This window comes from Silurus meridionalis, chromosome 29, assembly GCF_014805685.1.
Source record: "Silurus meridionalis isolate SWU-2019-XX chromosome 29, ASM1480568v1, whole genome shotgun sequence".
In the NCBI taxonomy this organism is placed as follows: Eukaryota; Metazoa; Chordata; class Actinopteri; order Siluriformes; family Siluridae; genus Silurus; species Silurus meridionalis.
In genome coordinates this window covers 11,338,915-11,410,528 of record NC_060912.1, presented here as the reverse complement: position 1 = coordinate 11,410,528, position 71,614 = coordinate 11,338,915, and the positions used below count along the sequence as shown (strand labels likewise).

Sequence of the window (71,614 nt, the reverse complement as noted above, 5' to 3'; positions counted from 1 at the left end):
TGTCGAGGCAGTAATTAAAGAGCTGTCTCGGTATGGGTGACCCATCTCCCCCGTAAAGAAACTTCCCCTCAGCTGTAAGTCCCCACTGATCAAGCACTTAGTGTCTTTCAGGAGAATGGTTTTTATGGTCCTGAATGAAGGTCTTGATGAGCTGAACATGGTCCGTGGTCGGCCCATCTGCTAAAAGCCCTGCAACTGCTGCTGCAGGGCACCAAGGCCTAGTGAGGGTGAGCCCCAAGCTCAGACTGCAGCCCAGAGCTCCACTAGTTACGTACCCACCCCAGAGAAACCCCTGCTTGTCTAAACCGGACTGGGAGAAGCCCTGCCCTGCCGAACCGGTTCAGGAGAAATCCTGCTCGGCTAAACACAACTAAGGGTAGGGGGAGACGTGGAGATGGAATCAAAGAAATCTCTCAACAGTACACTCTCAATGTCAAAAGAGATATTGCCAGATCTCTAAGTGGATCTCCATGTTTGGAGGCCACAGGAAATTGAAGGCATATTTAAACTCTCAAAAATAAAAAAAAATAAAAATAAAACACTGCACTGGCTGCTGGAGGAGCCCGAAGTCTACGGGACTAGTCTGGAAATCTTCAATGCGAGCACCCCCACACTGTCCAGAGCTTTGTTCTCCTCAAAGATTGTCACACTCGGGGAGCTATTGACACCTGTCACAAGGGGAGGACCTGGTCCCTGCGCATAGCTAACCAGCTCCTACATCGCTGCATGTCTACACTAACAGCAGAGGAGCGTGTTCAGCTGAAGGAATACAAAATCAGTGAGATCAGTATTACAGAAGAGGCTGTTCCCCAGCTGGACATCGCTCACGACCTTGACGGGTGTGGAGGTTCCCCTCCTGGAGTGCAGGGGTGAAGGGGAGATGAACTTTGGGACAGTAACGGGGAAGCTGCTCTACACGGCCTGTGTTAAGGTTTTAAATAAGAAGAAACTGAGTGGGAGGGTGGACCCCCAGTGGAGGAATGTTCTGGGTATTAATGAAGACATTAAACCAGAATGGAGGCACTGTACAAACGACCATTACCCAAAAAAGCTGCCGACCTCCAGTGGAGGATTTTACACTGCATCATCTCTGTGAACTCTTTTATTTGTATTTTAAACCCTGATGTTTTACAGGACTGTTTGTTCTGTTCACAGAGAGAAACTATTTTTTATGCTTTTACACACTGCTCCAGGTTACAGTCTCTGTTTGAGCTTTTAAAAAGTATTTTAAGTTTTTTTAATGTGACTTTTACTCTTCAGTCTTTTATTCTTGGCTTTAAGTGTGTCAGCAGAAACAGGTGCCAGCTAATTTAATTTATTTTTGGTCAAGCGAAAATGGCCATATACCTGAGCAGGAAAAACAAATTGGCTCAAAATGCTGACTGTCATGCAAACGGAATCTTCTCCAGGCTTACGAAATACAGGATAGTTTTTTATTTTTACTTTTTAAGAGTGTGGGGATCTGAAGATGTTTGAGTTTGTGTGGTGTTGTGGAGAAGCTCTGTGTTCAGTAAAAGAGAAAGAATTGTACTTTGCATTGTCTTGTTTTATTAATGTCTATTTAATGTTATTTATTTATTTATTTATTTATTTATTTATTTATTTATTTATTTATTTTACTTTTATTACCTGATGCCATCCAGAACATAACGTGACTTATGCTGAGTCTTATATTAAATAAAGGAGTGTAAAAGTCAAAAAGTCTCTCTCTTTAGTGGAAAGAACACACAGGATGTGTAATGTAGAAACTGAGAGAGTGAAGTGTGTGTCATTGTGTATCTGCAGGTTGGAGCGTTGTGGAGTATCAGATGAAGGCTGTGCTGCTCTCGCTTCAGCTCTGAGATCAAACCCCTCACACCTGAGAGAACTGCATCTGACTAGGAATAATGTAGGAGACTCAGGAGTGAAGATTCTCTCTGATCGATGATGAACATTACAAACTACAGACACTGAAGTGAGTAAAAATCTGTTTTATATAAACACTGAAACTGATGTAATGATTAGTGTTATTTACTACATCATTGTTATTTAGAAGTTTAGTGTTATTCTGTACATTAGCATTGTTTAATAATTTAGCATTATTTAGCACACTATTATTCAGTATATTAACATTATTTGGCACATTAGCATCATTTAGCATGTTAGCATTACTAAGCACATAACATTATTTAGTACATAGCATTGTTTAGTAGATTAACATTATTTAGCACATTAGTATTTTTTTTGGTTTGTTTTCCGTTTCAGTAAATATCACATCAGTGTTAAAATGTCACTTTAGATTTTGATAAATTATGAGCTTTAATGCTGTTGTTTAATATTCATATGAAAGCAGACAGGCAGTGATGTGATGCAAATATCTGCTCATGTTCCTCTTCCATCTTCTGCACCTTCTTATTTGTTCTCACTAAATGTTCTACCAAAGATATTTTATAAGCATGAAGAAATGTTGAAGGACAAATGATACACTGGAATCAAATCCTGGTTTCCTTGAAGCAGAGATAATTACCTGCTGCTGATCATCAAACACCTCCTTCTAGTTTTCTGTTACTGATTCACTTCTTTCTCTTCTAGATTTTACTGGTGATGAACAATTGTGTGTGAAGACTCCAGTGTTCCTGCATTTCCATGTCTGCAAACCGAGAACACGTTTATCTACAGGATCTGAGGAGTTGATGTGAAAAAGCCCAGAGCAGAAGGAGTCCAAATCACATGTATTACTTTGTGCTTTAGTTACTATTTAATAGAGTTTCTCTCTTTATGCTACAGGATCAGACCCAATCCAATCTTTATTTTCTCTCTGATCTCCATTTATTACTAGTATCAGCTGATCAACCCAGTATGGGACACACACACACTTTTACTCTCTCTCACACACACACACCTGGATGTATATAATATGTATATGATGTATTATTTAATATTTCCTACAAAAACACCCATAAAACTGTAATGTTTTATATAAAGTACAAAAGAAAAATAAATGGAAATCTATTTAATCTTATTTCTTTCTTTTTTTCTTTATACCCCACTTATTGAAAATTTCGTCCCAGATTTCTGTCTTCTGTTTTTTTGTGGGGACGGGACTGTGTGATGAATAAAGGTTAAATTTAAAGAACAAACTAGAAAATAAGAAACCTTTAATTTTTTATTCTGTTTGGTCCATTCTTCCTCCTCACATGTTCTCTCTCTTTATCCTTGTTGTTACTAAAATTGTACACTGGTGTGGGATCCTGAAATTCACTTTTCCCAGGTTCATCCACCATCACATCCCAGCACTCGACCATGACGGCAATGAAACATTTCACAGAGTAAATCATAGAAAGCAGAGTTTCAGAGTGACCCTCATAACCAAGACCACTGTAGACCACTGTTTATTTACTTCCTGTTAGATATGAAGTGTTTTACATCTTTGTTAAAATAAAAGTGCACTATATACAGGAAGTCCAGGATCCAGTTACAGATGGAGGTGTTCAGGCCCAGTACGCTCAGCTTCTCAATCAGGTGCTGAGGATGATTGTGTTTAAAGCTGAACTTTTCTGGAAAATTGATTTGTAAGTATGTCTGAGACCAAATCAATTTCTGTTCCTCCATAGGTATAAAAAAGTCTAATTCAGATGTATTAATGTGCAGAGCTACACACGTGTTTTACCAGTCGAGCTCGGCTGTAACAGTTTCACTCTGACAACCAATCAGAGGAGAGAAAAATGCTGACGCTATTCTGTGCCAGCTGCCCTGTGAGGAGAATCTGAAATCTGATTGGTTAAAGAAACAGAGCCGTCACCAATTACCATGGTTTAAAAAAAGAGAAAAAAAAAAAAGAGTCAGCAGTACTGATGCTGAAGGCTCTGGGTAGATTAGAGTCACATGGCAGCACATAGAGGCTAAAATTTGATTGGACAAAAATCTAATATCCACATACAGGTACTGGAAACAGTGCAGCCGAGAGAAACACTACAACATGAAGAGAATAAACTGATGGGAATAAATTATTATATAAGAAAAAAAACACACACACACAGAGTGTATATATATATATATATATATATATATATATATATATATATATATATATATATATATATATATATATATATATATATGTAGCCCGGGAGATGAATTAGTAATGACACCTGACAGAAAATATAATGGGGATCTTTGATTTCAGACTGCACGTTAAGCAGTAATTATGTGAACTTTGGGGAAGATGGAGTTGAAGTGGTAGGACTAGTGTATAAAATTTACTCAAACAGTAAGAGACAAAATCCTTGTTCACCAACTAATATAGACATAACAGACAACCCACTAACCTGATGTTAGAAAACAGACAGACACATGAAGATAACACACCTGACTGCACAGAAGACTGAATAAAGCTGCTTAAGTATCATGAAGAGTTCATGAAAATATAGTCCTTTATAACATGTTACATTGTTGTGTGATTTAATGCAGAATACAACTAAAACAGTGCAAATATCATCACACAACACAACACTTACACTTCAACCTGGATATTACATCACAGTAAATAACTTTAACATGAGTTTAGAGACAGAATGGAATTAATTACAATGTCCAGAAATTACTGTTTACCACACACACACACACATTACAGACTCGTTCTTTCTCTGCACATCTCAATATCACTGGTCCACATACAATTATACACAGAACTGTCTCAATAGTCGTCTTATACTGATTATATTTAATCACTTAGGCTTCTTTGAGAAACAATTTCGTGCTTTTCCACACCACACGAGATATATCCTAACAGAAATCCCTTATTCCTTGTGCTATATGACTAAATCACCCACTACACGTGCACCAACTAGATCACGCTGCGCTCTGTTCACCGGAGGGAAACAACCCTTTAGCATTATAGTTCCGCTTCTTAAAGGACCAGGGGAACCTTTTAGCAGTGCATGAAAAAGTGCATTAGTACACACTGTGTGTCACACACTTAACACAAAGCTTAAATAACATCAATGACACCTTGTCTTTTTAACCTGGTTACATACATATATATACACAACAACCCTAACAGTTACTGTTCTTTCCTTCATTTTTTCCTCAGAGAAAACAGCAATGTTTTAAGTTAAACGTTTGGTCTTTCCTTCACTCTCTAACTCAGATATCTCCTGAATAACAGCACATTTTTGAGGAAATAAATACTGTATGTTGTAATAATCCGTCTTTCTGACTGCCAACACTCCGGTGTCGACCCTCAGTGTAAACACCAGACTCAGAGTAACAATCACAGCTCACACTGACCATCTCATATCTACAATATTTCTGTAGTAATTCTGTGTATTGAGAAGTCTACAGTCTCCTCTACAGGAAAACAGTGGACCCTCAAGACCAACGCAAAGAACCCCTCAACAGTTAAGATGCAGAACTGAACCTCCTACACACACTTACACACAATATCACACAATAACACACACGTTTTCTTTTTTTATTTACTCTTCAGTCTCATTAACTCTCAGTTTCTGAGGTAATAAAACCAAAGTAATGATTTCTGAGGTAACACAACCTGTACAATTCTTTGTATTTATTTTCTGTTCCCTCAGAAATCAGTCTGCTGCTGATTATAATAATTTCTGAGGTAAAAAATGACACTGCAGTTCACACAGTACCTCAGAAGTTTACTTCTTCTGTTACCTCAGAAATCATTACTTTTTATTTGTTACTGCAGAAATAATATTGAGCAGCACCAAACTGTGTACTTGTACATTTGTAATGATTTTTATTGATGTTATGAAATGTTATGTAAATGAGCCCCCACTCGTTAAACACATAATAATATAGAAATGATTATTAGCCTGCTGGCTAACAGCAATACTTTATTTTAAAATGATCCACAAATCCCTTTAGCTTTAAGATTGAGTTCTTTTCCAGAGCTTTGAGTCTCTGCTAAAACATCAACAAATGTGAGTTAATGTCAGTTAAAAGCTTTAATTTTCATTCTATGTGCAAGTTACATACATAAAAACAGTAATTAATAAATACAAACAAACAAGTAAAACTAAAATCCTAAAAATCCTCTAATAGTGAAACCCAAAAGAAACTCAGTTCCTGCTGCAGAGAGATTCATCAATAAGAGAAAGAATTTTACTCTGTAAATCTGAACGATTGTTTAGAGAAACTTATGCAGATCTTTTCTTTGGAGGCTGATGAAGTGGAAATAAAAATTATAACAGCATATTAAATCACTTTTTTAATAAATAAAACCCACTTTATAAGAAAATCAGTACTGATGAAACCAATCAAAAAGGGGGGACTGGATTTTTAGATTTTACTTCCTTAAACAACACTTTAATATTAATTAGTTTAAGAATTTTAATAACTTTTTCTCAAAAGAAAAGGTTTTTTATTATTGTTGGTGTTTGTTTTGTTCTCAGTTGTTTTGTGAATTTTGTGTGTATTTTTGGGTTATTGTGTAGTAACTGTTCTTATGTATACTATTGTGAATTTCTGACTCTGGAGTAGAATCAACTCTGTTTTCTTACAGGAGCTGAATATAAAACAGGCTGGAGTTTTGGGTGGTGGTTTTCCCTTCACAGTGCTGTGTGTGTGTGCGTGTATAAAATTCTTGTCAAATATTTTTATCTTTAATAATATTTATATTTGTATATAAATGTCTCCTGCCAGTTCACTGTGAGAGAATCTGTGTTTCCTTAAAACTAAATGTATTTAGTATCGTCCCTGGTGAGATTCCAGCTTGTGTAATGTTTTATATTCAATCTCCACACTCTCCAACACTCAAACACCCAAACACAGTGTCCTGCTACACTAACACCATCATAAAACACTCACTGTTTTTTTTTTTATTGAATACAAAAGTATATAAACAACAAAGGCAAATACACATTTACAGTGTAGATAAATATTACAGGCTCAACACAGTATACACAGTATACCTAATAAATTGTTTAGAAAAAAATAAAGAAAATAAATAGATAGAAATCTGAAATGATAATTTACATGAACTTAAATAGTGAGTAAAAGAAAAAAATGAGTAATAAAATTAAATAAAGATAATATTAGGTGCAGTATTACAATAAATTAAATGATGTCAATAAATAAAGCAGCTTCATGTAAAGACGCTTGAGAAAGGCGTTTCCGTTATAAAAAAGACTCAGTGCATTTTTATCATGTTTCATATTCAAACACTCATAAAACATTTTATTTATAGGTTTGTTCAATCTTTCAAATACTTCTTATTCTTATTTCAACTCATTTTACTGTGGAGTTTTAGATAAAGGTAAAGGCAAAATCACTCCAAGCATCAGTGCATTTTCAACAATGTTTCATATTCAAACACTCATAACACATTTTTGCTTTATAGGTTTGCTCAATCCTTTAAATTATTCTTATTTATAGTGTCTCTGTCTATTAATCTATTAAATTTCAAATCATTTTACTGTGGAATTTTTGAGAAAAGTGAAGGCAAAATCACTCAAAACATCACTGCATTTTTAATCATCACATATTCAAACACTCATAAAACATTTTTCTTTATAGGTTTGCTCAATTCGTCACATTTTTCTTATTTATAGTGTCTAATTATATTACTCTATTAAATTTCAAGTCATTTTACTGTAGAGATGAAAAAAAGTAAAGGCAAAATCACTCCAAGCATCACTGCATTTTTAATCACGTTCCATATTCAAACACTCATTAAACATTTTTCTTTAGAGGTTTGCTCAATCTTTCAAATAATTCTTATTTAGGTTATCGCTCTCTATTATAGTCTTAAACGTCAAGTCATTTTACTCTAGAGATTTTGAGAAAAGTGAAGGCAAAATCAGTCCAAACCTCAGTGCATTTTCAATCTTGTTCCACATCCAAACACTCATAAAATATTTTCCTTTAAAAGTCTCTTTATAGGTTGTCTCAATCTTTCACATAATTTTTATTTAGATTGTCTCTGTCTCAGTCTGTTTCTGTCTTTAGTGTGAATGTGGAACATGATTGAAAATGCACTGAGGTTTGGAGTGAATTTGCCTTCACTTTTCTCAAAAACTCTACAGTAAAATCACTTGAAATTTAAGACTATAATAGACAGGGAGACTCTAAATATGAATAATTAAAAAAATTGATAAAGACAATTTTTTTTTGAGTGTTTGATAATGGAAGATGATTGAAAATGCAGTGATGCTTGAAGTGATTTTCCTTTACTTTTTCTCAAAAACTGTACAGTAAAATTACTTGACATTTTGCAGAATAATAGACAGGGACACCATAAATAGCAATTATTTGAATCATTGAGCAAACCTATAAAGAAAAATGTTTTATGAGTGTTTGAATATGGAACATGATAAAAATGCACTGATGTTAAGTGTGAATTTGCCTTCACTTTTCTTAAAAACTGTCCAGTAAAATTAGTCGAAATTTAAAGGAATAATAGTCAGGGAGAGTCTAAATAAGAAGTATTTAAAAGATTGAACAAACCTATAAAGAAAAATGTTTTATGAGTGTTTGAATATGAAACATGGTTGAAAATGCAGTGATGCTTGGAGTTAATTTGCCTTCAGTTTTCTCCAAAACTCCACATTAAAATGAATCGAAATGTAAATGAATAATAGTCAGGGAGAGTCTAAATGAGAAGTATTTGAAAGATTGAACAAACCTATAAAGAAAAATGTTTAATGAGTGTTTGAATATGAAACGATAAAAAAAAATGCACTGAGTCTTTTTTATAACGGAAACGCCTTTCTGAAGCGTCTTTACATGTATTTTGTCCGCGCCCACCACCCGTACCGTAAGTGCACGAGTAGACGCGCAACACTAAACAAAGTGCGGCTGCTAAACCTCAGTGCGGTCCAACATTCGGTTCCGAAGAGCTCAAAGCGGCAAAAAACCGTTTTTACAAAAAAAGTCCTGCAGTGTAAGTTGCATGTGGATCTGAATTGTGTTGCACAATGTTTAGTAGCTCTGTCTGTTCCTCTTGTTGAATAATTTGCACGTTTTAGAGGATTATAAGGAAAAATAGCTGCTTGGACAAACGTTCACTTTTTTCTGTGTATTTTCCTTAAACTCTTTTATAATGTCTTTTGTTTTAATAAGTGTTTCATCAAAACCCTTCTAATAAGAATAAAGATAATGTTGAAGTGAGATTGTACAGCAGGTGTAACTCTGTGTGTCACGGTGAGGACACTGAGACACGAGGACACGAATAGTAACATTAAAGATGTGATTTTAATAATAAGGAGCAGGTAAATCACACACATGTACAACGTAGTAAAGACAATAACCGACACTGAGAGAAGAAAGTGGTGATGAGTATAAATAGAGTCCGGGTGAACAGACAGGTGAAGACGGGAAACAAACATGGTGGATAACGGGGGGTGCAAAGGATGCTGGGTAATGTAGTCCAGTGAATGAGGGTAGATGACAGGGGAGACGTTACAGTATGCTGATAGGAACTGATCTTTATTTTATGGGGTTTATTTTTTCTGGGCATTTCTCTTCTATTTATTGCTCATTCAAGTGAACTGGACTTGGAGTGCGATCAACTAGTCAAAGAGTCGACTCAGTTTCCGAAAGTGAAAGTGTTTCTCAGTCTCGACTCCATTATTAAGGAGCGGTTAGAAAAACACAAAGATCTTCACCAGCAGCCAGAAGCGGTGAGATTCATGTCCAACAACAAGCAGTGCTGAAGAAAAGTGGGTGAGTTTTTCCTAGAAACGACTTTCTATCGGAATAATGCGTTTGTGTTTTCTCTGTAATGGAGTTTGTGGAAAGACCGCAGGGAAACTGCGCCACAGCAGCCGAAATGGAGGCCAACAGTTTCTGCCCAAATTCCTCAGTTGGATTTGATGATGTTCTGAGTTTATTGAGGAGGATCTGACATGAGAACACCGGGATTGTTTGGTTGTTCCAAGCTGATCCTGGAGTTGTTGTCATGTCTCAGGATGATTTCCCGTAAACAGGAGCAGATCATGAGCTTTCTAAGCGGAGGAGATACAGGAAGTGTGGAGCAGATACATGTTCATGAAGACATGAGCTTTCCGAATTCAGTGCGGAATGCGGGATCCACTGGATCCTTTATCACAGCACGATAGATTCCTTCAGGACAGATGTTTTTTTCTCCTGAGGAATCTTTCACCTTCTTCATTGTTGAGTCTCATATTAATATTTCCACTCGTCATGGACAGAAGAAGAAATAAAAAGGAGCATTTTGTAGAATCATTTCTTTCTGTAAAGCTGCTTTGGGAAAAAGTCCATTATTAAAGCGCTACACAAATACAATTACACAGTGTTTATTAGTTTCTCACAGCAGAAATAACATCAGGAAATGAACCCCGTGTTTCTGCATCACGTGACCTGATTTCCCCTCTAAACTTTTTTTCGGCTTCTCCCGTTAGGGGTCGCCACAGCGGATCCTCCGCACGTTTTTACGCTGGATGCCCTTTCTAACGCAACCTTCCCCAATATATCCAGGCTTGGGACTGGCACTGAGAGTGGCTGGGGATGGTTGAGTGAAAATACGGTATGTGTGGTTAATTAAATCCCCTGACCCCGGGGATTGAACCCTGGTCGCAGCGGTGAGAGCGCTGCGTCTTAACCACTAGACCACCAGGGGACCCTTGGTGATTTCCCCTCTAATGCACTTTAATGGACTGTGTGAAGAAAATATAGAAATACAGAAGACTTAATCTGACCTGGTCTATTTTTATTTCTATGTATAAAAAGTGATTAGTGTTTATTTGTGTTGTGTTTATTGCACATCTCCTGTCAGTCTGTGTTCAGATGAGGAATGAAGATGTTAGAAATATGTGTGAGACTCAGTAAGACATCATGAGGATCAGCTGGTTCTAGAAAAATTTTCCCCCCAGTTTTAACTGCATTTGTGTTTGTGTGTTTATAGGAATGTGATTAATTCCAGCAGAAGAGATCTGCGTCTTCAGGACTCCATTGAAAAATGGAGATTCCTGATCATGTGACCTCACCCTCAAAAGACGGGTAACCTGCCATGTTCTAGTATTTTACTAATGAACTGTTCATATCTGTAATATGGAGTTATTATTTCAATAGAAACTTCATATTACAGATATGAACAGTTCATTTGTAAAATACTAATGTTTAAAATACCTGTTTATAGTTTGGTCTTTGATTAGTTGTGAATTTATATTCCCATGTTTGATTTGACTCTTTGTGAAGTATACGGTCTGTTTGCTCCGCCTCTTATTCTGTACCAAGCCGTGTTTTTCCAGAAATGAGAGCATGTATATAATTATAATATTATATATAATATGTGTATATTATGGGAACTATCTTCAGATGGCTGCACTGGAGATCTGCTGTGAATTCTGCACAGGTTGAAGTTGTTGAGCAGTGATGAACTACATGCATTTCATTGTGTTGCAGGATAAATGAAAAGGTTGTGTTGTATTAAGTCAGCATGAGTCAATGGAGTTAAACTGTTTAAAATCTTGGTGCTTCATATGCTACTATTCCGTGTTCATGAGAAGCAGTGGAGGTTATAATGAATTTAAACTAAAATATTGTAAAATACGATATAACACACCTTTGTCTTTACAGTATTTAATATCCTGATTTTTTTTAACAATAAAATTCTGTCTTATGCCCATTTCTATAATTTTCTACAGTAAACTACAGAGAAAGCGATCACACTCACCAGACCCCAGCTGTGTCTCCATGAAGAGTGATGATTCTATGGCGCTTCCTCAGAACTTTAGAAATGGAATCTCCTCACCTGCACCCAGGTAACATCCCATAATTCTCTTAGTTAAAGTCACTGCAGAGAGAAATGCAGAACTACACAGTGCTTTATCCAAATATTTATCTGTTTATACTTTACTTTAGTGAGGCTCCAATGCTGCTGTAATACTTTCACTAACGCTTTTATAGTAAACATTATCAAAAATGTACAGTTCAGTGAATCACTGTGTTTATGTACATAATATGGAAGTTACCACAGCTTAATGAGACATTAAAAGTAATAGTAATTATAAGAAAATTTTAATAATCATTAAAGACTGTACATTCCACTGTTAAATTTTCAAGCAAATGAAGTCACATGAACAGAAGGATGTGTATAAAAAAATTTCTGTAATTTTCTACAGTAAACTACAGAGAGAGAAATCACACTCTCCAGAACCCAGCTGTGTTTCCATGAAGAGTGATGGGTCTATGGAGCCTCCTTTGAACTTCACAAATAAAATCTCCTCACACAGGTAACATCCCATAATTCTCCTAGTTAAAGTCACAGTTAATGGCTGCACTGCACCGTCATCAGCAGCTGTTTATATTTATATTATAGTTACTTGGTCTTTAGTGATTCTACAATACTTTCAGTAAATATTTAAATGAAATAAAAGTGTAAATATTTACTAAAGTCACAATGAATTAAATGCTAATGTTAAATGATAATATGAACAACACAAACCCCTATAGGAATCAATATCTAATAACACTAATGATAATTAAAGATAAAGACCACCAGCAAGAAGCTTGGTGAGAAAGAGACCACTGTTGGTGCGATAATTAGAAAATTATACAAGAGATACAAGAAATAAAAGAGAAGTCAATCTCCCTCGATCTCCATGCAAAATCTCACCTCATGGGGTGAGGATGATTCTGAGAAAGCTGAGGGATCAGACCAGAATTACACAGGAGGCACTTGTTAATGATCTCGAAGGGAGCTGGACCACAGTCACCAAAAAAAAAAACATTGGTAGCCACAGAAGTCCTTCTGCTTAAGAATGCACATGAACAGACCCGTCTGAAGTTTGCCAGTGAGCACCTGAATTAATCAGAGGAGGCTTGGGGAATGTGATGTGGCATCAGCTGGACTCACCATGTTTGGAGGCAGAGAAATGCTGAATATGACCCTGAGAACACCATCTCCACTGTTAAACATGGAGGAGTAAACCTTCTGCTTCGGAGCTGTTTCTTTTCTCAGGGTACAGGAAGACTTTGCCACATGAACGAGGCCATGCACTGTAGAATCTTGGATGAGAACCTCCTGGCCTCAGCCAGAACACTGAAGATGAGTGATGGACGGGTCTTTCAGCATGACAATGTCCAAAAACATACATCCGGGGCAACAATCTCTTCTCTGTTCTGGCACTGAGGTGGTGGAATGAACTTCCCCTAGATGTCCTTACAGCGCAGTCCCTGACTATCTTCAAGCGACAATTGAAGACCTACCTCTTCCTGAAACATTTAAATTAGCACTTTTCAAGTTTGCTTTGTAGAATTCAAAGGTTATATTTTATTAAGTGTGTAATCTGGTGTACCAGTGTAGATTTATTCATTACTACAGACTCAAAGCACTTTTGTACGTCGCTCTGTATAAGGGTGTCTGCTAAATGTAAATGTAAATCTGGTGGTCTTGTAGCCCATTCCAGTCTTGTGCAGGTCTCTTATCTTGTCCCTGACGTCCTTCTACAGCTCTTTGGTCTTTCCCATGGTGGTGGAAAGGTTTGAATGGAAGAGGTTGATTCTGTGACTAGTGTCTTTTATACACATAATAAATTGATTTTATGAGAACTTTCTTATAGGTACAGGACTCATTTGGGTGTGTGGGAGTCAGAATTCTTGCTGGTTGGTAGGAGCTCAAATACAAATTAATTTATACCCTTCCTTTTAATGTTTTTCTTTTTTGTTGCTTTTTATTCTGTCTCTCTGTTAAAATAAACCTCCACTGTACACATGAGAGAGTTCTAGGGTTATATATGAAATAAAAATAATTAAAATATATGTTAAAATATTAGAAAATAAAATGCATAAATGAATAAGTGTAAAGGAAGATGATTGTTTATTGGTAAAATCCAGGCAGTATTGAGGTCACTGTTACTCGGCGTGTGAATGAAAAGTGATGAGTATTTCTGTAAAATAGAATAGAAAATAAACACAGGTGACTATTTACCATAAATCACATCACTCACATTACAGAATTAATTCAGAATAAAAATCAGCATTTTCCTCAACCTAAACTCACACTTCCCAAAACCATGTGAGTAGGTGGAAATCTTCATCAGAAGATGATGTGAGACGAGAGGTCAGAATTTCATCTTTTATTTCCTGAAAGGTTCGGTGCAGTGTTCTAAGTGATGGAACACATCTAGATGTAAAGATCAGGAACTGAAAGCTGGAATTCTGATCTTCTGTTTCAGTTTCATCTTTTACTCTCAAATCCAAATGTCTTCAGTGTCGAGCAAAAACCCAAAGAACTGGACTTCCTGTTCCAATACTTTTGGAGGTTTGTGTAGGAAGAATAGAAAAGTAGGAAAAAGTGTGAAATGAAAACAGGAGCACATTTAATTCTCCAGGTGCACAATGTTGGAGTTGTATTGAGCTCTGTGTTCTCCAAGTGTTCCTGCTCTCACTACAATTATTGTAGTACAATTTGTGTTCAGGTTTAGACTCCAGTATAAAAGTGAGGAACGTTGAGATCTTTAACACTTGTTGTTTTTGTTCCCAGTGTTCTACAGAAGGCAGGAGACAGAAGAGAGAAGAACATCATCACAGCTACAGGGTACGATCAAAACCAACACCATGACTGTGACACTGACACACTGCTATTCTAAAGCTCTCTGCTGTTAGTAACTACAGAGTGATTAGATGATAGAAAACCTCCAGTAGAATAAAGTAAATCCACAGTAAGAACATCATAAAGATCTATCTAGCAGTAAAATGTGAACTTCTACTCTAATCATTGGAGCCCATGTCTCACCATGTCTTCCTTCTTCACCCTGTCACAGACACGACCCAGAATCCACTGCTGCAGATGAATTCCAGAAGAAGTTCAAGTTCAATCTGATGAAGAAGTTTCAGTGTTTGAATGGATTGATGCTAAAGCAGGAAAACCGAACACTCCTGAATGAGATCTACACAGAGCTCTACATCACAGAGGGAGACAGTGGAGACGTCAATAAAGAACATGAGGTGAAACAGATCGAGGCAGCATCCAGGAGGAACCCAACTGAGGACACACCAATTAAATGCAGTGACATCTTTAAACCCCTACCTGAACAAGACAAAGAACCCATCAGGAGAGTTCTGACAAAACCCTTATCTGAACAAGATGAAGAACCCATCAGGAACGTTCTGACAAAGGGAGTAGCTGGAATTGGAAAAACAGTCTCTGTGCAGAAGTTTGTTCTGGACTGGGCTGAAGGGAAAACAAATCAGGACGTCCACCTCATATTCCCACTTCCTTTCAGAGAGCTGAATTTGATGAAGGAGCAGAAACTGAGTCTGGTGGAGCTCCTTCATGTGTTTTTTAAGGAGATGAAAGAAATGGACATTTCCAGGTTGGAGAAGGTTTTGTTCATTTTTGATGGTTTGGATGAGTGTCGTTTTCCTCTGGATTTCCAGAAGACAGTGAGAGTGTGTGATGTAACTGAATCAGCACCAGTGCATGTGCTGCTGATAAACCTGATCAAAGGAACCTGCTTCCTCTGCTCTCATCTGGATCACCTCCAGACCAGCAGCAGCTGATCAAATCCCTCTGAGTGTGTCCATCGAGTCACAGAGTGCGAGGGTTCAATGACCCTCAGAAGGAGGAGTACTTCAGGAAGAGGATCAGTGATCAGAACCTGGCCAATAAGATCATCACACACCTGAAGTCATTAAGAAGCCTCTACATCATGTGCCACATCCCAGTGTTCTGCTGGATTTCAGCTGCTGTTCTAGAGAGAATGTTGGGTGAAGCAGAGAGTGGAGAGATCCCCAAGACTCTGACTCAAATGTACACACACTTCCTCATCATTCAGACCAACATCATAAGAGAGAAGTACCTACAGAAGCAGGAGAGCGATGAAGAAATGCTTCTCAAACTGGGGAAACTGGCTTTCCAGCAGCTGGAGAAACAAAACCTGATCTTCTATGAGGAAGACCTGAGAGAGTGTGACATTGATGTGACAGAAGCAGCAGTGTATTCAGGTGTGTGTACGCAGATCTTCAGAGAGGAGTTTGGGCTTCACCAGAGTAAAGTGTACTGCTTTGTTCATCTGAGCATTCAGGAACATCTTGCAGCTCTGTATGTGCACCTGACCTTCATGAAGGAACAGAGAAATGTTCTTAAACAGAATCAGGTCTGTAGGACACTTTCAGATGTTCACAGGAGTGCTGTAGATCAGGCTTTAAAAGTCAGACTGGACATCTGGATCTTTTCCTCCGCTTTCTTCTGGGTTTCTCACTCGAGTCCAATCAGAAACTTCTACATTCCTTAGTAACACAGACAGGAAGTAGCTCCCAGAACAAAGAGGAAACAGTTCAGTACATCAAGAAGAAGATCAGTGAAGATCTTAATACAGAGAAATGCATCAATCTGTTCCACTGTCTGAATGAACTGGGTGATGATTCTCTAGTGGAGGAAATCCAGCAGTATCTGAAATCTGGAGCACAAAGTAAACTTTCTCCTTCACAGTGGTCTGCTCTGGCATTTGTGTTACTGACATCAGCACAGGATCTGGAGGAATTTGACCTGAATAAATACATCACTCCAGATAAGATCAGAGATAAGATTCTTGTGAGATTGATGCCTGTGATTGCAGCGTCCAGAAAAGCAATGTAAGTGAAGCTGAATGAAATTGTTCTACTGTTCCAGTGTTGAGAACAAATCAAAGGTCTAAGATGTTCAGATGAATCGAACTCTGCAGGACTCTTTAGACTTTTTACTTTCTCCTCTTAGAAACCTCTCTTACTTTCCCATTTGGATTCCTGGATCTCATCCTCCATGTTTATACAACCTGTGTGTGATGATGTTCCTCAGCTAAAACTCTCGCCAAGCCAAATCTGAACATCTCCTGTCAATTCTTATTATTATTCCACCATTTAATCATTGTGTTCAACTGATGTGTGATGCTGAAAGTGAGACGCTGCAGTGAGGCTTTGAGAACTTGTTTGATCTTCTGCATTTCTGTTCATTATCTTTTATTTCCTTCAGTATCAGATGCAGTGAAATTACAGAGAGAAGTGGAGAAGCTCTGACCTCAGTGCTCAACTCAGAAACCTCCAGTCTGAGAGAACTGCATCTGACTGTCAATACACTGGATCTGTCTGGGAATAAACTGCGAGACTCAGGAGTGAAGCGTCTCTCTGCTCTACTGGAGAATCCTGAGTGTAAAGTGAAAGATCTGAGGTAAGATCATCTCTCTGAGAGACACAAGAACTCACTAAAAGCTGCAGTGAATTGTTGTATACAGTGTTGTTTTTCAGGTGAAATTTGCTGTAGCAGTACAACATCCAGAACAAATCTATCAGTAATGAAACTTCTCACTTCCACTAATCATTAATGCACTGAGAATTAGATCCATGTGTGAATAAAACTCCAGTTCAACAGAGAGAAAGAACCTGATTCATGACTTTGAACAGAAAGCAGCAAAACCTTTACACCTCTTGTACACATAATGACAGGAATCTCAATCACAGCAATAATCATTGGTCAGGTTTAATATGATCTTGTGATTGGACAAGAGAAAGGAGACGGTCCACCATAACACACACATGCGATGTGTGTTTGTGCTGCTGCTCTCCTTCATCTCATCTTTTACAACTTCTGTGTTGAACTGCAAATGTTGAAGATCTTCTAAGAGTAAAAAATCCCACATTTAGTTCTGTTTTTTCCTCCACATTCATGTGGTCATTAGTGCTGCTCTACTTCTAATCCCCTGCTGTGAAAATGAGCTGAAATTCACCTTACACTGCCACCTACTGGTCATTTACTGCAGTTTTCTTGTGTCATGGAAGCAGTCTGAGATTAGTTAAAGTGCAGTAAAATATTTATCAGCATTAAATCATCTTTAACCTGTTAGCCTTCACCACAGCTTTTGGGACTCAGAGCTGAAAATGTCCTACCAACACTTTAAAAGTTAACAGTTCCTGATAAAGGTGGGCTACATACACAATTTATATATCTTTAAAAAGAAAACACTTCTGTCCATTATTCAAAGTTGATATTGCTCAGAAAGATGTCATAATGAAGTACCCAGATTATAAATTTCCTGCATTTGAAAAAAATATTTCTTCATATATAAATACATGAAATCAGTTCTGGAGCAATCCAGAAAAGTCCTGGGTTAAAAGCAACATGTCTCATGAGTTTATATTTTAAATTGAATGAAGATTTTCATGATAAATGAGATTCGTACAAACATTTATCTGAGACTGTGTCTGATCCTTTTCTCCTCCCCCTGTTTGAGAGACACCTGCTAAACTCAGGTGATCATTTATACTCTATTCATACAGTCTGCATAGAAAAACCTGCTGATCATTAAAGACTTTTGTTCTACATGTTTGGATTTTGATATTGAGTTGGGATTCATATTGATGACCAGGTAGCAGACAAGCTCTTGTTTTACAGTCATGACCATTCATATTGATGTGCAGCCATTCCAATCTCAACAATACACACACACACACACACACACTTTTAATAAAATAATACAAAAACAGGCAGTAAAACCTATAACATGGTATAAAACTATAAAGGGAGATTAAATGTAACTTTCAGATGTAAAACAGCATCATGCAGATCTCCAAGTCTCTGTTGTTGCTCCGCCCCCAAGAATATTTTCCACATCGCTGCTTTGTGCAAATCTCCGATAAAACAACTTTTTTGACTGTCCATCTTTTTTTCTTTTCCTTTTTTTTTGTAAACAAAGTCCAGTGAGCACGAGCTATAAACAGCAGTTTGTGCAGAACTGAGAACTGCATCACATCCTGGTTCCTCACACCACATGCTGCTTCAACCAGGAAGAGTTTATAAACAGTAATAAAACTAAAACTCACATGTGGGGAATAAAATCCTCCCATATATCGTTAGAATCCTGCACTTATTGCCTTCATTTTCCATCAGTCATTCAGTTTCCATATTGTTACTGACTGGAAATAAAAGGTTTAAAGTGAAAGGTGGTGCAGAATAAAAACGTCGAGTGGAGACTCAACCCAAGATTCCACCTGTTTATTTATTTATTTATTTATTATTTTTTATTTTGTTGTCTCAAACATTTTGTAACATTTATATTCTACCAGCAAGATGTAGTTTTTTATGTGAAAGTTATTCAGAAGCATTTACACACAAACACCAGCCGAAGTTCTGTGACGTAAACATCAGAATAAACATCTAAATGACACCACTACTGTTTGTTTGGAGTAAAACTTCTTTACAGCATGTTGTTCAGTGGAGCCTCATCTTTCCTAATAAACGGGGATCAGCAGCAGTGGATGTGTTTGTGACTCGTTATTACAATAATAATGTGAGTAGTGTAGTTTTTATGCATGTTGTTGTGTACTGCTCACACACATTCAGCAAATACATTCATTATACGTTTTCCATTAAAAACAGAGATCTGAAATCACTGCTTGAGGCTGAGAGCTTTAGAATGATGTAGAGTGAGTCATGGTTTCTCTTCTCCATTTTTATTTCATCTATTAATAAACATTAACACCTGAGAACACTGGGATATCAGTCACAGCGCTGAAGACTAAGGGGTTAATTTCATTTCTTTTTATTAAAAATTATATATTTCTGAAATATTTCAACTTATTTTACACAAATGAAATCTGCTCATTTTGTAGTCGGGGAACTCGCACCACATGACTGTCTAGACGAGGACTTCCATCAGTGTCTGTGACTGGTTCCTCACATCAACACTGCAGGAACGAGGGAGAACACAAAGGATGTGTAGAAACTGAGAGAGTGAAGTGTGTGTCATTGTGTATCTGCAGGTTGTGGTATTGTGGAGTATCAGATGAAGGCTGTGCTGCTCTCGCTTCAGCTCTGAGATCAAACCCCTCACACCTGAGAGAACTGGATCTGACTAGGAATAAAGTAGGAGACTCAGGAGTGAAGTGTCTCTCTGCTGTACTGGAGAATCCTCACTGTAAACTGGAGAAACTGGGGTAAGATCATCTCTCTGAGAGTCACATGACCTGCTCCTCAGTAACACACATTCTCTAATAGTGACACTGAAGCAGAGCTTTTAGGTTCAGCATCAATGTTCTGAGGAGGAAGTATGTTTCTTTCACACACACACACACACACACACACACTATCTCTCACACTCTCGCACACACTTGCACACACACACACATACACACTCACTATCTCTCTCTCTCTCTCTCTCACACACACACACACACACTATATCTCCTCCCTCACACAGACACACTCTCTCTCTCTCACACACAATCTCTCTCTCTCTCTCTCTCTCTCTCTCACTCACACACACACACTCTTCCTCTCTCTCTCACAAACACACTCTCTCTCTCGCTCTCTCTCTCTCTCTCTCTCTCTCACACACACACACACACACACACACACACTGCATGAATTAAACAGACTTGTTCTTGTCAGTAAATAAACTGTTTCAACATTCAGTCTGTTTATTATCTGAATTCTCTCATTTACACAATCTATTGTTTATCTTTCTGCATCCATCCATCCATCCATCCATCCATCCATCCATCCATCACTCCATCCATCACACTCATTTCAAAACACACACAGGATGTGTAATGTGTAGAAACTGAGAGAGTGAAGTGTGTGTCATTGTGTATCTGCAGGTTGGAGCATTGTGGAGTATCAGATGCAGGCTGTGCTGCTCTCGCTTCAGCTCTGAGATCAAACCCCTCACACCTGAGAGAACTGCATCTGTATGGGAATAAAGTAGGAGACTCAGGAGTGAAGTGTCTCTCTGCTGTACTGGAGAATCCTCACTGTAAACTGGAGAAACTGGGGTAAGATCATCTCTCTGAGAGTCACATGACCTGCTCCTCAGTAACACACATTCTCTAATAGTGACACTGAAGCAGAGCTTTTAGGTTCAGCATCAATGTTCTGAGGAGAAAGTTTATTTCACCCAACCCCCCACACACACACACACACACACACACACACACACACACACTATCTCTCTCTCTCACACACAAAAGCACACACTTTTTCTCTCTCACTCACACACACACACACACACACACACACACACACACACACACACACACACACTGCATGAATAAAACAGACTTGTTCTTGTCAGTAAATAAACAGTTTCAACATTCAGTCTGTTTATTATCTGAATACTCTCATTTACACAATCTATTGTTTATCTTTCTGCATCCATCCATCCATCCATCCATCCATCCATCCATCCATCCATCCATCCATCCATCCATCCATCCATCCATCCATCTACACCACTCATTTCAAAACACACACAGGATGTGTAATGTGTAGAAACTGAGAGAGTGAAGTGTGTGTCATTGTGTATCTGCAGGTTGTGGGATTGTGGAGTATCAGATGAAGGCTGTGCTGCTCTCGCTTCAGCTCTGAGATCAAACCCCTCACACCTGAGAGAACTGTATCTGAGTATGAATAAAATAGGAGACTCAGGAGTGAAGTGTCTCTCTGATCTGAAGGATGATAAACGTTACAAACTACAGATACTGGAGTGAGTAAAAATCAGTTTTATATAAACACTGAAACTGATGTCATGATTAGTGTTATTTACTACATCAGCGTTATTTAGCAGACTTGTTTTATTTTAGCACATTTGCCTTATTTAGCATATTGGCGTTATTTGACACGTGTTATTTTACCACATTAGCATTACTTGGCACGTTAGCATTATTTAGCACACTAGCATTTTTGTACATTTAGTACATTAGCGTTTATTAGATATTTAACATACTGGTACTGTTTAGCATATTAGAATTATTAATTAATTTAGCATTATTTAGCACATTAGCGATATTTAGAGAGTTTGTAAAGAGTAATAAAACTAAAACTCACACGTGGAGAATAAAATCCTCCCATATATCGTTAGAATCCTGCACTTATTGGCTTCATTTTCCATCAGTCATTTAGTTTCCATATTGTTACTGACTGGAAATAAAAGGTTTAAAATGAAAGGTGGTGCAGAATAAAAACGTCGACACCTGCAGAGAGACTCAACCCAAGATTCCACCTGTTTATTTATTTATTTATTGTAGTTTTTAGCCTGGGGTCTCATCTGTTTTGTAACATTTATATTCTAGCAGCAAGATGTAGTTTTTATGTGAAAGTTATTCAGAAAACATATACAAACAAACATCAGAATAAACATCTAAATGACAACATTATTGTTTGTTTGGAGTAAAACTGCTTTACAGCATGTTGTTGATCAGCAGCAGTGGATGTGTTTACAGACGGACTCTATAAAATCCTTCTTCTCAACTCTCATCAAAGTCCATTCTAATGATCATCTTTTATTCCACACGGCCACAAATATTGTTTTTTCTGTAAGCAGTTGGTTTCCACTCGGACAGTGCTTTTATCTCTCCACCTCCACACCGTGTCTTCTATCAGTCCTGTAAAATTCCCCTCAGCTTGTTCTTAAAGTCTGCACTTTAATATCCATGTAGAAGAAGAGAGAAGCTCTACAGCAGTGATCTTTATTAAAAGCAGCAAAAACTCTCCAGCCTGGGATTGGAGAAGTGCAGTGATGTGATGCAAATATCTGCTCATGTTCCTCTTCCATCTTCTGCACCTTCTCATTTCTTCTCACTAAATGTTCTACCAAAGATATTATATAAGCATGATGAAATGTTGAAGGAGAAATGATCCACTGGAATCAAATCCTGGTTTCCTTGAAGCAGAGATAATTACCTGCTGCTGATCATCAAACACCTCCTTCTAGTTTTCTGTTACTGATTCACTTCTTTCTCTTCTAGATTTTACATCTGATGAACAATTGTGTGTGAAGACTCCAGTGTTCCTGCATTTCCGTGTCTGCAAACCGAGAACACGTTTATCTACAGGATCTGAGGAGTTGATGTGAAAAAGCCCAGAGCAGAAGGAGTCCAAATCACATGTATTACTTTGTGCTTTAGTTAGTATTTAATAGAGTTTCTCTCTTTATGCTACAGGATCAGACCCAATCCAATCTTTATTTTCTCTCTGATCTGATCTCCATTTCTTACTAGTATCAGGTGATTAACCCAGTATGGGATCAGTGCTGTCTTTAGTTCCTACACACACACACACACACACACACACACACACACACACACACACACTCACTCTCTCTCTCTCTCTCTCTCTCTCTCTCTCTCTCTCTCTCTCTCTGTGTGTGTGTGTGTGAGAGAGAGAGAGAGAGTGTGTGTTGTGTGTGTGTGTGTTTGTGTGAGAGAAACACACACACACAAACACACACACCTGGATGTATATAATATGTATATGATGTATAATTTAATATTTCCCACAAAAACACCCATAAAACTATAATGTTTTATATAAAGTACAAAAAAACAATAAATGTAATTCTATTTACTCTTCTTTCTTTCTTTCTTTCTTTCTTTCTTTCTTTCTTTCTTTCTTTCTTTCTTTCTTTCTTTCTTTACACCCAACTTATTGAAAACTTCATCCCAGAGTTCCGTCTTTTTTTTTGGGGGGGGGGGGGACTGTGATATGAATAAAGGTTAATTTTAAAGAACAATCTAGCAAATAACAAATAAATAGAACAAACAAATTTGTCACAATACTGATTATCTACCAAGTCAGATTCCCAGAATTCCAAATGTGAAACTGGAGACTCCTTCCTGACAAAACTAAACAATAAAAGTTCTGTGTCATGTGACATCACAGAAAACGAAATGACCAAACAGAGAAGTCAAGTTTGTCAAGTAAAGTTAAATTCTATTGTGCTTTTCACAACACACATTGTCTCAAAGCAGCTTAAGTTAAGGTGAGTGGTGTGTATTTATCTCTGATGAGCACCATGGAGATTGTGACCAGGAAAAACTACTATAGATGTTATGATGAAGAAACCTTGAGAGGAACCAGACTCAGAAGCAGAACCTCATCCTCATTTGGTGACATCAAGAGTGTGATTATAGTCTTTAAACACTACAGAACACTGGAGAGTGAGAACTAACATGAGCACTGGAGTGTGTGATTATGAGTGATGATCTTTCTACAGTCTTTTACAGTCAGCTGACGTTGTGGAACCAGGAGCTACTGAGCAACTCATAAAATACAGTTGAAACCAGATATTTACATTCACTTCATAAAAGAACACAACATCTTTTATTTCTTTACTGTCATACATTAAATCAGAGTAAAATTTTCTGTTTTAAATCAATAAATATTAACATATTTGTTGCATTTGTTAAATGTCAGAATCGAGCGAGGGAGAATTTTTATATATTTTTATTATCACTTTCATCAAAGTCAGAAATATACATACACTAAGTTTATCGTGCCTTTAAACAAAAATAAAACATCCAGATGATTCCATTCTGAGCTTAAGAAGCCTCTGATAGGTTCATTGATTCCATTTGAGTTCATTGGTGGCACACCTCAAACACAGAGCCTCTTTCTTTGACATCATGGAAAAATCAAGAGAAATCCACCAAGACATCAGAAAAAGATTTGTTGACCTCCACAAGTATGGCTCATCCTTAGGTGCAATTTCCAGATGCCTGAAGGTCCCATGTTCATCCGTTCAGACAATAATACACAAGTATAAAAAACATGGGAATGTACAACCATCATACCGCTCAGGAAGGAGACGCATTCCGAGTCCCAGAGAGGAACGTTTTTTTTGTTGCAAAATGTGCGAATCAACCCCAGGACAACAGCAAAAGATCTTGTGAAGATGCTGGCTGAAACTGGTAAGACAGTGTCATTATCCACAGTAAAACGAATACTGTACCACCATGAGCTGAAAGCTTACTCTGGGAGGAGAACGCCATTACTTCAAAACCACCATAAAAAAGCCAGACTACAGTTTGCAACTGCACATGAGGGAAAAAATCTTAATTTCTGGAGACATGTCCTGTGGTCTGACGAAACAAAAATTAAACTGTTCAGCCATAATGATAAACGGTTTATTTGGAGGAAAAAGGGAGAAGCTTGGGGTGGTAGTATAATGTTGTGTGGCTGCTTTGCTGCAGAAGGGACTGGTGCACTTTACAAAATAGATGGCATCATGAGAAAAGAAAATTATGTGGATATATTAAAGCAACATCTGAAGACATCAGCCAGGGAGTTAAAGCTTGTGCGCAAATGGGTCTTCCAAATGGACAATAAACCCAAGCATACCTCTAAATTAGTTACAAAGTGGCTTAAGGACAACAAAGTCAAGGTATTGGAGTGGCCATCACAAAGCCCTGATCTCAGTCCCATAGAAAATTTGTGGGCGGCACTGAAAAGGCGAGTGTGAGCAAGAAGGCCTACAAACCTGACCCAGTTACACCAGTTCTGTCAAGAGGAGTGGGACAACATTCCAGCAAACTATTGTAAAAAGCTTGTGGAAGGAAACCCAAAACGTTTGGCCCAAGTGAAACAGTTTCGGGGCAATTTCACCAAATACTAAGGAAGTGTATGTATACTTCTAACTTTGATGAAAGTGTCAAGTCAAGTCAAGTCAAGTTTATTTCTATTGCGCTTTTCACAACAGATATTGTATCAAAGCAGCTTTACAGAAATCAACAGTGATGGTGAATAGTGTGTATTTATCGCTGATGAGCAGCCGTGGCAACTGTGGCAAGGAAAAACTCCCTTAGATGTTATGAGAAAGAAACCTTGAGAGGAACCAGACTCAAAAGGGGAACCTCATTTGGGTGACATCAAGAGTTTGATCATAAATCTTTCAACAATACGGAACACTGGAGAGTGAGAACTAACATGAGCACTGGAGTATAAGATTATAAGTGATGTTCTTTCTACAGTCTTATACAGTCTATATGGTTAGTAGCTCCTAGTTTTATGAGCTCAGCATTTGTGATCATCACAGATCCAGCATCAGCTTCTCCATGCCAGAGCCTTTAAACAGTCCTGGAGGTCCAATATCAAACTCCACACATGTAGCGGGATCCAATTGGCACTGGTACGTCTCTAGACCTCAGGAAGCCTCGGGATGGGGAGAGAAAGAGAAGCAGTGGAGAGGAATTAGCGTAGCTGCTGTTCATGACATTAACAGCGCAAGTTAAAAATCAGATGTTCTGGAGCACAAGGTTATGATGTGATGTGTGTTATGTGTAGGCTTTGCTAAAAAGATATGTTTTTAATCTGCACTTAAACTGGGAGAGTGTGTCTGATCCCCGAACACCGTCAGGAAGACTATTCCAGAGTTTAGGAGCTAAATGTGAAAATGCTCTACCACCTTTAGTGGACTTTGCTATTCTAGGAACTACTAGAAGCCCAGAGTTTTGAGATCTCAGGGAGCGTGACAGATTGTAGCGTGTTAAAAGACTGGATAGATACATGGAGATAAACCATTTAGTGCTTTATAAGTGAGAAGTAATAGTTTGTAGTCTATTCGAAACTTAACAGGAAGCCAGTGTAGGGACGATAAGATTGGGGTTATATGATCATATTTTCTCGACCTTGTAAGAACTCTGGCTGCTGCATTCTGCACTAACTGGAGCTTGTTTATTAATGACGCAGGACATCCACCTAGTAACGCATTACAGTAGTCTATTCTGGAGGTCATTAACGCATGGACGAGCTTCTCTGCATCAGATATAAACATGTTTCTTAGCTTAGAAATATTTCTGTTTTTGTAACTTGGTTGATATGATATTTGAAAGACAAGTCGCTCTAAAATAACTCCCAGGTCTTTTACAGTTGAACTAGTGGTTACAGAACATCTGTCTAAATGCAGGTTGAGATGCTGGAGCGTCTGTATACTAGTTTTTGGGCCGATGAGCAAAATCTCAGTCTTATCAGAAGTGATAAAAATATATAAAAATTCTCCCTCGCTCGATTCTGACATTTAACAAATGCAAAAAAAAATATGTTAATATTTATTGATTTAAAACAGAAAGATTTACTCTGATTTAATGTATGACAGTAAAGAAATAAAAGTTTTGTGTTCTTTTATGAAGTGTTTGTAAATATCTGGTTTCAACTGTAGCTCAACATTTGAGATCATCACAGATCCAACACCAGCTTCTCCATGCCAGAGCCTTTAAACACTCAAAGAGGTCCAGTGTCCAAACTCCACATGAATTCAAATAGTGCTATGTAGGTACTGATGTAGGTAGTGAGAAGGTAAGAAGGTCTCACTGAAGATCTGGGTTACTGATCAGAAGGTCAGGACCCCACTACTGTCAAGCTTTCACTCTTGGGACCCTTAAATATTTATACTGTTATTTGTGGTTATAAAACCAGGAGCTACTGAGCAACTCATAAAATAACTCAACAGAAAAGGTGATTTTATTGGTGGTATTTTTTATTAGATGCATGTTTATGACATTTAGCTGTTTAAATCGTCACGTATATCTTTTTTTTCAGCAAACAGACATGTGACATTCAAAAACTCATCTCACTGAAGGAAGGTTTCCTCCAGGTTTCTCCAGTCAGGACTCATTACATGAGTCAGTGATAATGTTTTTCTCTCTGTGTCGTTTCTAGTCCACTTTATAATTCATTCAGACAAATATAAAGCAAATCAAATAAATGAAAGTAAAACAGGAAGGTAATAAATGTCAGTTAAAAAAATTAATGGAGCAGCAAAGTTTATGTGTAGATAAACACTGACACCTACAGGCTGGAGAAGGTACAGCATCTTCTGAGGTCAGCTGGAGTTGGTCATGGTAGATAAAGTGTTAGTCAGTGTGCTAATGTCTATTATCTGTCTAGTAGTAAAACTCAGGTTTTACTGATGTGAGGTGTTTGTGCAGTAGAACTCAGGACTGAGATGATGTGAGGTATTTGTGCAGTAGATCTAAGGACTGAGGTGATGTGAGATGATGTGAGGTGTTTGTGCAGTAGAACTTATGGCTGAGGTGATGTGAGTTGATGTGAGGTGTTTGTGCAGTAGATCTAAGGACTGAGGTGATGTGAGATGATGTGAGGTGTTTGTGCAGTAGAACTTATGGCTGAGGTGATGTGAGATGATGTGAGGTATTTGTGCAACAGGGGGGATTCTAGGATTTTTGAATGGGGTGGCACAGGGGGGACCATGCCCCAGTCAGGGGGGCCATGGGACAAATCATGTGCATCAACACAAGTGGGACGACATAAAAATGGCAGTGCTCAAGTGCCTGTAAAACACATCTCTCTTTTTATAAACACAAACCAGTGAAAAGACAATAAATGTTCTCAACTGCACTGTACTGCATCCACACGTCTCTGACATCTTCTTCTTAAATGTATTGCTCTCCTTTCCTTTTTACCACAAAATTTTGTCTAAAAATAAACAAACATCTAACTTATCATCAATATTACACAAAAAGTATATTTAATAGCCGTATTTTAATCTGATTAAAGACCAAAATTTAGCGTTTACTATTTGGGAAAGTGATCGTGCCTTTAATCTGGTCTGCAGCCTGTGAAATCACGAGTCTCCTGTCTGAGCTGTGAAATTAACAGCATTTAAATCCAGTGGCTTCGTAAAAATACAGGAAATAATTGGCAGTGAGACAATGAGTAGGTGTGTGTTGTTCTTCAAGATACGCTGCCAATTAGCACATGACATCAGTGTGAGATTTTAAATGCACCTGAATTGCTCCTGCACCGCAGATGTTATTCTATGACCAGTCTGCGCTGTTGGGGAGCACAAAGGGGGGCACAGCATATTTTGGGGGGTTGGGGGGACACGCCCCAGTTACACGCCCCAGTTACACGCCCCAGTTGTGCAGTAGATCTCGGGACTGAGGTGATGTGAGATGATGTGAGGTGTTTGTGCAGTAGATCTCAGGACTGAGGTGATGCTCTGTGCTCTCACTGGAGATAAAAGAAGTCCAGACTGTGAGGGTGGTTGCAGAGCTGCAGCTGGTTGTGTGTAACGTGGGAGAAAGACATGAGCCGTCACTTTCACCACAAGTTTCAACAAGCTGCAGAACTGACAGGGAAAGAAATATGGATGGGAAAAACAAACACACACCTTGATGAGCTGTTCAGTATTAAAGCTGTAACTCGTGGTGTTCAGGAGGGAAGAATGGTGCAGAGCTGCTGAGGTGACAGGGGGTGGGGACGTTTCCTCATTGAACTCATCAGTCTCATGAGATGTGAGTTTCTGGAGATCTGCTTTGTGATCACACAGAACTCAACTCAAGGTGTTATTTATTAGTGTTGTGGTGAGGATATGAGATCATCAGGACACTTTAGCTTAAGCAAATAAGACACAGGAGATCGGTGTGGCTGGTATCTGAACTCATGTATTAAGCAGGAAGCTTCCACCTCCCCTGAGTAATGATTTCACCCCTGAACCAGGAATACAAAATACAAGAATCCTCAAAACCTTCATAAATCAACATCACATTTTACATTGAACAATTATGAGCTTCTTTGCCATGTTTACCTGTCATTTTAAGCCCCACCTTTTATGTAAATTAGCTTTTAATTAACCTCTTAACCAAATGGCCCCGGCGTTGTCAGCTCTGTGTCGCCTTCTTGTGGAGAAAGAAAGAAAGAAAGAAAGAAAGAAAGAAAGAAAGAAAGAAAGAAAGAAGGAGGAACTGCACTAAAATTGTCAGTTATGTTTTCATTCCCTGTGTGCTCATTCACTAAGCTGAATAGCCAATCAGAGTTCTCGTCTCACCGACAAGCTCCGCCTCTGATTCAACATGCAGAAAAAACTAATGATGTCCGAGGCCCGGTTCAAATTTTGCACTTTTCCTTTTTGAAATATTTCTCCATTGCTGTCGATGCTTCCTGTCGCTCACATCACTAACTCTATTGTCACGAATGAACAAAGTCATGCGTGCACTACCTACTGCCACCTACTGACATGGAGGGGTATTTCCATTACTTTGCCAGTCACGACATTGCAGGCTCAGGCCATGTCCAGACTGATATTATTTTAGTTGAAAATGCATATTTTTCTCCACGTTTTGGTCTCCTGTCCACACTGAGGCAGCGATTTTAGTTGACAAAAACAGAGCTTTTTAAAAACGCTCTGATCTTTTCTGTACTGAACTTCAGTAGTTGGTCATTTACCACTTTAAGCAGAGCTACGATGAAGCCCAAATCCTCACTGATAGATTCTATGAATGTAATTGTATGAGATAAAGAGGAGATAGTGGACAAGTGTTAATGCCATGTTTTTTTTTTCATCAATTGCTGATCATTTCTTTAGGGTTTAGTCAAATTACCTGCATTAAATTAAACAGGAAATAGATTTTTTATTATTTATAGAAGGTGAGTTGCTTGTGGTCGCACTGCCTACTGCACTCTTCCTGTTTATTTTTAATATTTGAAATCACGTTGTTCTTCACATATTATCCACATGAGTGCTTTATGCCTTTGTGAGCTGGTGTATGAGATCAGTTATTGCTGAAACATCTACAGTAGGTATGTATCATTAGCATAGCACTGGAAACTAATACCCTGGATATTTGCATTTCAACCCACTGATATATTAGATTATAGATCTGCTGTCAGCTCAGAAGCTGAATGCTTTAGTGGAAGTAATTAACACATCACCCTGTTATGATTCAGGTATCTGAAGCCTGTGTGGCATGTGAGGAACGTCTACAGGCTTCAGCACAAAAATGAGCAACTTCTCCAGACGTTAATTTTCTTGCAACACCGGTGATGAGTCATGTGAAGCGTAAATGAGGAACGTGTCTGAGCGTGTGTGTGTGAGTGTGTGTGTGTGTGTGTGTGTGTGTGTGTGTGTGTGTGTGTGTGTGTGTTGATCTGTAAGCATATCTAGTCTAGTCTAAAGATCTCCTGATTTCTCTTCCAAACTGTCTGTCATCTCGCTGTCAAAAGATTGTTGATGTAATGACTTAAAGATCTCTAAATCTGATTGGATAATGGATGGTCATAATTAAAGATTTCATACACTATACTTTCTTTCTCAGAACTGATGTAGATGTTGAGGGTCATGGACAAAACTATTCCATTTCCACTTCTTTTCACATTACATTTGCACATTTGAAGTATTTCAGAGCTTTCTTCGTTTCTGTACTTCGGACCAACCTAAAGGAATGTTAGAGTCTGTTAGTTGGGAGGAATCTCAATACCTTTGCAAAGCAGGTTCCTTCAAGTTCTTACTGATGATTAGATCCTCTACTTGAAGCCATTTTTCATAGTTGGACCTTCAAGGGTTCAAGGAGCAACCAAAAAGAATCGTTTTGTTCATTTTGATGAACGAGATTCAAAGAAACGAGTCACTAAAATGATCCGATCTTCACATCACTAGAGCACACGAGCTTCAAACTGCAGATGCTTCTATAATGTAGGAGCAGGAAATGTTTAGGAAAACTGATTTAAAACTGGAGAAAGAACTGGTGGTACAAATGTGTGAATGGGTGGCATTTCCTTTAAGAGAACACAGAGAGAGAGAGAGAGAGAGAGAGAGAGAGAGAGAGAGAGAGAGAGAGAGTCACATCAAAGAGATTAACAAGAGTTTGAGTCAGAATGCAGAATCACTGACTCATATCCTGCACAAAACCTTCTCACAGAATGAGCATTTCTGTGTTCGAGAGAGAGATACAGAGAGGGAATGAGAGAGAGAGAGAGAGAGAGAGAGAGAGAGAGAGAGAGAGAGAGAGAGAACGAAATGACAAATTACTATAATAACGAGTGAGTCATCTTTGTGGAATTAAGTCAATTATCCCCACTATAATTACTGTTTCTCCTTTAAATACACTGAGATCTGTTCAATATACACATCTCTCACTGTATAGAAGACGTTCTGACCTTCAGAAGCTTCCAGAGGACAGATTTTGGGCAAACAAGGTGGATGTGAATGCAGCTGAATCCTTCTAACCAGATAAAAAAAAAATTTGGTGTTTAACTCTGTGCTTCAGCACCTCTGCTTAAAAAAAAACAAATACATGCGGACTTCCTGTGCATGTTCCACGTGCTTCCAGGGTGTTTCCTCTGGGTTCTCCAGTTTCCTCTCATCTCGCATCATGTTATTAAGCGCATTGACTCTATATTGCTCCTGTGTGTGTGTGTGTGTGCGCATGTCCTATTGAGCGTGTATTTCCAAAGCACACCCAAGATCCACCTGAATCCTGAGTAGGATAAAACTCTTATTGTATGCGAATAATTGAGTAAATGAACGATTTTCAGATGCCAAACCCAACAGAACTTCACTCAAGGTTTCTTTTATTAATTCGGGTCATGGCACCACCAAAGTGCCTCTGCTGAGCCCTTGACAGTTTTCAGCTTGTCAGTTGTATGTCGTTCTGGATAAATGTTTCTGCCAAAGTCCATCAATGTAAAATTTGAGGTTCACTGCATTCAACACTCGCCAATTTCAGAATGTGTTTGAGTTGATGTATACAGAAGATTGCAGATAGATGCTTTTTAATCCGAGTGTTTTACGTCATCAGTGAGGCTGCATGAGATAAGAACCATTGCAAGTCCCTGAGGGTTTATCTCACAGAAGACCTCTACAAGTTAAGGGCCTTGCTTAGGGGCCCAGGATTGGCAGCTTGGTGTGGCTGGGATTCGAACTCATGACCTTCAGATCCAAAGTCCAATGCCTTAACCTGAAATTTTCCCTTCACTTGAACTAGGAGACCCAAACCTAGTCAACAAAGCCAACTGCTATGGAGCTCCAACCGTTGTGGATGAATGAATCTCCACAAAATCTAGTGGAACATCTTCCCTGAAGAATGGATCTTATTATAAGAGTGAATGGAGACTAAATGTGAAATGGGATGTTCAAAACTAAACACACAGCAATCTTATGGCCAGGTGTCCACAAACTTGCGGCAGTATTGTGAGATGTTTGTTATCTTTAATAAAGAACTCCCTTTAATTTCCCCCTCAAATATAGCGAGCATTTCAGTTTACATTTCATACGTGATCACGTGCAGGACGACTGCCTGGGGGTGTAACTGAAACGTTTTTCTCGCCACCCGACTGTGTGTGTGTGTGTGTGTGTGTGTGTGTGTGTGTGTGTGTGTGCATGCTACAAACCTGTTATAGCATGTGTCTAGAGCAAGGCAGCTTTTGTATGTCATTTACACTCCATTGCACAAGTCAGAGTTTTGTAGAGGACTGTAGTATTACTCCCTGTGTGTGTGTGTGTGTGTGTGTGTGTGTGTGTGTGTGTGTGTGTGTGTGTGTGTGTGAGTAATGACACGCCCTGCCTGCCTGACAAAAGATTCATAAAACAAACTAACCCGAATGCATGATGTTTTCTACTGAAGACTTTATATGCTTTCAAACACACACACACACACACACACACACACACACACACACACACACACACACACACACACACACACAGTAGGTATGCTGTTACAGGAATATAATCACAGACGAGCTGGTGTGGCTCATGTAACACGGCTGGTTAAACTTTATTGTGTTCATGAATCATATTAAGTAGGGAAAACAACAAAAACAGAAATTCACAAAATCCTAATGGTTTCCACTACAAATCCCATTGCAGACCATCTGTTTACAGTTAAATCCATTAACCAAACAGTTCCCCTGATATACCTATTGGGATTTTGTATATCATTAAATCTTTATCATGAGAACCAAATAAACCAGTGCTGGAATCTTGATAGCCTCCTAATGGTCTCTAATGGTGTCCAGTAGACACCAGCATGTAATCCTTAATGGTCCAGACAGAACATACAATTAATAGAAGGCAACACATTTACAGTAGACTCACAGGAAGTTACAACTTCTATTCAAACCATTACAGTTCCCATCCTAACCATTAAAACAGTATTTTAATTCCTATTCAAACCAGTACAATTTTCATTCTAAAAATTTGAGTTCTCATTATAACCATTCGAACCAATGCAATGTTCATTATAACCTTGAAAAAAACAATACAATTCCCATTACAACCACTGAAACCAGTAAAATTCCCATTATAACCATTAAAACCACTAAAATCTCAATATAAACATTTCCATTACAACCATTGAAACCTGTACAAACCCACTATAACAATTAAAACCAGTACGACTTCCATTTAAACAATTCAAATCTGTAAAATTATTTTTGTAACCATTCAAACCAATATAATGTTAATAATAACATTTAAAACCAGTACAGTTCCCATTATGACCATTAAAACCAGTACAGTTCCCATTATGACCATTAAAACCAGTATAAACTCTAAGAGGGTTTATTATTGCAGGGTAAAAGTGGTCAGAAAGTTTTTTTCTTCACTGAGAATGAAACACTGCAGGACGTTAAGCTCAGTAGAGACTCGCTATAAAGTCGAATAAAGACACGCCACTGATTTTACGGAAACCTGTCGGTCTGATACCGTTACTAACACTGAGATCTGATATCTAAGATCAGATCAGATCAGACCGGTTGAATTGATTGGATTGGAAACTGGTTTGTGGTTCGTTTCTCTGTGTTTCGACATGAAAAAGGCGAAGCGAAGAAGATTCTCAGCTCCAGTCAGTCTGAACTCGTCATGCAAACTTCCTGCTGCTGCTGCAGGGGGAAAAACTGAGCTGGGCTCCAACTTCTGCTGAGTGTTTCCAGATGTGAGGAACTCTGTGTGTGTGTGTGTGTGTGTGTGTGTGTGTGTGTGTGTGTGTGTGTGTCCACTGCTTTGGAACACTAGAGCAGAGGGAAAATAGTAGACTATGCACTCATCTCCGCCCTGTCCACTTTAAAGTCCCGAAGCATCAAATTACAGGAGTGTGTGTGTGTGTGTGTGTGTGTGTGTGTGTGTGTGTGTGTGTGTGCATTTCCCTCCTTCGTAGCACACTGACACTGTAGGTGGTGGGTTGTACATTTAGTTTTTTTTTCCCTGAGTGGGAGGATTCAGGATCTCAGCCAAGATGTGACAGCAGTGAAGGAAGAAGGTCGAGCACCAAATTGCTGAAGAGAAGGAGAAAGGAGCAGCTGAAATGGCGGAACAGGTAATGGCCTTTTCTCTCCATTTTTCTTTCTTCTAACGCACCTTCACAGAAACCTCCCAAGCTACCTTGAGACCGAACAGGTCTTCAGGTCACTTTGCTATAAAAATGAGGACCAAAGAAAAAATAAACTTGTCATGTCAGAAACTTTTTTTTTTTTGGACATTACACCAGCTCCAAACTTTTTTTCCTTATGAAAGATCTTCTCAGGAAGGTAGGACTGCTCCTGCAGATCCTTAAAGAGAAGCGTTTCTCTTTTTTCTTCAATGCAGCGACGTGTCGACTGCAGCAGGCATGTCAGGAATTCTCTCCGGACCAGATCAAAACGCTCACAGCTCTGAGGAAAGGTGGAACTTTCACATCGGATTTTCTTCTGAGTAACTTCTTTTCTGTGAGCGCATGTTGAGAAAAAGTTTGGCTTTTGCATCGTTCTGACACGCCGAGTCGATCCGGTTCAGTCTCGATCTGTGTCTTAAACACAGCTTTAACGGGATAAAAAGCTGATCAGGTGGAATGACACAAGGCGAGTTGTGAAATAAGATAAAGTTTGATGTGTGCTGAGGTTTAAGACAATGTGAAGTTGAAACGAGAGCAGGTTTGGTGCAAGGTGAGGTTTAAAAGAAGATGGGGTTTGGAAGAAGGTGTGGTTTGGGATGAGGGCAGGTTTAGATGAAGATGGGGTTTGGGCTGAGTTAAGGGTTGGGACAAGGTGAAGTTTGGGACAAAGTAAGGTTTGAAAGAAGATTAGGTTTGGAACGAGGTGAGGTTGGGAAATAAAGAAAGGTTAGAGACAAGTTGAGATTTGGGACAAGTTGAGGTTTGAGACAAGGTGAGGTTTTAGTGCAAGGTGAGGTTTGGGATGAGGTAAGGTTTGAGATGTGGTGAGGTTTGAGAGACGTTGAGGTTTGGGATGAGGTTTAAGAGAAGGTGAGGTTTGGGAAAAGGTGTGGTTTGGGACAAGGTGAGGTTTGAAATGAGGTGGGGTTTGAGACAAGGTGAGGTTTGAGACTAGGTGAGGTTTGGGAAGAGGTTTGAGAGAAGGTGAGGTTTGGGATAAGGTAAGGATTGAGACAAGGTGAGGTTTGGGATGAGGTGAGGATTGAGACTAGGTGAGGTTTGGGATGAGGTGAGGTTTGAGATGAGGTGAGGTTTGGGATGAGGTGAGGTTTGAGACGAGGTGAGGTTTGGGATGAGGTGAGGTTTGAGACGAGGTGAGGTTTGGGATGAGGTAAGGTTTGATATGAGGTGAGGTTTAGGGTGAAGTAAGGTTTAAAACTAGGTGAGATTTGGGATGAGGCGAGGGTTAAGATGAGGCGAGGTTTGGGATGAGGTGAAGGTTGAGACAAGGTGAGGTTTTGGGATGAGGTGAGGTTTAAAATGATGTGAGGTTTGAGAGAAGGTGAGATCTCAGAGCCTTTGAGTGAATCTGACCCTCTGCATTTCCTGAATTCATACCAGTCATGTTAATTGAGGCCATATGTACCACTGGGCATCGCTCCATTGTGTGTGTGTGTGTGTGTGTGTGTGTGTGTGTGTGTGTGTGTGTGTGTGTGTGTGTGTGTTTGCAGAAAACATGAGGAACCAATCAGCTCATCTGCATTCTTTTATTATTATAAAACACAGAGAGAATGCTATGTTTTGGTTCAGTTCTGATAAAAAGGACACAGGGACAAACCTGAACACACACACACACACAATGTCCACTTTATTAGGTACATCTGATCATGAGCAGACCGAACATATAAAACCACAGAATAAGGAGAAAAAGGTTTGAGGGTTTCTAGGGATGTTTGGTGGTGTTTGGGAGATATTCGGTGGTGTTTGGGGGGATGCTGGGTGGTGTTTGGGGTGTTTGGGGGTTGGTAGGGAGTGTTTGAGTTGTCTTCAAGGTTTGAGGGGGTGTTTGGGAGTGTTTGGGGGTGTATTGGTAGTGTTTGGGTGATGTTATTGGTGCTTGGGGAGCAGAAAAGCATCATAAAAAAAACGATGGCTCATGGGGCAGATGTGGCTGAAGGGGCTACAGCAGCATCAGGCTCCACTACAGAGAGCACAGGATTCAAAGTGGGCATTTTACCTTTGATGTTCTGTGTGGTGTGTGTGTGTGGGGGACAAACCTGAACACACACACATACACACACATACACACACATGCGCACACAATGATGAACCGCAGTTTTTCTCCACCACACACTGAGTGGAAAACCCGCCGCTTACCAGGACCCAGGGTTTTGACAAAAGCTCCTCATGAGACTTAAACCCGACTTTAGGCCTCGGTGTGTGAGTGAGGAGAGGCAGGGCGAGGCAGGACCTGAGGCAAGAACCAGGCCAGACTGGTTTGGACGGGGATGTGGTTTTCCCCTACCACCCCCTCTCGCCCCGGAGAGATCAGGATGCAGTGTATTTCAGTCTTAGGTGTGTCAGTAAACAGTGTACTGGGGGCGGAGCTTAGCTCGACCTGCAGGTATTACAGGTATGGGCACTGCTAGAAATTGTGTTTGAGCAATTGGACATGTGTGTGTGTCTGTGTGTGTGTGTGTGTGTAGGTGTGTGTGTGTATGTGTGTGTGAGAATGAGGAGGGAAAAAAAACAGAGGGAAGGTTTCTGTGCAGAATATTTTAGAAAATCTATGAATGGTCCTGAAAACAAGAAGCGTTTTTTTTTCTCTTTCTCTAAGAGCTGGGCTACCGGTTTGACGGGAGTTTGGGGATGTTTGGGTGGAGTTGGGTGGTGTTGGGGTGTTTGAGGGTAGTTTGGGGTGTTTGGATGGTGTTGGTGGTGTTTGAGGGACTTTGGGGTGTTTGGATGGGGTTGGGGTGCTTGAGGGAGTTTGGGGTGTTTGAGGGAATTTAGGGTGTTTGTATGGTGTTGGAGTGTTTGAGGAGTTTGGGGTGTTTGGATGGTTGTGGGGAAATTTGTGTGTGTTTGGATGGTGTTGGGGCAGTGTTTGGGGTATTAGGGGTGTTTCCAAGGTGTTGGGTGTGTTTGAGTGGGTTTTTTTTGGGTGTTGGCAGGTTGGACCTGTTCGAGCTGACAGGAATACAGTATGTGAGCTCAAATTATCACTCTTGACAAGCATCAGAGGAGCAGAGGGGCAACAGCAGCATCAGGTTCCACTACAGAGGCATAGAATTCAAATTGGACACGTGGGTGAGGATACATGTGTGTGGAAGGAAGGATATAGAATGCAATAAAAGAAAGAAAAGAAATGAAAAGGAAAGGACAGAAAACTAAAGGAAAGAAAATGTTCAGAAGGTCATGGGTTCCAATTTGAGCACCAACAAGTTGACACAGTTGGGCCCCTGAAAAGGCCCTCAACCATCATCTGCTCAGTGTATAAAGGGGATCAATGGTGAACATGGTGATGTGAAAGACATCTGAACATGTGTGAGATCACGTCTGATTTATGGATGAAGAGAAGATCAAGGATTCGTGTTACTCTTTCATTATGAGATCTTTAAAAGTAAACTCACTCCCTCTATCTCTTGCTCTCTTTCCCTCCATCTCTCTCTCTCTCTCTCTCTCTCTCTCTCTCTCTCTCTCTCTCTGTCTCAGTTCTCAGACCTGGAGAAGGCCATCAACACTTTGGTCTCAAACTTCCATGGTGCCTCGGCTGATAAAGGCGCCACACTCAAGACAGATGAGTTCAAGAACCTTCTCTCCTCACAGCTGCCCAACCTTGTCAAGGTAACACACACACCACACACACACACACACACACACACACACACACACACACACACACACACAGTAGGGTGTGGCTGCAGATCCCCTGTGAGGAAACTCTAAACCACATGATCCTGCCTGCCCTTATTTTATGGGGATTTTTTTTTTTAGATATATAATTTTTTTTTCCGGTTTGGTCACTAGAAACATCTCAAACAGAGAGAGAGAGGGAGAGAGAGAGAGAGAGAGAGAGAGAGAGAGAGAGAGAGAGAGAGAGAGAGGAGGGAGAGGGAGGGGTGTGGGGGGCAGTTGAGGCTGATTCAGGAAAAAGAAAATGTCTTTACTGAGAGCCTGGTGTTGGTGAGGGTGTTTGTGAGGGTGTTCCTGCCTCAGGCTGAAACGTGGTGGAATTTGTGGAAAGTAAAAAAAAGTTAATGAAGGGAGACAGATCAAGAGGAGAAGAGGAACGAATTACAGTCGAAGACTACAAGAAAGTATAGAAAACAAGCAGGAGAGAAGGGAAAGAACAAAAAGAAACCAAAACATGGAAAGTAAAGTGAAAGAAAGAAAGAAAGAAAGAAAGAAAGAAAGAAAGAAAGAAAGAAAGAAAGAAAGAAAGAAAGAAAGAAAGAAAGAAAGATCACATGTTGAGTATGTTGCTGTAGAAGTACAGATTATGAAATCAAGTCTGGAAGAAATGTTTTACTTCACATCTCTATAATAAACCTCAGATCAGACCCATGTACAGAGTCACATGGGAATTAAACAATATTAGATTAGATTGGATTTGTTTAGATTGGATTAGATTATAATAGTGAAAGGACACTTTGCAGACCTGATGTGGAAGACACTGAAATGTTTCTTTGGTGTGTAATAATCACAATGAGTGTAAATTAGAATAGAAACACAAAAAAACTGTCATGTTTACAGATAATCTGAAACACGTCTCTGACACTGGAGACTCCTTCCTCCTTCCCTCCCTTCTTCTTCTCCTCCACTCGCTCCCTCCCTCTCTACCCCTCTTTTACTCTGTCTTCCTTATGGAACCTATGTGAGTGTCTTTCCCATAGAAACAAGTGTTTGTGATTGACTGTGTGTGTGTGTGTGTGTTGTGGTTTCAGACCGGAGGGTCAGACGTAGGTTTCGGGGAGGTGCTGAAGCAGATGGGGGTGAAGGATGGAGAGGGAATAACCTTTAAACACTTCTGGTCCCTGGTCCAAAATCTGGCCACGTCTCAGTTCGGCCTGCTGAGCCACGAGAAAGTGTCCAAGTGCACCTGCCTTCTAATGTGAGCAACGACCCGCCACGCCCCCAGCCACGCCCCCAGCATCACGCCCCCACCATGTACCTGCCACTTGGCTTAGCTCAAGATGGATGATGAGGAATTCTACACATTTTCTAGCCAATACAACAATACAGTTATATTCTTTAACTCTCTCTCTCTCTCTCTCTCTCTCTCTCTCTCTCTCTCTCTCTCATAATCGTACGTTATTCTGCTGAATCTGACCTGTTGAAGATATTGCAGTGTCCAATTCATTGTATTCGCTTACAACCTAAAAAGTACACTACATCTTAAAAAAGGGACCAAAAGCACTCACACTCATCCAGCACTCTGAACCGAAACAAACTGGAGTTTTGTATAAAAAAGAAAGAAAAATAAATAAATAAATAGTTTTTTTTTTTTTTGGCGCATCTCAATTGAATCGTGTTTCTACATCTCTTATAAGTGTCGTTTTCGAGCGTGTCCGTGTTATCAGGCTTTCTAAGGTTTTCCTTTACGCTACACTATGGGTCAAAAGTTTGTGCCCCCCGATGGTCATGAACGCTAGAAAATTACACAAATTCTGATCACATTGTGAACTCTGTGGTTTTTCATCATAATATCATTAAAGACCTCATGGTGGAGCTTCTGATAACCTGAGAAGCTTTTCTTCCAAACATTCCCAAATAACCAAGAACCCTTGAGTCAGAAATTCAAATTCCAGTGCAAACTTTTAACCACTAATATATATATATATATATATATATATATATATATATATATATATATATATATATATATATATATATATATATATAAACCGCCTAGGCCACGCCTACTTCTTCTGACATTTTGGGTTTTTTTTGTCAAATTTATCAATTCTCCTGTTTTTATCAACTGCATCCTGAAACATGTGTTTACAAAAATTAAAGCCAAATTATTTCCTATCCTCTTGTTTGTGTCTTCAGTGTCCTTCACTTCATACATACAAAACCAGTGGACCTGCTGTTACGGGAATATAATCACCAAGTTACATCATTAAAGCCAGATGTGAGATGTTTAAGAATGTTAGTGCACAATGTGGAGGTAAAGAACATGCAGAAGTGAACATTATAATGGTGTAAGTCCTCACACTTAGCCATGGATTATCACCGTATTCAGTACCATGGACACTTCCCAGTTTTGAGGCATTTCAGCTGTTATTGATGTTTGCAGAAAAAAACTGACCAAAAGAATAAAAAATAACTGTTTTATTTTCCTACCTATTTTATAGCGCTAGAATTCTGCTGCTCCGAATCACACCCAGAGATAAAGTAGTGCTAGAAGATTACATTTATATCATTGTGTCATCTGTCTACTAATAATGAAGCTGTTGGAGTTAACTCCTGGTACCGTTTTTTTGTTCTATTCGGTTTCTTTTCCAGTTCCTCAAATTCACCTTGTGCCTTAATTATCACCGTGTTCACCATATAAGTTCCAGCACACGAAAAAATCCTCCAAGTAGCTCAGAAAGGTCATAAAGAAATGTCTACAATACCTGTCTCACTCTGACCTCAAATGCACAGTGTGTTTGACGCTCGGAACTTACCCGGAACCTCCAGCCAATCACAATCCAGTATTCCCAACTACATTCGAGGTGGTGATAGCTCAGTGGTTTAAGAATTGGTTTCTAGCTCAGAAGGTCACAAATCCAAGCACCACCAAGCTGCTACTGCTGGACCCTTGAGCAAGGCCCTTGAGCCTCAACCACTCAGTTGTAAATCACTCTAGATTAAGGCATCTGGCAATAATGTATTTACACTGAATAGGGGTAGAATTTCTGACCTGATCTGGTACTCACTGGCACTGTGAGTACTCTGAAGACGTCTTCCAAAAGTTATTCAGTAAATCCATCTCTAGCACCGTTTCTATTTACTGATATTTATATTTAAACGATTGCCCATTCGTACCCCCGCTTTTAAATGAAATGATAAGTCGTTCATGGACGATGGTCTAGATGAGTGATTTGTTCATTTCTACTGGACCTCTGTAGGTTACGTACAGAAACAGAATCGAGTATTTGATCTCATGAGTCTTTTGGTCCTACCATATGCAATATTTGAGTTTTTGTTTCGGTAAGAATCTTGACATTATTTTTACAATAAATATGGGAGTCACATGACAAAAGAACTAACGACACACACCAGAAGATATGAGAGGTGAAGCTACTCATTCTGTTTATCATCATTTGTTCTTAGCTGCATTGTTATATGTTCATGATTGGAACTGTAGTTAAAGTTGGTGTATGAAGACATTTTAGGAATCTGCTTATTGAGAATTTTATTTTATTTCTGATTGAAGGAAAGACTTCAAGTAAATGACTTTTAAAAAAGTTTTGTTCATTTTGATAAACGAGATTCAAAGAACCATTTTTGTTCTTCAATAAACAGAAGGGGAAAAAAACATTTTAAAATTAAACAACAGCTTCTGACCAATCACAATCCAGAACTAGTCAGATAAACGCCAAGAGCGCAATGACGTCACTCCCAGCTCGCTCTCTGATTGGCCGGTGTGCTTGGGGGAGGGCGGTTGGATTAGGAAGAAGAAGACAGCCATCTTCGTGAGGTCGAACAGTAAGTCTTTAATTTCTCTTTCTACACACAAAATGGCTGCATTTCAGACCGAGTCCAAGCACTTTAAAAACACGCATTTAAAGGGATGAAATATATATAAATAATAATATATAAAACTCCCGTGTGCACTAGTCAGCAACATTACAGGTACATTTGTGTGCATATGTATGTAAATATAGCGAGTTTAACAGTTTACAAATAATCCCAGACTTTTTTTTGGTGAACATTTTAGAGCTACAGATGGTTTTATTCAGTGTGTCAGAAGAAAAATATATCTAATAATACAGCAGGGAGAGAATCCTGACCTGGTGGAGAAAACTGTACAGAAATATAATTATACACTGCGTCGGAGGGGATCAAGAATGCGCAGGAGTTGCGCAACACCTTGCAATGCGCATGCGTGGATAATTTGAAATAATATGTTTAAAATCGATATTTTAAAGTCGCTATGGTGATATTATGGTAATAAAAGGTTTGCTTAATTGCAACTTTATTTCAACTATATATAACTATTTACTTTATTTATAGCTTTATGTCATAAAGGCAGGATTGGCAGAAATAAAGTCGCAATTGCGAAAAAAATTTAGTCGCATAAACGTTTTCTTCACAATTACGACTTTGTTTTATCGCAACTGCGACTATTTTTCGCAAGCTTCTGTTCAATATGGTTCAGTTTCCTGATTTGTACAAAATAAACGATCCCCTTCTTGGCGTCACCTCGCTGGTCCTGTTCCATTGATTTCCAAACATCTACAGTACAGTAACATTAATGTTACTAATAATAAAGTGATGTATGAGTGTTTGTGTATAAAGCATCAACCTATTTCATTCTTTTGAAAAAAAACTCAAAACATGGAAATCGCCAGATTGTTCCACTCGTAGCAGAGCGTTTACAGCTCATGTGATGTAATAAACTATAGCAAGTTAAATGGTTGTGTTTTCATCCCTGTAGATGCCCAGACATTGTTCTGCGACTGGCTGCAGGTCCCGTGATAACAGAGAGGCTCGTTCAGCAGGAGTCACCTTTCACAGGTAAGGAGATCTGTGGTTGTAACTCGATGCCATTCCTGAAGATGTGGATTCGTTTTTCTACTCCACCTGAAAAACATGTTCTCTTCACGGGAACCCAAGCTTTCAAAGAAACTGATGCGGCGGCGCTTTAATCTCTCGGGCTGCAGCTGTGTTGCATTCTGGGGCTCTAAATCCCATGTTTTTGTTCAGGTTCTCTTTAATATGATGGAGGGAGATGTTGAGTTTTGAGTTTAGAGTGAAACCTGAACAAGTTCCAGACGTCTCAGTGTGATTTACGTTCATGATGTAATATATATATAAATTTATACACACTAGAAACAAATATTTACATGAATTGGCAGAAAGGGATGGAGGATTATTGACAGAAGTACAAATTAAAGTAATTCAGTGTGACAAAGTGACACAGTGCACATCCAGAGTTTAAGTGTCATATAAATAGTGCAGAAATAATTGTGCTGTAAAGGAAAAGTGAGACGGAGAGATTTCGCTGGGATTCAGGGTGACATTGTTAATAACCGTCAGGTTGCCGAAGAAGGGAAATCCCCGCCGCACCGCCTGGATCACCAACGCCCGGCGTAAAGGCCCCGGGGGGAAAGGGCTCTGGGAACCTCAGAGCGACTACATCTATTTCTGCTCCAAACACTTCACCCTCGACAGCTTCGAACTCTCCGGAGTCAGGTGTGTGTGTGTGTGTGTGTGTGTGTGTGTGTGTGTGTGTGTTTACACTCGTTTGTTTACTACATTTCTCATTAGTGGTGTTTAAACTGTATAACTGTTATAATATAGCATCCTTTATTATTATTGAGAGAGGGAGGGAGGGAGAGAGAGATGAAAAAGGAAGGATTGAATAAAGAGAGAGAGGGGGTGTGAGAGATGAAGAGAGAAAGAAGGAGGCAGTGATAGAGGGGGTTAGAGAAGGAAGTAGATAGAGATGGAGGGGATGATATGGAGAGTGAGAGAGAGGAGAGAAGGAGGGATTAAAAGAGAAAGAAAGAGGGAGGAGTGTGTCATGTCCATGATGATGGATAAATTGTGAATCAAATATAGAACACTTGTATATCAACACTATAGGACACTTCACCTTAATGGTCCTAAAGGATCTCCTGAGCTGGACCCACCAGCACCTAGGCTGGGTCTCATCACCCTCAGGAACCTGGTGTTAACATGAATGGTAGATGTTGGTTGTGAGGGATCAGAACTCTGAGGTAGATTCACCAGAGCAAGGACTAGAAAAAGTTATCAGGAGCTTAAATGGATGCTCTTGCAGAAGTGCAGTTAGGGTTCCTGAAAGCTGAAAAGGATCCTGCTAGTGAAGTTTGAATCCTTAGCGTGAAGGTGTCCATGCTGTTTTTTTTATGTGCTTTTTGTTCCTGTAGTGGATATCGCAGGCTGAAAGATGACGCCGTTCCTGTGATGGTTGAAATCCCTTCTGCGCAAAAAGGCAAGTCCTCCAGAGGAAGAAGCAAAACACAGAGTGGAGACAAACATCTGAGGTGGGTCTCATCCCCGCACACACGGGCAAACAGCATTGCAGGGGGCGTGGCCTCTGTGTCAGCTCTAATGATGCAGGTGTGTCACCTTTTTCATCCCGATAAAGGAGATATGACCTCTGTCAATCCCAACGTCCCTTGTTATCCCTAGTGAAGGAGGCGTGGCCTCTGTAAGCCCAATGATGGAGGCGCATCATCTGTCTCATCCCTAGCAATGGAGGCGTGGCCTGGGTGTCAGCGCCAGTAAAGGAGGCGTGTCCTCTGAATCATTCCCAACGAATGCTTAATTCGTCAGCTTTATCCAAGGAGGCGTGGCCTATGCATCAGCCTTAGTGTAGAAGGCGTGGCCTCCCGCAATCCACGTTAAATCACATTACACCATATCTAAGTGAAACCTTTTGAGCAGAAACACACACACACACACACACACACACACACACACACACTTCTGCTTAGTCTGAACATGTTTATTTATTATGATTTTCTCCTCAGCAGTCCATCCAGTCCTGATAAAGATCTCTCTGACTGTAAGGAGTCTCTGATAAACATTGCTCTGGGACACATAGTTGAAGATGAAGAAGCTGAAAGCATCAAGTCACCCACAGAAGACCATAAAAACGAATCGTCTCCACCATCGCCTTTACTGTTACAAACACCAGCACCTGATCATCCCACGGATCAACCCACAGAAATCCCCTCAGCTCCACCTTCTCCATCTCGCTACATGAGGCGCCTGCCTCCTCCTCCCGGCTTCTACCTTGCCAAAGAGCACAGCTACGCTCAGCTCTGCCCCCTGGAGTGGCGCAAACGCTACGAGAAAGCCACAGACAACCTGGAGAAGGCACTGCGTTTGCTCAGAGCTGCTCGCCGGCGGGAAAACCGCCTCCGCCTCACGCTCCTGCGACTCCAGGACACCAGACTCAAGCAGACCTTATCTCAAATTCCAGACCGAAGGAAGGACGGTCAGGACAGCCACAATAGGTCAGAGCCCCGTCAGAGTGCGAAGCCGGCCCGATCGGGTCAGAACAGGGGTCTGGAAGAGGTGGAAGAGGCTGAGACGGAGGGCACGGGTGAAGAAATGGAGCTTCTGACAGACGAAAGTTGGAGGAAAGAACCGTCTGTTAAGCTGAAGGACGGCGTAGAAGATGAGGACGGGTGCTGTTTTTACTGTGGACGAGGACGAGAGGACGAGGACACCAAAGAAACCGGATCTCCCAGGAGCAGAACGGTCCAAGCCAGAAGAGGACGAGGAAGAAACGTGTTCAGAGAGACGATGGCTGAGTCTAAGAGCCACCTGAAAGCCCCTGTGTGTCAGAACATGGACCCCGAGCAGCTCAATGAAATGCTCCTGCAGATTCACCCACAATCCACAGCGACCTTCCAGGAACTCACTTCTTCATCGCCTCATCTGCAGCACCTCCAACTCCTGCAACCCGACCTGAGCCTTCTTCACGCGGATATGTCCAGCACGGACGTTAGCTTTACCCAGGGCGAGGACGGAGGTGGTGGTATGTGCCACGTCTTTCTGGTTCCAGTGTCTTCTGAATCCAAAGAGATGAGCAGGATGGGTGTAGACGGCTCGATCCAGAAAACCCAGTCCATCCTGATGGCAGAAGAAACCTTCCAGGAGGTGATTAGTGAACAAGGAGTGGACATGGGGCTGAGACAAAGCGGACTGAGTGCTAATCAAAATGTCCAGCAGACAAACGTCACCAGCAGGATGGTGTCTGGAGACGTCACCCAGAGGCTGAAGGAACATCTGGAGGGTTTCCAGCTGCAGCTAAGCAGCGAATTTATCGATTAGATTTGCTAATGTTGCACTTTTTGTTTTTGTTTTTCCTAAACATGCTAACTCTCAAAATACTTCTAGACACACCTGCTCATCGCAATCATCCAATCAGATTCAGTCACTCAGATAAACACTCGCTGCACATAAACGCATCTCACAACACCTTCAGCAAATCCGCTTACACCAGCAGGAGACCCACATCAGGATCACCTCATATCAACGTGTGGTCTTGGACGTCCTCCTGATCAACTGCAAGCTATCTAATTACACTGTATGGCCAAAGGTATCAGGACACCCGACTTTCCCACCAAGATGTGCTCCTTCTCCAAACCGTTCCCACAAAGTTTATTGTACAGGACGTGTTGGGATGCGACATAAAATTTCACCTTCACTTGAATTAGGAGACCCAAACCTACTATAGCTTCACAATGCCCCTGTGCACAAAGTCAGCTCCATGAAGATCTGCATTCCATGGGTTGGAAGAAGTGTGTGGAAGACTTAGACTTCACCCCAGGCCTCCTGACCTTCTCACCTACAACCTGACCTTGTGGATGAACAAATCTCCACAGATCTCCACAAAATCAAGTGAAACATCTTTTTAGAAGAGTGGAGGTGATTATAAGCGTGAATGGAGAATAAATGTGGAATGAGATGTTCAGTAGGAACGCCAATATTATGGTCAGGTGTCCACAAACGTTTGGTTATACAGTGTATATCTGGTGAAATCACAAAACACAAGTTATTGCAATCATTATAATAAATATCATTTCTCTCAGTTTTGGATTAGTGATATTTAATAGTGTATTTATGTTGGATTTTTTTGTAGGTTTGGTCAAAACTGCAGCCTGCAGATGTTTAGGTGTCAAATACTGATGGAGTGAACACACTAACAGTGTGTGTGTGTGTGTGTGTGTGTGTGTGTGTGTGTGTGTGTGTGTGTGTATCAAAAACATTCACATCTTCATCATCATTTGATTTACAGATGCAAGAAGGTGGCTTGATGTATTATATGAGAACAATTTATTTAATTTTCCTTTTCGTGCGTCAGGTTTTATTCAATAAATATTTTTTTAACTAAGAAAAGGTTTGATGTGTTGTTTAGGTTTTTCCACCAGAAACAGCAATTTTATATATGTATATATACAGTATCAAAAAATTTCAAGTCTAATTTTGTAACACACCAGCAGATGGCAGCACAAAGCTTCACACACAGTCACAGGGAACACCAATCGCCATAAGTCAGTGTGCAATACATAAAATTGCTGCCATTGTCCCATTGTCAGTGTGTGATATGGACCAGTCCAGGTGATTCTCACGTGCCGAGTTCGTCCCCCAGCTAAGAAAAGAAATATACCTGGGGGAGGGGTTAAGGACCTTTTTTACCCCAAGGGTAAAAACTCTAATACCTCCTTTATGACAATTATTTCAATATAGATCTGTACAATGAGAATAAAAGTGTGTGTGTGGAGGAAGGTGGGTTCGATCTTGTACTTCACTTAGAGCTTGTAGTTGTTTTAACACTCAGATATTTAATAAATATCATTAAGTATTTGTCATATGAATATCTTTACAGTCACCCAATGGGTTGATGAATATTCAGAAAACTTCCGACCTTCCAATCAGTGACACAGACTCCACCATAACCAATGAACTCCCACTTCCACCTAGAAATACAGAACATAAACAGTCAGACATATTCCACTTTTTGGAAACTAACCCTAGGATCGTTTTAATGTGTGAGTGTGAGATACACCACCAGAGGTCGCACAGTCATTCATTTAAAACCCCACTGCCTTTGTAAAGACCAGAGAACTGAGGTGTTTACCTTCTGATATCATGTAGACCTGAGCCTCAGTGAACAAGTACCTGCATGCCCTGTGGCCGTAAAGTTCGCATTGCTAATGAAGCGCACATCTAATGAGTTGCTAAAAGCCCCATCTCACCCGTGTGCACTTTTCCATTCAGTGCTTAGTGGAGTTCATGCAGCACATGTGTAAAAAGCTGTGCAGTTATCTCCATTTACATTTAAGGCATTTAGCAGATGTCTTTATCCAGAGTGATGCACAAAAGTGATGTCCAGGGAATGAATTCTTTGATTTGACCAACTCAAGTCTTTAAAAAAGTAATATTCTGAATTTTTTCATAAAATGGATCAAACATGGTCCAGATGAAATCACTAACAAGAAAATGGTGAATTAGAGACATTGCAAGACCAAAGGAATGAGGTTTAATAGAGTATTATTACACACCACCTTCAAACCTTGACCCTGGGAGGATCCCGGACAATCTAGAGATTTACCAGCTCCATTTAAATCCCAGTTCATGAAGATTTTTCAAGCAGAAACAACCTCTTAATCACTACAAAAAACCTTCTCTATATCATGTTTCTCCAACATTGAACATTTAAAGGATCTGGGAAAAATGACTTGGTGTTGAATCTATAAAGATCTCAGTTCATGAGTTGCTCAGGAGCTCCTGGTTCTACAACTCCTCCTGGCTGTGGAAGGCTGGAGAAAGATCATTACTCATAATCACACACTCTGTTGCTCATGATATTTCTCTCTTCACACACTGTTTGTGATGTTTTAATAATCTATACTCACACTCTTGGTGTCACTCGGAGTCTGGTTCCTCTCAAAGTTCCTTCTTCATGCCATCTGGGAGAGTTTCTAAGTGAACGTTGTTCTATAATTCTAACCTTCTTTAAAGCAATGTTTATTGTTAAAAGTGTTAGAAATAAAGTTGAAATGAAATTTATTTATATTAAACACCCAAAGTTTACATTCATTATATATGCAATTTAAATAAAATTCATGTGGAGATAAAAAGTTCAGACCAAAATGTTTATATATTTTGTGTGAATTTGAATATTATACCATAACCAACATCTGAGAGAAGAATCGGTGAGAATGATCCTGAAATCGAAATAAACGATTGAAGAAAAAAGTGAAAAATAAATCACCTTGAGAAAATTGTGCAATAAATAAAAGGAACTTTAAAATAAAACAAAAAAAGAAGTTAAATTAAATAAAACAAAATACGATCAAACTAAAATCCAACAAAATGAAGTAACAATAAATCAAGTAAAATAAAACTAATTAAAGTAAAAAGAAAAAAACTACAAAAAATGAAGTAAAATAAAATATTATTGGATGTAAATAAAATGTTTTTAATTAATTTAATAATAATATAATTGTTCGAATATTTTATTATAAGGAATCACGTACTTGCACGAGCGTCAATGCGTATGTAAATCAACAGACGTGCACTGAGATATGATTGGTCAGTGTGACTGTGAAGCTCCACCCACCCCCTCCCAGCCCCACCCCCACACGGTTGATATAAAGCAGTGGAGGCAGACAGAGAGCTTCACATGTTAGCAGCTTGTCAGCTTGTGGAGCTCTGATCCCTTTCCAGATGGTGGTTCAGGTCGAGTCTCGTATCCGCTACAGCAGCAGCAGCAGCAGCAGGAGGATGGAGGCACATCAGCCCAAAGTGGAAGCCAATATTTTACTGCTTGGAGCAGAAAACGTGGGAAAATCTGGTGAGTCAGTGTGCTTGATAATGATCAGGGATCACTGCATGGATCAGTTTACGTGTCAGTGATTTGTAAGTGTTTTATCGCCTGCACTTGACCCGTAATTAAAGAGTTTTCTCTTCTTCCTCCAGCACTAACGGTACGTTTCCTGACCAGAAGGTTTATTGGAGAATACGGCTCTATAGGTAAATACACACAAAACCACACTGTGTTCCTTCTGGAGAAGTTTCTGTAGATGCACTCAAAGTTCAGATTTTAATATTCAGTATAAATCATGTTTAAACGTATTCCTTACCTGCAGAATCCATTTACACTCATCACGATAAGATCGACGGCCGAGACATCTGCTTCAACATCTGGGACTCGATTTGTCCACAGGTAAGAAAAGTTTGTGTGTGTGAGAGATTCCAGATATCTGGATTAAAAAACTGTAGAAAGTTAGAGACTTTTAAACCTGTCCCAAACCTTCTGAGGTTCTGACAGTTCAGGGGGTTAATCATTAATTGGAGATGAATGGTTGCTCCAGGGGGGTTGGACGAGTCGAGTCAAGGGTAAGCAATGAAGGTTAGAGCTACATTTCATGTTAAGGGTTAAGTGAAGAGCCATGTGACTGAAGAAAAATAAAAAAGTATCAGGCTACTGTGAATGGTTCTACTCAGAACCATGAAAATGGTGACAATCAAACTTTGTGATCTGGATAAGGTTCCAGTTTGAGACTGGTTCCTCTTGAAGTTTCTTTACAAATCCCATCTCAGGCTGTTTTCTTGAACATTCTTTTACAAAAGTCACCTCTGAACCTGCACAAGAGTTCAGCAGTTAAACTCAGTGCTTGAAGAATTGGACTTTTGATCGTAATGTTGAGTTCAAATCCCAGTAAAAACTGCCACTGCTGGGCCCTTGGGTGAGGCCCTTAACCCTCAACTGCTCAAGTCGTTTCTGCCAAATAACAAATGAAAATTGAGGTTAATGATCTTTGAGGTTGATGGTAACCGCTTGGTTCCGACATCAATTACAGTACTTCCGACAACCAATTCCAGAGTTGACGAACCATTGTGACATCACAAGTCTTAAAGGCGCAGCATCTCATTTCTCACAACTTCTCTTTTTTTCCTCCACAGAACATCGAAGAGTTGGGTCACATCAGCGACAGGCAGCTGCAGTGGTCCGATGGCTTCATCCTGGTCTACAGCATCTGCGACCGACCGAGCTTCGAGGTGGTGCGCCGTCAGGTCCAACACATCCGCCAGGCGCAGCAGAAACTCTCCAGCTCCGCGCCGCTCATCATCGTGGGGAATAAGCGTGACCTGCAGCACCGGCGTGCCGTCTCCAGCGAGGAAGGACGGCTCCTGGCGCTCTCGGCTGACTGCGACTTCTTCGAGATCTCCGCGGCCGAAGCGTACCACGGCGTCCTCATGGTGTTCCACGAACTGCTCGAGCTGATCCGCGAAGCCAGGGCGCTCAAAAAGGGCGCGGCCGGTTTCAGGGGCATCGTCAGGAGCATGTCCGCCGTCTTCGGGAGGAAGAGGACCGAATAGACAGAATACTGTTCCTCCTGGAGAAAAAGGAAGAGGGAAGAAATTTACTGCGTCCACATTGGACTACGATTATCGCTTGTTCGGAATCGGATTTGAACGCTCCGTGAATGTTCGAATTCAGAGACTCGTGTTTGGCCAATAACCTTCTGGATTCTCCTCAAATACATCACAGAATCAGAGATAACTATAAACGGATAAAAAAACAAAACGACTCATACACTTTCATATACACCTCCATGTATATGAAAAAGCCTGTGGTGGTCATTAGGAGGCGATTTCTATGCAAAACGGACCTGTGTGTGTGTGTGTGTGTGTGTGTGTGTGCGTGTGTGTGTGTGTGGGGGGGGGTTAGTGCGTGTTCTCAGTGCATCATGATCTTTATTATCTACGAACAAAAATGAGTCTCAGCTGTTAAACAACAAACTGATGATTAAACTGACACACAGAATAGTGGTGTAATCAGAATCCTGATCGCCCACAAACACACACACACACACACACACACACACACACACACACACACACACACCCCATCATTAGTAAAAGCTCAGGACCTGCCTTAAGTCAGATGGACTCATCTCAGACTAGCCCAATGGAGCTGTGTGTGTGTGTGTGTGTGTGTGTGTGTGTGTGTGTGTATATATTGTAAATAGTACAGAGATGTCTATGCTTATGATTTTTTTATAATAAAACATGAACTCAAGTAATCTGCAGGTCTTCAATTTGTTCTTAATGGTATCACATAGAACCAGTAAAAATCAACACTTAACTAGAAGAGACTTAGAGTTGGACCACTAAATCTTCCATTAAAACCAGTATAATTCTCATTATAACCAGTATAATTATAATAATCTCCATTTAAACCAATAAAATTCCCCTTTATAATCATTCCAACTATTTAAAGCGTAAAGTGACAAAGTCCTTCAGGTTATCAGGAGTAGAACAGGTGATGAGGTTTCATGAATAGGAGAAGGAGGAACCAGAGACCTCAACATGATCCTACCATCACCACTTCACTTCCAACAAGTAGATCCATTACAGACCATCATCTGTAAACCATTAAGAGTATTACTTATTGATCATGGAATCCTAATGGTGTTCTAATAATCTCTATTGGTGTCCAGCAGACACCAGTATGAGATCTAGAAGCAACCAGTGGTGTTCTATTGATCCTTAATGGTATCAGAAAGAACATACCACTATTACAGTTTCCATTTAAACCAGTACAAATCCAATACCTCCATTAAAACCAGTGCAATTCCCATTACAACCATTAAAACCATTACTACTTCCATTGTAACCATTAAAACCAGTAGTATTCAAATGTCTGAATGATGTTTTGGGGTTATTTTTTTTGCATGATGTGTTTTTCAGATGGAATATTCTCGAAGCAAGTGTGTGTGTGTGTGTGTGTGTGTGTGTGTGTTAAATAAGCAACCCCTTTATTAAAGGGAATAATTGGATCGCCTGCGACTCGGCGAGCGTGAATCCTGACGTTTCACCCCCACGCACACTGTGTGAGAACAAAGCGGAGAGCCTGAGCTCAGGGTCCTCTGGGTAGAACCCTCGGCCGCGTGGGCGTTCGGTTGGAGACGGTTGGCATGGCGATGGCCACGGAAACCCTCGTCTCTGGATGCCGTTCGTCATCTTCTGACATCACGGAAGCCTACATCCAAACACAAACCTCAGGGATATACACACACACACACACACAAACAAGTCCAGATACACATGCTTGGCAATCCTCCTACATGGTATTTTACACACACACACACACACACACACACACACAATGGGTCTGGAGTGACCTCATGCATCACCATCTTCTGAGAGGAGACCTTTGGTGTGTGTGTGTGTGTGTGTGTGTGTGTGTGTTAATTAAACACCAGATGATTTGAATTGGCGATGGTGGGCGATGTTCATAAAAAAATCCTGATGTTGTCGTGATAGTAAAGACTTTTTCCTGCTTATGAAGAATAAATAAATAAATAAATAAATAAGTTTAAAAATTGAAACATAAACGAGTTATGAACTTCTCTGTGAATTTTATTTATGTAGATGAAGTCCAATAGCTGCTGTTCAGTATAAACCATGCCCTATAACAGTGTTGATGTGGGAATTCTCTCTCCTGATTGGTTGGAATTTTGATGTTTCTGTAGGACAGGAAGGAAACCCGTCTGAGAAGCTGCTGCTGAAGCTGAGAAACCAGAGAGAAAGAGAGCAGTGGAGCTGCAGAGGGAGATGAATGTGATTGGGAGAACAGAGAGATGAGAGAGAGACAGAGAGTGAAGGCAGTGTGTGTGTGTGTGTGTGTGTGTGTGTGTGTGTGTGTGTGTGTGTGTACCTGTGTGAACTTGCACGTACAAACTGCACAGCTGCTGAATGTCAAGAGCCCTTTAGGTCATTATCAAGAGAAGAGGACCTGCTGTAGCTCTTAGAGTTAATACACACACACACACACACACACACACACACACACACACACACACACACACGTCAATTTAATGGACACCAGATATACATAAAACACACACACAAAAAACACACACACACAACCTGAATGGACACCAGATATATAAAACACACATTACTTAAACAGATACCACAAATACATAAAAGCAACACACACACACACACACACACACACACACACACACACACACACACACACACACACACTCATTTAAAGACCTCACTATCTGTGTTTGTGTGTGTGTGTGTGTGTGTGTGTGTGTGTGCACGCTAAAACCGCACAGGCTGCACACTCGTCTACTTTCTTTTATCATGGTTTATTATCATGCTGTAGGAACAGAGGGACACTTTGTCCAGGTATTTTATAAACCCTCAGAAACGTCTTCACACATCAGCTCAAAAATCCCACAAAGACAAGTGTGTGTGTGTGTGTGTGTGTGTGTGTGTGTGTGTGTGTCCTCTGTCCCAGGTCATTATTCACATTTCTATCAGACATTTAGGAACTAAATAAATGTCGTCCACACACTATATTGGTAAAAGTTTTGTGGACACCTGACCATAAGATTGCTATTTCTCTTTATAGAACATCACATTCCACACAGCTACAAGGGTGTTAATAAAGTCAGGGACTGATGTAGGTGAGAAGGTGAGGAGGTCTGGGGTGCAGTCAGTGTTCACATTCATCACAAAGGTGTTCATTAGGGATTATAGCAGGAGATCTTCCACACACTTCAACCCATGAAAAGCAGATCTTCATGGAGCTGGTTTTGTGCACAGGGGCATCACCATGCTGGAACAGATTTGGGGTCTCCTAGTTCGAGTGAAGACAAAATGTCATGCTTCAACATCCAAAGATGTCCAATACAATTGTGTGAATCCATATAGTTTGTTAAAGAAACAGATACGGCTGGAACATTTTTTTAAACATTAACTATTCTTTGTTGTAACGTTCCTAAGAAAAAAGCTAACAAGCTAAATTACAGCTCGATTGTTTAGCTAATGTAGACTTACATAGCCTGTTTGCTAGCTAGTTAATTAGCCGGCGGGTTAGTTTATGTTTGGTACTTTTCTCAGAAATTGTTATCTGTGCATCGTAAATTGTAACATGCAAAAAATAAAGAAAAAATAAATTCTCGCTCCTGATTGGTCGAATTATTTTTTCTTATAATCACAACCTCTCTATCCAGTGTTTCATCGTTTCTATAGTAACAGCTATTAATAGAAACAATGAAAATTATCATAAATGGAAGGAGTCTCTGTGTTTGGTGAGATGAAGAAAGTAAGGGCACCCTGTCGAAAGGACAGCGTCTATAAAGAGATCAGGAGACACGTGATCGTCACCAGATTTTAAACAAGAACGGGGTTCTGATGTTCAGGGGCACACGGTCTGATTTTCATTTGCTTAGCATCAAGAGCATTGACAGGGGGTGGAGTCAAATCGCCACAACCCCAATCACTCCACCCTTAATTTGCATATCATACATATTTAATAAATTCTGTGTAAATCTGTATTGTGGTTCCGGATATTTTTCGTTAATCTCTGAGCACCGAAAGTAAAAATTCATGACATGACATGAGGTGATGATGTGTATAACATCCACACACACACACACAGACACACACACACACGAATTTGGAGAAATGGGGCCTTAGTGTACAGATAGGAAGGTGGAAATTGGATTAAAGGAGCAAATCTAATCAAAACTGAGGAGACGGCAGAGAGAGAGAGAGAGAGAGAGAGAGAGAGAGAGAGAGAGAGAGAGAACAAGGAGACGTCTTGACCCTCTTTCACCTCATAATGAACCGTCTGACTCTCACCTGTCTCACACTGAATCTCAATCACAGGGCTGAGAGGAGCAGTGCGTCCTGCATCACATCTCCACTAAACATAACCAAATAACAAGAAATCTTTTATAAGCACACTCACTATATACTATATATATCCAAAAGTATTAGGACACCTACCCAGACATGAGTCTTCTCCAAACTGTTACCACAACACTGTTGTATAACACTGTTTGTAACCTATTGATTATGGAGATTCCTGCTGCTGTGTGATTGGCTGATTGGATAATTGCATAATTGGCCAGGTGTGCAGGTGTTCCTTATAAATTGGCCATCCAATTTCAGGTTCAAAAATACCTCCTGTATATCACAACATGAAGCGTTTCTGGTTACAGGATGCTCTTAAACACACACACACACACACACACACACACACACACACACACACACACACACACGTAGCTGAAGGTCAGTGTGTGTAGACCGGGTCAGTTGGAGTGTGTACACGACCCCATGCAGTGCGTTTAATCATCACTCTCAAGAATGCAAAGTTTTACCACTTGGAGCTTTAAGGATGCACACACACACACACACACACACACACACACACACACACAGTATATTTGGTTGAATTCTTGACTCCAAAGTATTAATAATTATTATTAGGCAAGTTTGAATCCTGAGCTCACAGTGGACTTATAAAATAAAATTTGCATGTGTGTGTGTGTGTGTGTGTGTGTGTGTTTTTCCCTCAGCAACAAGTCACTAATCGTCCTGCATGAAGACGCTCGAAATAAAACCAGCAATCCGCCTCCCTTCAGCCCTCATGTTCCTTTTGAGATTAAATACGAGGAATTTCAATCACATCTCTATATTTATTTATGTTTACCGAGACAGCGGTAACCATGGCAACCCGCCAATCAGCATCATCTCTTTTCTGGGAGGTTCTTTTTTCAGAGGAGAAAAATACTGCCATTATGTAAGAAAATTAGGGTATGATTTAAAAAAAAACCTGTTATGTTTCCATCCTGGTCCTGATCCTGGTCCTGATCTCCACCTACAGAAGCTGTTCATACATTTGCACATCTTTTCCTTTATTTGTTTTTGTTTTAATAGTGTGTACAGTTAATGTATAACTGCTTCCTGGTAAATAAGTGTGTAGCGTAAAAACAACTGGACCAGAAAAACAAAAAAATGTAAAGTTTTACACACAATTGTATCAGGTAGGACCATGACAATATTCCTTTAAACTAGGAGACACAAACCTGTTCCAGCATGACGACGCCCCTGTGCACAAAGCACATCTCCATGAAGATCTGTACATGGGTTGGAAGATGTGGAAAATATCCTGCTATAGAAACCCTATTAAACACCTTTGGGATGAATGTGAACACTGACTGCACCCAAGATCTCATCACCTTCTCACCTACATCAGTACCTGACTTTACTAACACCCTTGTGGCTGAATGAATCTCCACAACATCTAGTGGAACATCTTCCCAGAATAGTGGAGGTTATTATAAAAGCAAAACTACATGTGGAATGGGTTCAAAAAGAAAACAACAAACTTTCAGCCATAGAGGGTTTGGGGGGTGTGTGTGTAAAATTGAATCCAGGTGTGTAATCAGAAGTTAGGCAACCTTGACCATTGTGTTGATGGGAAACGTAGTCCTTGGCGGCCATGTTTGTAGGCGGAAACGAGGAACTAACCAGGAAATGTAATTGTTTGTTACAGTCTTCTGCTCTGTTTTGTTTTGTTCTTTTGTCACATGACAGGTTCTGTACAGGAAACGAAACACTCCTTTCTGGGTTTTTTATGTTACAAATGTATCACTGAAGTGAAGGTTCTGAGAGAATCACGCTCATGTCCTGGGTGAAACATGGCAGGAATGTTCTTCAGGAATGCCAGGAATGCCCATCTCCCAGGCTCTGGCTCATTTTATTCACATCCTGCCGGTTTCACTACAGTATGACGCAGCCTGGACGAGTCCCCGTGAAGCTCGCTAATCTTCCTCCTCGGTTAATGTTCACTCCTGGAGCTCTGCAGGGGAGGTTCTGACACAAGACTTTGCTCTCGGTGTGCACCTGTAACACACATATGACCTACAGGAATTCGCTCGGGTTGCTCATTAATCTCAAAGTCAAAAGCGTGCAGATCCCCTGCGTCGCTAACAAGGAGTCGTGTCTGGACGTGATATCATCATGGGGAAGTGCTCAGGGTGCCATCTAGAGGGACAATGAGCTTTCAATTCGGCCATTACTGCTCGTCTGATGCACAGATAAGATCGGGCCGGTAATTGGATTTAGCAAATCAGTTTAATTATCCAGAGACTGATACAGGCCATGTTACACATATCATTAAAAACAAGAGGAAAGGGTTTTTTTGTGGATGTATGATTGTTTCTATACAACAAATTTGATAAAAGAATAAAAATCCAGTCAGGAATTAGACAGTGAATGAAAGGAAGAAAATTATATGGAGTCCAAATGTAACATTTGTATCTCCACCAGAAGAACTTGTGTAACAACAGGAGAGAAGATGTGATCAGACTCCCTCACCCCCACACTCAAGTTTCAAGTCAAGTCAAGTTTATTACTATAGCGCTTTTCACAACAGACATTGTCTCAAAGCAACTTTACAGAAATCAACAGTGAAGGTGAATGATGTGTGTTTATCCCTGATGAGCAGCCATGGTGACTGTGGAAAGGAAAAACACCCTTAGATGTTATGAGGAAGAAACCTTGAGAGAAACCAAACTCAAAAGGGAAACCCATCCTCATTTGGGTGACACTCACACATGGAGGTGGAAGTTTATTGGTTTGGGGTTGTTTTGGAGAAGTGAAGGTTCCAGAAAGTAGAAGTGACCCAACATGGCTCCCCTTCCATACTTCACCTCCATGTGATTCCATCTGGACTGCGGCTCATTGGAAGTGACTTCACGGTACAACAAGAGGATGATCTGAAGCAAACGTCTGTGTGTAATTTAGAGAGCAGACAGACGTCTGGAGTGATATCTATCATGGAACGTCCTGCCCAGTCACTGCACCTCAATGCTACTGAACTGCTCTGAGATGAACAACTAGCAAAGAACAACTCTGGTGAGTATGTCATGTGAATGTTTGTTTAGAGATGCTAAAGGAGGATTTTCCCCTGGGTATAAAGCAAAACTGATCATGCACATGTCTAAAAAAGCTAATACCTAGTCACAAGAACGTTCTGGGTTCTTTGTCCAAGTCTTCATATGTTTTGATCTGGTTTTTCTCTCAGTTTAGTATTAGCAACATTTTATTAGCATGTTTATGTAATATTTTGTCGAATGTAACATTTAAGCTAGCTCACCAAGCTTAGCAGTGCCTGACTTTCTCAACACCCTTGTAGCTGAATGAAAATCTTCAAAAAATCTGGTGGAACATCTTCCTGGAAGAGTAGAGTTTATTATCAGAGCAAATGGAGACTAAATGTAGACTGAGAGGTTCAAAAAGCACACAGCAATCTTCTCCTCAGGTGTCCACAAACATTTGGTCAAACAGTGCATGTTAAAGGAGAACAGAACACTAATAATAATGATAATACCTTCTTTCAGTTTATTATTAGCGATATTTTTAGCATTTCTAGCAGCTAGCACACACACAAATCTCCACAAAATCTTCCCAGAAGAATGGAGGTTAGTCTACGAGTGAATGAAGACAAAATGTGTACAAAAGGATGAAGATCCCTGGTGTGAAGAACACCTAGCAGCTAGCAGGACATTAGTGAACTTGCTAGCAGTTGTTCCTAGCATTCGGATTCTCCTTATTTCCTTTTAGACGAAACAGGTGAAAGACTAATTATATTTTTCTTAAAAAAAAAAAAAATGATATAAATGTAATATTCTGTTCTTCAGAAAAGATTTTGCGTCGCAACTGTGGGTTTGTTGGGTTTTTTTGTAGATTTTGTTTTGTTGCGTGTTTTTTTCTTCAGTAAAACAATATTTGGAGCTTTAAAGTCCATTAAAATAAAATCAGTGTCCTACATTGAGCACAGCGTGAGTGCACTGACCGTGACCGTGTCACTGCACAACAGCACAGAGGACAATGTTTTGAATCACTAAACGTGGATCTCCGGGGGGTTCTGAGGGTCCTTACATCACACATTGTTCTCATTAAGCATGATAAAAATGTCCAGGCTTCATAATCACTCACAGGGGGGGTTATAGGGGAGACCTACCTGGCAACCGCAGAGTTACTGAGTTCACGAAGGTATTTAAAAGCGTTCAAAGAGATGCCAGGTTTCCAGAAATGGAAAATATCTCTTTCTATAGCTCTAATCCCTGTTGAAGACCTTTGGGATGAATGTTTCACCCTGACTGCACCCCAGACCTCCTCACTTCACCTACATCAGCATCCACAATCTCTCCACAAAATCTAGTGGAACATCTTCCCAGATGAGTGGAACTTATATTAAGAGCAAATGAAGATGGAGATGGAGATGGAACGTGATCTTATGGTCAGGTGTCCACAAACTGTTGTCCGTGTTTTTTGAGAATCCTCATGTTAGTGAAACACTTCCTGTTGAGTATCAGTGGTTTGTATAAAACACATGATTGGTCTCCTGGAGGTGATGAAGTTCAGAGAGTTGAAACGAGTTGTTTGCTGGAGCTTCCTTGCTGCATCGCTGCCATAGCAACATCAAGCCATGCTGACAGACTACCTTAATGAGTCTTAATGTACCGTCCATTAATGTTGATGTCAGAGGCGTCCTTTTATTTATTTATTTATTTATTATAAACCCCTTTAAGACTCTGTTTTCACTCGTCATGTTCAGATCGCTTCAGTTCTATTATGTAATGAGCAGAAACAGTTCCAGGATCATCCTTTAATGAGTTTATGTACGATGTGCTGATTGAACCCCAGGCCTCGTTCTCCATCCAACACCTCAGAAAGATAATTAATGACTGATTAAACACGAATCCCACAGACGTAACACATATCTTTCTTCTTTCCTTCCATCTTTTCTTTTTCTTTACTTTCTAACATTCATTCTAATTTACATACTTCCTTTTTTTACCTCTTTTCTTTATTTCTTCCTTACTCCATTCTCTCTATCTTTTCCTCCTCCTCCTTTTCCTCTTCCTACTTTCTAACTTCCTTACCAATTTCCTTACTTCATACCTTTCTTTCTTTCCTCCTTTTTATTTTTTATACTTACTTTCCTACTTTAATCTTTCCAAAATGTCTTTCCACCTTTGTGTATTTCCTTCCTTCCTTCCGTCATTGTTTTCTTCTCTCTATCTTTTCTTCTTTCTGTCGTTACTTACAGCACTTCCTACATACCCTTGTTCCTCCTTTCTGTGTTTCTTTCTTCCTACCTTCTTTTTACTCACTTACTTACCTATTTCCTTCATTTATTCCTCCTTCTTTCCTTCATTCCTTCCTTTCTTGCTTGCCTACTTCATTTTTCCTTCTTTCTTTCTTTCTTTCTTTCTTTCTTTCTTTCTTTCTTTCTTTCTTTCTTTATTTACTTACCATCTCCCTTTTTTTCTTCTCTCTATCCTTTCTTCCTCCTCACATCCTTATCCTTTCTTCCATCCTTGTTTCCTTAATTGCCTATCCTTTTTTTTTTTTACCTAATTTCCTTCCTCCCTCCTTCTCTCGCTCCCTCAGTGCATGATGAATTACTCCCTTTTAGCTTTATTTGCTGGGATGAAATGAGAAAGGATGTTTTATTCTGAGAAGGTGTTTTCAGGTGGTTAAAAGCCGATGCAAAAGCTCAGGTGTGATGTTCAGGTGTGATGTTCAGGTGTGATGTTCAGGTGTTCACATGGTCCTGTAGTGAAAGTACAGTGAGGAACCCAGATGCTGATCTTTCCACAGCTCTTGTTACTCAGTAGAATGTAAACTTCGACCTTCAGCTGCACTAATAACCAACAAGCGCAATCACAGGATTATTAACATTCCTGGTGTAGCAGTAAGTTCAGCAGAGCTACACGGAGGGATCAGACTGCATTTCTTCATCAATCCGCTTAACTGTTTCAAACATCCAACAGCTCAGCAGGACAAAGTAGGAAACGTGACTCAGATCTGAACATTTGGCTCAAGGTCCTACACCTCGGTGCTGAACAGGAACAGGAAACCTTTACCTCCCTGTGATAGAACTTAATATCACTAACAGCCCAATATCAGGAGGACAGGATGTTCTTCATAACGTTTTCGGAAAAACAGAAAAACATCCTAATACATTTAGAGAGGATTCGGATGATGATTTGTGGATCCTCCTAAACGAATAAAGATGGAGGTCAGAGTAGAGTGAAAAACTATACTTTTACAAAGTAGCTTCAGAAAAAGCTTTGTACCAGTTGTAGGTGGACTGATTTGAAGACCAAAGTGGTTAGCTCTAGTGATCCTGGTGTCCAAAATCAATGCTTGAGATAAAAGAGACCCAGCCAGATATCCAACGAGACAGGTTTGTTAGCTTGTTGATCAGAGTTTTATAATTAAGATGTTCCACTGGATTTTGTGGAGATTCATTCAGCCACAAGTGTGTTGAGAAGAGATGAAGAGGCCTGGGGGTGCTGTTAGTGTTCACATTCATCCCAATAGCTCTAGAGCAGGAGATCTTCCACACACTGCCAAACCATGTAAAGCAGATCTTCATGGAGCTGGCTTTGTGTATAGATGTATTGTCATGCTGGAACAGGTTTGGGTCTCCTAGTTCAAGTGAAGGAGAATTTCTATACCACAGCATTCAAACACGTCCAATACAGTTGTGTCGCCAACATTTAGAGGAAGAACTACATATGGGTGGAAAAGTCGGGTGTCCCAATACTTTTGGCAATACAGAAGATATATATATATGTACATATTAGGGCTGTGAAAATTAATGCATTAATAACATTATTGCTAATTAATTTAAATTTATTAACACACAATTAATGCAGCGCGATAAATTAAAACCTTAAAATGATAAACTCCAGCAAAAAAAACAAATTTTAATCAATAAACATTTGTTTTGCTGATGTCTGAAATCGAGCACCAGAATCCGCCATGATGCGCACATCCGGCGATTAAAACCGTCCGTGTGGAAACAAAACATACTTACTATTAAAAGCTTTTACAAGAATATTTAGTCTTCATGCTTTATGTTGAGTTTGGTTTCATGAATAATAAACATACATTTGCATAAATCATCAATATTTACGCATGTTGATTAGAGTATTGAACACCTAAAAGTTATAAATGTATGGTACAGTTACTACTGATAAAAATGTGCTATTAAAGTGCTACACTTCGATTGTCACTAAAGTGTGTGTGTGTGTGTGTGTGTGTGTGTGTGTGTGTGTGTGTGTGTGTGTTAGACCATGTGAGCTGTCACTGTCTGATCTCCTCTTACTCACAGTTCTCTCTACTCTGTTCTGTGCAGTACAGTTCACACCAAACACTAAGTGTGTGAGAATGATTCATAAACGAGTAGCAGCTCAGATAGAAATCATCGGTTATCAATGATGGCGATGATGGCGATGATGATGGAGATCACTGGGGGGGTGTAAACAATCCGTCCTACACGGATACGCTTGCGTACGCTGAGTCACGTACAATAATGGCTGTAGGTGATGGAGGCAGCGATAATAACGTGGCTGTGGTCAGAAGGTTATGAGGTCTGATAGAGAGAGAGAGAACGTCAGATCAGCTGCAGACTGAAAGTGTAAACACCAGCAGAACGAGTCCATCATGCAGGTTTTTACTGCTGCAAATAACCGGATTTGATACCCAGATTCAGCAATAGATACAAAACCATGTTATAGTGTGTGTTGAATCACTGCTTCCTCCTTCTTCTTGGATTTTACACAAATGGAATATGTGTGATGATCCAGGGAGCAATAAAATGAGTATCTTTTCTTTCTATGGCTTTTTCTTGCGTCTGAATGAAAATGAACAGTGTTTATTCTCTCCTTTGATATCCATGGAGATACTCAGCACGTGGGCACGTGGGCGTCTTCGATATCGTCACCGTGTTTTTGCACCACGGTCACACTGCAGACGTGGGCGTCTGGTATTGACGGGTCGTTCTGGAACGATTCGAGTCTTTAAACCGACTCAGCAGAACGACTCGTCTAGAGAACGATTCATTAATTTTGAACGAGTCTTTAATGAGTGGAAACATCTACAGAAATCTCATTGATCTTCAGGGTGGTTTCCCATTGAAGAGAAATCCATCCATCATGAATGACGTCTAAACAATAAAGCACAGTGACACACACACACACACACACACACACACACACAGAAGGAAGCAGAGCTTTCAGTGATCAGCCTTGAGGGGAACCAGAGACAAAGAGGACAATTCTCGTATCTTCTGGGTGAGAAGGTGGACAAGTTCAGCATCTGTTCTTCTTCACTCTTCTTCTTCTGCTCTCGTTGTTATAATGTTTCAGATGTTCTATATATAATACAACATGGTGTTACATCACAGTCTGAATGTAAATTAGAGAGAGAGAGAGAGAGAGATGGGCCAAGTGGGAGAGAGATATAGGGACAGAGAGAGATAAGATAGAGAGATATAGATGGGAATAGAGAGATAGTGAGACAAAGAGAGATTGAATAGAGAGAAAGATAGATATAGAGAAACAGAGAGAGATCGAGAGACTAATTAGGTCTAATGAACTCTTGATGAATAAACATGCTGTGGGAGACCCTCCAGGTGTCAACAAACAAGCCCACACACACACACACACACACACACACAGCAGAAGTAAATGACTCACATGGAGGATTATTCACACCACATGGCCGTATGGGTTCAAAATTCGAGTCATGTGATCAGCAACTGATGCTGTGAACACTGTAAAGAGCCTCCAGTTCCAGTTCAACCCAAAGGTGTTCAGTGGGTTTGAGGAGGATGATGAGGATGAGGAGATTGAGAAGGTTGAGGATGCTGATGAGGTTGAGTAGTATGAGGATGCTGATGAGGTTGAGGATGTTGAGGTTCAAGCTCTGCCCAGGACACTTGAGTTGTTCCACTTCAACCTTTGCAGTAAACACCATAGCTCAGGTTTGTGTAGACCATGGTCATGCTGGAACAGTGCCTGGAACTACATCTGTGGTCTTCTAACTAACAATATGGAGAAGAATCCTATAAAGGTGTGATGATCAGGGACACATATTTTGGTGAACACCATAAACCCCTGATCATCATGATAGCTGGTTTTGGTAGAAGACAACACACACAAAGTTTCTGTGTTCTGATTTTCTAGAAGTGTGAGAATGATGTGATTAAGAAGAACCTCAGGAACCTGAAGGTTTTGTTCAAACCAGTCGGGTTTTATTCAGCTGGAGCTAAGAAATAACTCATTCTTCCTACTCACGATTTGTTTGTTTTTTTGTACCCTACATTTGCTAGATGCCTACACACAGTCTGTGTCTCAATCTGAGCTTGTGTGTGAGCCACATTAGCATACACCTATACTCATGGTGTGTTTGTGTGTGTGTGTGTGTGTGTGTGTGTGTGTGTAGGTGTCACAACATTGTTATTAAGCTTTTCAGCATCTTGTCACTCTTAAGGTCTTTTTTATTGAATTTGGATGAACACTCTTCGTATAAGGAATAATGAGGACCTGTGCTGCATTTAAAGTTCTTCCTTTCCACAGACAGATGATGCACAGGGGTGCCAATACTTTGTGCACAGGGTCAGAATGGCGTATATGAGTTGTATGGGATAAATTTACAAAAAAGTTCTGACAATGGGCAAAATATGGTGTTTATGCGCCCCCTGGTGGTTACGTGATACGTTGCAGGAGGAACATTTGTACGTGTGTGTGTGTGTGTGTGTGTTTTAAACTTCCTGCTAACTAGAACAGAATTCAATAAAAACCAAGCAAAAGCTCCATCCTGACACTAATTAAGTGGATAAAATATGGCCAAAAGTTTGTGGACACCCAACCATAAGATTGATATTTGCTTCCACCATCTCCAACCCATGGAAAGCAGATCTTCATGGAGCTGGATATGTGCACAGGAGCATTGTCATGCTGTAACAGATTCGGGTCTCTTTCATGCTCCTGCACCAGAGACATCCTGCACAATCGTGTGCCTCTGTTTTTGGTTTGGTATAGTTTGCTGAGGAACCACGTGTGGTTGGAGAAGTCGGGTGTCCCAATACTTTTGGGCACACTGTGTGTATAAATTGAAATGTTTTGCTCAAATTTTTTCCTGCTTTGTTCCAGAGACTCTTCACATATAAATAAAGCAGGGGGGTGAATCCCACTGCATCAGTGAGTGTAAAAAGTTTGATTAGGTTTTGTTTGGTTACAATTTTTCAGGTCCTGGAATAAGCTCCACCCAAAACAGGACAAAGGTGTTAAGCCCCGCCCCTTTTCCTTATATGGCACATTTTAATATTTAGATAAAAACAATTCGGGGGAAAAAACAGAGGTGTGCATGTGATTTTATTGAAGAAGAAGAAGAAGAAGAAGAAGAAGAAACCCTGATGTCTTTAAGAGGACGTGTTTATTTTGTTGTTGAGGAAAATAAAGCGTGTGAGAAAGCGGTGAAAACGTGTACGACGTCTGTAGTGAAACGACAAACAGTAATTCGGTTTATTATTAAGAGAAAAAAAACATTGCATGGAGCTGAAACTCGATTTGTTGAATAATAACACGCACTTTTATTTTCTGCAGAACAGTAAATCCTGAGGACACGTTTTCCTCCATCAGAAAGAAATCAGTTTCAGTAGGTTTCATCATCCGGTTTGTTCTGATTCCAAAAGTATTGGGACACCTGACACTCAGCAGAAACTTGGACCACACAGTTTTAAATGCTGGAACATGAAATTCTCCACTTCGATTGAACTAAAAACCAGTTCCAGCATCACAATGCCCCTGTGCACAAAGATCTCCATGGGTTGGAAATGTGTGAAGGATCTCCCTCATCCCTATCAAAGAGCTTTGGGATGAACGTGAATGCTGACTACATCTCCTACAGCCGTATCTGACTTCACTAACACCCTGAATGAAATCTCTAAAATCCAGAGGAACATCTTCCCAGAAGAGTGGAGCTCATTAGCCGAGCGATTGGAGACTAGATGTGGAATGGGATACTCAATGGAATGGTCAGGTGTCCACAAACTGTTGACGACACAGTAAGAAACTTCTAATATCTCCAGATCACCTCGTATTAGACAGATATTAAAGATATCGAACGCAGTCCGTTGGGTATTGAAGAGATCAGAGAAGATCAGTTATTTCTGCCGAGTCAGCACAAAAGTGTTAAAACCGTTTTACTATAAATAATCTCGAATTACAGACTTACGACCAAAAACACACAAATTTCCCAAGGGATTGAAGTATCAGTGTACGGTGTTACTATAGAAACGATAGCGTATTAGCGCTAGCTTCAATTAGCTTTCATTAAAAAATTTGCCAATCGACAATTTTGGACCAATCAGAATGGAGAATCCGGCAGCGCTGTAGTGTTGGAGAGAAATGTTACAAATAACACACACACACACACACACACACACACACACACACACACACACACACACATCTCATTATTATGCGTGCCGGTCCTCTGATGGTTGTGACATCATCAACACGCTCAGTCCTGATTGGTCGGTCGGGGGGAATTCACGGCAGCGTCTCAGGTCACACTCGGGTCACGGCGTGAGGTTCATGGTGGGGTCACGGTGGATTCAGGGTTTGAGCTTGAGCCAGGGGTGCAGCAGCGTAAGTATGGACAGCAGGGACGAGGTGAGACCACACGCCCCGACGAACCCCGCGCCTGTGGGATAGAGACCCAGTTTGTCCAGCGGGATGAAGACGTCACACAGGTTCTTCAGCGTGTCCAGCAGGAGCGGAGGGTTGCTGCGCAGGACGGCTGAGAGCAGACGCAGCTGCTGCTGGATCCTGGCCGAGAAGACAGACGCGCAGCGCGGCGTGGACGAGGAGGACTCGTCGTTCTCGACGGCCCCCGAGAGGTGCGCTTTGGACGTGCGCCGCTCACGCTCCATCAAACCGTGGATCTCATACACGTCACGTGTCAAGTTCAGGATCAGAGCAAACAGGTAGTACCTACAGAGAGAGGGGGAGGGGTGAAGGGAAAGAAAAATAAACGGGAGAATAAATGAAGGAAGAAAAGAAGGAATGTGAACACGTGAGGACGCGAGGATGAGAGGACGTAAGGATGCGAGGATGAGAGGACGTGAGGATGCGAGGATGATAAACGTGAAGAGGTGAGAACAAAAAGACATGAGGACGAGAGAAGGAGTGTATTTGAGAATGAGAAACATGAAGACGTGAGGACGAGAGAAGGAGAAACGTGAGGATAAGAAGAGAATAAAAGAGTGAGAGAAGGAGAAGAAGGTGACCTGAAGGATCTCTGACTCCACTTGTCCTGGTCGAGACGAGGCAGCAGTCCAGTCTTTCCGGCCCACAGCAGGTTATCACAGATGAAGTACATCACTCGGTTTAAATGAGACACGGTGATGCAGAGACGCAGGACGAAGTCGGAGAGATGAATCGCACGCTTCGCTGCTTCCAGAGCTTCAGCTGAGTTCCCTAACCGCATCACTGTACACACACACACACACACACACACACACGTAAATACGTCTGGAACAAAAAGATTTGACAGGAAAGGAGTGGGACACGTTCGAGACGAGAGGATGAGACACGTGCGAGACGTGAGGATGAGACACGTGCGAGACGTGAGGACGTACGCTTTCTGCTGATACTCAGATGAGCTTCCAGCTGCTTGATGGTGCTTATCAGCTCAGCCGCAGCTCCTCCTTTGTGCAGTGTGTATCCCAGCAGGGTGCAGGCATACTGTGCTGCCCTGTTCACACACACACACACACACACACACACACACACAACCTACTTCATCAAGCTTTCACTGAGAGAAATCTCTGAGATATACAGTGTGATTTTGGAGATAAACCATGTCCTGAATTTTCTTGTTCAGAGGAACCTGACACCTCTGACCTGGAGAACCTTCAGGAGAATGTTTCAGACAAACCCTTTAGAGAACCTTCAGAAGAACCCATAAGGAGAAACTTTGGAAGAACCCTTAAAAGAACTTTCAGAAGAACCCTGAGGACAGGGGGTTGCATTCCAACCAATAAAGAGCCACACCTGATCTGATTTTCATTTTCACACAATAAGATTTAAACAGGTATAATTTACCAGTTTAATTTTAATTAACCTTGAGGAGAACGTTTCTGGAGAACCTTCAGGTGGACCTTTAGCCCTGCACACACCTGATTCACCTTACACCATCTGTACATAACATGCAGGACACTGGTTCTACTAGAACCGACCTCAGGAACCTCCTGGGATGAGTTCAGGTCCACGCGGTCACGTGATCTCACCTGAACACGCGCTCTCGTGCTTGGCTCTGAGCGCTGAATCTCACCCACGTCTCCATGTCCACGCGCGTCCTTTTTCCGCTGACCTTTACTCAGTAAAACACGCGTTTCTGCGCCGCTCTCACGTGCACACGTTCTAACCGCGCGCGCGTGAAGAGGGAGATTCGGGTTTCACGCGCGTGTTTTTACCGCAAACGCAGCGGGTTATTTGTTTTATTTTGAATGCCCGTTTATCACTGACTTCCGGGTTACGGCTCCCGCAGAGGGACAAACTCGTCTCGCTCGATGTATCGTACAATTGATACGATTGGTTAAAAATAAATGGCGTCATATTTTAGACAAAATAATGTATTTATATATAAATATATCATTTCACTTAATAATAAGCTACATTATATTAAATAAAGACACCAAACATACCAAATTAAGTGTTGTGCAAAAGTATTTGCCCCCAAACATACCAACTCACTACTGGGGTCCTGTTTTTGCATATTTTACTATAATTAATGTCTCAGATTCTTAAAACAAATTCATTTTTATTTCTGAACGTAAAATAATTATTTAAATTATTCCAGGAAAATGTTTATGCAACACCTCAACTGCTGATGTAAAAAAGTAATCTCCCCCCCCCGATCCCCCCTTCCATAATTGTAGTAACTGCAACCAAACCCTTCAGATATCTACCAGGCTTTACTGTGTAGGAACTCAGTTTCCTTCACAAAAAAACTTTTATTAAGCCACTATGGAAAGAATCTCTTTCAGGACGTTATCTCTTTAGCATCTTTTCCATCGATTAAGAGAAGTTCACTCAGGAACCGGAACAAAAGGCGTCCGCACAGCATCATACGACCTCCACCATGTTGCATGTGTACGATGTTTGACCTGAGAAACGCTGTGCTAACTTCATGCCAGTGGCTCTTAGTCCACAGTGTGTTATTCCTGATGGCTTGCCTGTGTATCAGGATCATCTGCCCATTTCAATCTGCCAATTTGATTGTAACAAATGTGCAGTATAATTGCAAAATTGAAGCATTTTTTAGATGATAAACAATGGTGGAAACTCGGCTACATCCATTTTAATCAAGAATCTCTAACAGGAGATTCAGAGTCTTTCAAAAAGGACTTTGTTCTTCGTATTGTAATCTTGCATCGCCAAATCAAACTTCATCACGAGTGCCCTTCAGGAGGTTATCTCTTTAAGAGCTCAGAATTCAGGGTTATGAGAAGTTCTCTCAGGCCCTGTTGATGAAAGGGCATCCCTGCAGCATCACACAACCACCACCATGTTTCATGTCTACAATGTTTGGACTGAAGTTTGTAATCTAGTGAACCAGTGTTGATTTATTCATTGATGGAGAAAGCACTTTTGTACGTCTGCTAAATGGCGTAAATGTGAACGTAAATTCAAAATAAAGACAGTTGTGAAAACTCAGCTAAGCCCGTTTTTATTCAAGAATCTCTGATAAAAATAAATTAAGGAAAATAGCATTATAGCATCTGTGATCACACAAATAAGGAAAAATTAATTCTCACAATTCAACAAAACAAAAAACCACAACAACAATCAAACATACCATTTAGATTTTTTACGTGTAGTAATTGCACAAAAAAACCCAAAACCAAAGAGTCACATTTATACGCCTTCTAGAGGAAGTCAAACCTGCGGTGTGTTTCATCACTCTATAAGACGAAGGAACGATCCTGAGCGCTATGCTAATCTCCAACAGGACCTCGTTCTCCGTGACCGATCTCAGACATCAGTGTTCCAGTGATGAATCAATCAATCATTTTGTGTTTGTGTTTAACATCAGTATCATACGTTGATCCTATAATAATGATATATACGTCCCTATGCTGCGTCTCTCAGGACTTTCCCCCGAGTTTGTGCTGCCATAAATAACACCAGTTTGCAAATGTTTCTCGAGCCCTAATGACTCAGTACTTCCTTCTGAAGTGCACAGGGTTTAATATCGTGGCTTCTACAGGCACTCGGTACTGTTACAGGAGGATCTCTGGGGTATGAACCGTATCGGCTACGGACTTTTAAACCCAACCTGCAAAAGAGAACAGGACTAAGACCAAAAAAAAAAAAAAACTAGTACTGGCATGAAAGAAAAACTTTACATAACATCTTTATTCTCCTGCACATGATCCTTCAACCTACTGAACCCAACCTATGTATTATTTAAGCTACATCTCCAATCTCTTTCTTTCTCTCCATCTTTTTCTCACATTCTCTAAACGCTCTAAAACTCACCCTCAGGGTCTGAAATCGTTTTTTTCTCCATATGCTACATACGCAAATCTGAAAACAAGAAGTCCCTACAGCTC

At 40.3% G+C, this 71,614-nt stretch overlaps 4 protein-coding genes and 2 long non-coding RNA genes across 9 annotated transcripts; 4 read left to right on the top strand and 2 right to left on the bottom strand.

The window, feature by feature from the left end:
• Positions 1-27,747: 27,747 nt before the first annotated feature.
• Positions 27,748-28,669, top strand: LOC124382198. The gene is made up of 3 exons (XR_006924995.1): positions 27,748-27,865; positions 28,395-28,398; positions 28,595-28,669. It is a non-coding gene; the product is annotated as an uncharacterized LOC124382198 (long non-coding RNA).
• Positions 28,670-34,629: 5,960 nt separating this feature from the next.
• Positions 34,630-40,638, top strand: s100v2 (S100 calcium binding protein V2). The gene is made up of 3 exons (XM_046844362.1): positions 34,630-34,770; positions 38,320-38,451; positions 39,552-40,638. The coding sequence occupies exons 1-3, from the start codon at positions 34,759-34,761 to the stop codon at positions 39,720-39,722; spliced, it is 315 nt and encodes a 104-aa protein (XP_046700318.1). The 5' UTR covers positions 34,630-34,758; the 3' UTR covers positions 39,723-40,638.
• Positions 40,639-42,119: 1,481 nt separating this feature from the next.
• thap7 (THAP domain containing 7) lies at positions 42,120-47,125 on the top strand. 2 transcript variants are annotated; one of them, XM_046844361.1, is made up of 5 exons: positions 42,120-42,303; positions 43,256-43,335; positions 43,858-44,013; positions 44,712-44,828; positions 45,321-47,125. In XM_046844361.1, exons 2-5 carry the CDS (start codon positions 43,256-43,258, stop codon positions 46,627-46,629), a joined length of 1,662 nt encoding a protein of 553 aa, XP_046700317.1. In that variant the 5' UTR covers positions 42,120-42,303; the 3' UTR covers positions 46,630-47,125. The 2 variants fall into 2 exon arrangements, with proteins under 2 accessions (XP_046700317.1, XP_046700316.1); XM_046844360.1 differs by having other exon boundaries at positions 42,123-42,303; positions 45,318-47,125.
• A 2,827-nt stretch (positions 47,126-49,952) lies between these two features.
• On the top strand, positions 49,953-52,379 carry zgc:64022 (Ras-related and estrogen-regulated growth inhibitor-like protein). Its single transcript, XM_046843657.1, has 4 exons — positions 49,953-50,158; positions 50,284-50,337; positions 50,454-50,530; positions 51,271-52,379. Exons 1-4 carry the CDS (start codon positions 50,032-50,034, stop codon positions 51,685-51,687), a joined length of 675 nt encoding a protein of 224 aa, XP_046699613.1. The 5' UTR covers positions 49,953-50,031; the 3' UTR covers positions 51,688-52,379.
• Positions 52,380-53,111: 732 nt separating this feature from the next.
• Positions 53,112-57,251, bottom strand: LOC124381793. Of its 3 annotated transcripts, none has more exons than XR_006924925.1 (3): positions 55,978-56,364; positions 54,032-54,120; positions 53,112-53,353 (listed from the first exon to the last, which is right to left on the bottom strand). It is a non-coding gene; the product is annotated as an uncharacterized LOC124381793 (long non-coding RNA). The 3 variants fall into 3 exon arrangements; XR_006924926.1 differs by lacking the exons at positions 53,112-53,353; positions 55,978-56,364 and adding exons at positions 53,768-53,916; positions 57,210-57,251; XR_006924924.1 differs by lacking the exon at positions 53,112-53,353 and adding an exon at positions 53,768-53,916.
• A 9,304-nt stretch (positions 57,252-66,555) lies between these two features.
• Positions 66,556-69,551, bottom strand: pex11b (peroxisomal biogenesis factor 11 beta). The gene is made up of 4 exons (XM_046843761.1): positions 69,287-69,551; positions 68,636-68,751; positions 68,285-68,486; positions 66,556-67,988 (listed from the first exon to the last, which is right to left on the bottom strand). The coding sequence occupies exons 1-4, from the start codon at positions 69,340-69,342 to the stop codon at positions 67,610-67,612; spliced, it is 753 nt and encodes a 250-aa protein (XP_046699717.1). The 5' UTR covers positions 69,343-69,551; the 3' UTR covers positions 66,556-67,609.
• Positions 69,552-71,614: the final 2,063 nt, after the last annotated feature.

Excerpts from the sequence above, each read along its gene's own strand:
- s100v2 (XM_046844362.1), top strand. Across the intron at positions 38,452-39,551 it reads AGCTGCCCAACCTTGTCAAG|ACCGGAGGGTCAGACGTAGG; the intron begins GTAACACACACA and ends TTGTGGTTTCAG.
- thap7 (XM_046844360.1), top strand. The coding sequence starts at position 43,256 with ATGCCCAGACATTGTTCTGCGACTGGCTGCAGGTCCCGTGATAACAGA. Across the intron at positions 43,336-43,857 it reads GCAGGAGTCACCTTTCACAG|GTTGCCGAAGAAGGGAAATC; the intron begins GTAAGGAGATCT and ends AATAACCGTCAG. Across the intron at positions 44,829-45,317 it reads AGTGGAGACAAACATCTGAG|CAGTCCATCCAGTCCTGATA; the intron begins GTGGGTCTCATC and ends TTTTCTCCTCAG.
- zgc:64022 (XM_046843657.1), top strand. The coding sequence starts at position 50,032 with ATGGTGGTTCAGGTCGAGTCTCGTATCCGCTACAGCAGCAGCAGCAGC. Across the intron at positions 50,338-50,453 it reads TGGAGAATACGGCTCTATAG|AATCCATTTACACTCATCAC; the intron begins GTAAATACACAC and ends CCTTACCTGCAG. Across the intron at positions 50,531-51,270 it reads GGGACTCGATTTGTCCACAG|AACATCGAAGAGTTGGGTCA; the intron begins GTAAGAAAAGTT and ends TTTCCTCCACAG.
- pex11b (XM_046843761.1), bottom strand. The coding sequence starts at position 69,342 with ATGGAGACGTGGGTGAGATTCAGCGCTCAGAGCCAAGCACGAGAGCGC. Across the intron at positions 68,487-68,635 it reads TCTGAGTATCAGCAGAAAGC|TGATGCGGTTAGGGAACTCA; the intron begins GTACGTCCTCAC and ends GTGTGTGTACAG. Across the intron at positions 67,989-68,284 it reads TGGAGTCAGAGATCCTTCAG|GTACTACCTGTTTGCTCTGA; the intron begins GTCACCTTCTTC and ends CTCTCTCTGTAG.